The 60,948-nt window shown below is 32.0% G+C and overlaps 2 protein-coding genes across 4 annotated transcripts in view; both read right to left on the reverse strand.

Moving 5' to 3' along the window:
* LOC106785193 overlaps positions 1-18,959 on the reverse strand; it is a 237,455-nt gene extending 218,496 nt beyond the window's left edge. For all 3 annotated transcript variants that reach the window (XM_014745454.1, XM_014745445.1, XM_014745437.1), the window contains exon 1: positions 17,944-18,959. The gene's annotated coding sequence lies outside the window, so the exon portion shown is untranslated. The remainder of the gene's footprint in view (positions 1-17,943) is intronic.
* Positions 18,960-28,928: 9,969 nt separating this feature from the next.
* On the reverse strand, positions 28,929-60,148 carry LOC106785349 (head-specific guanylate cyclase). Its single transcript, XM_014745738.1, has 11 exons — positions 58,912-60,148; positions 44,008-44,078; positions 43,724-43,806; positions 34,229-34,574; positions 32,293-32,659; positions 31,583-31,762; positions 31,049-31,187; positions 30,566-30,732; positions 30,208-30,351; positions 29,575-29,729; positions 28,929-29,450 (listed from the first exon to the last, which is right to left on the reverse strand). Exons 1-11 carry the CDS (start codon positions 59,140-59,142, stop codon positions 29,255-29,257), a joined length of 2,079 nt encoding a protein of 692 aa, XP_014601224.1. The 5' UTR covers positions 59,143-60,148; the 3' UTR covers positions 28,929-29,254.
* Positions 60,149-60,948: the final 800 nt, after the last annotated feature.

Raw genomic sequence — 60,948 nt, forward strand, 5'->3', positions numbered from 1 at the left:
TACTTGAAACCATCAACCTTACGGTCCAACGTTGCCACCTTAAGGATTTAACTTGAAAGACCTTCGATACTCGTAACGAAGCGGAAAGGATCAAAGTGGCAAATGGAGCAGAAAATTAATCGCGTTTGTGCACTTTCAATGAATGCCAAGGAAATTCACTTGGTTTGTTCGTGGTCTATACATGACTTGTTGGATGAGTAGGTACACTTAAAATGGCCTGTAACGGCTGGCGACACGGACGGAAGAAATTTATCGGCGGAAGGGTGCGTCTCTTACAAGAGAAAGATAAAGATAAAGAGAGACAGAGATAGAGATAGAAAAGGAGAGAGAGAGAGAGAGAGAGAGAGAAAATATCAGCGCGTACATATACACATGCATTCATGTATAGACACGATTCAACGTACGCACCCTTTTAACCCATTAAACTGTACATTCGCTGGTAAATGGGTTAAACCCAGGGGTCTTTCTTTTACGTCGGACGCACACATATCTCCTTGAATTTCAAGCAGATGTGGCGATCCAAAGTTTATCCTTTCTCTTTGTATCTTGCTGTTTTCTTTCCTCCCTAACTCACTCACTCTCTTTCTCTCTCTTTCTCTCTCTGTACTTTTCTTTCATATTTTTATTCTTCTTTCTTACTGAATGTTTACGCAATGATTACCAAGTTTTTCTATTAATTTATCTTTTTTCTTTTTTTAACACGATGTAAAATTGTATTTTATTATTTCATTCGCATGCTTGAAAAATTCCATCTTCGACAAGAGAAATCCCCGAAGAAACATCTTTATTATTTAACAAGAAGATCTTGTATTTTTGCCAACGGATAGAAAACAGTTTCCTTTCTTTTACCTTTCATTCTCTTTCTTCTTCCATTTCTTTCTTTCATTCTTATCGTAAAGGAAATAAGAAAAGGAATCGTTTTGCTGTTTTGAGATGCAGAGAGAAAAGTTACAAGCGGGAGGATGCACTCAGCCAATGCCATGTGAATATGTGTATATGTATACGTAGCATAGGTAGGTACTGTATACGATATCTTCCACAAACACATTCTCCCCGATGGCCGATCGCTTATTGCAAACGTGACTCAGAATCGTAAATGCGTAGAAAAGGCAGTCATATACAACGAATTGCTTCGAGATATTAAAAAACTATCGTAAAGATGCCGAGTCCTCTACCCTCCGCTTCCCTAACCTATCATCTGTGATATATCAGCAAAAGATATCAGCTATACCGGTGGTGGTCAGAGTTTATGATACTTCTGCTTGAAATCTATAATGTTGATACAAAAATCTTAGCCATATGAAGAGAACACAAACCGAACCGATGATACCGAACTTGTGAATTCGATATCTTTTATTTAAAAAAAAGAAAAAACTGGCTCGTTATTCCCGATTTTAAATTGAACATAAATCCTATCGATCATGAACTAAAGAAAATATTACGAATGGACGAATTACTCCTAATCAATAAGTGTCAAGATTTCATGTTTCTTTACACTTCGAAGATAAAGAAAATAAATTATATACATTTATATGATCATTTTAATAATTATAATATTCTTGTATTCAAAGAACTTTTATGAATACCTATTATAGATTAGGCTTTTCAAACAAGGGAATATTGTTGAGAATAAGTTATTAGTTTAATTTTCTTACTGCTTTTAAAGAGGGTGATATCAATTATTGGTAGAATATAAATTACGACATTTTTCACTGTCAATGAAAATAAACGCGCAAAGGTCTTAAATATTAATATTATTTTAACTACCTAACGAATTCTTGTCACTTGAAAAGTATATATAGGTAAAGAGAAGAATAATTATATTTTAAGTGTTTTCTCTGACAAGATCCTGCGCGTGATAACGCACGATCATGTTGCTATTCTTCGTTTAAATACATTCACGTCTGTTCACATCTTCAATAACGTTCTAACGTAGATATTGCACAATTATTTAGGGACAAGCAAGATAATCAAATGGGAAGTGGTTTGAACAGAGGATGAGGTTTTCGACAGGAGGGATGCTTTTGGAGCCCGCGTATTAATTCGAGGGTAGGTAAGCAAGATTAAACGGAAAATGGGGTGAAGATAAATAGGAAAATAAAACGACACAAATTTGCGTGGGAGATTTCGAAACGAGCTTCTTCCCCAACCTCTTTCTCTCATACTTTGTTATTTCATTCGAAATTGATTCGATGCAAGCTTGCTTTACAAATAAATGAAATTCGGCAATAGCAATTCTTGGGTATTAATGGTAAAGATTTTGTATAACGGTTTAAAAGTAGATTTGAGTAAGAAAATATGCGTTGTTACAAACAAAAGTGTTTCTCAATGTTTTCGTTGGTAAAGTTGAACGGAAATATTTCAAGTAAATATTTCATCCTCATCGTTTAATCGTACCCCTATTTCTAAAAAAGGAAGAAAGGATAGAGAAAGAGAGATAGAGAGAGAGGAAGAGAGAGAATTCCGAGTCTCGAGTCGGATCAAAGCACTTCGTTAATCCGCGAAGTAGCACTAAATCCGGGAATGAAAGGAGAATTTACCGTGATAGAACGGCGCGTTTCACGTCGTACAGAAGTTACAAATCAGATTTCTCCCTACTCCCTTTTCCATTTCTTTTTTTCTTTCACTTTATCTTTTTATCTGGCTCTCTTTCTCACGGCCCTTCTGATCCGCCTGCATGCACGTACCTAACGTCGATTCAAACTTTCAAGCAGATAAGCAACGAATGGAAAGAGAAAGCAAAACGTAGTAAACAAAAGAATAGTAGAGAAAAAGAACAGAGAAAAAGAAAATAAAAGGAGGGAAAAGCAGATTTCCTGGTTGAGATGAATCGAAACTAACTTTAATAACAAGCATAATATTCTATCCTACGTGCACGCTTTGTCTGATGAAACATCAAAATCAATATTTATAGAATTTCTCAATAATGATATATTTTTATCCAACAAATAGAAAATAAAATGAGAAATGTTGATATTCCATTAAAATGTTTTTCTCTTTTTGTATTATTAATTCTATCAATGAATTTATCTTAATCCTAGATCTTCTTAACTGTATTTATGTTTACGGACAACACCTTAAGCAAACTTAAATACAATGCCCCAATTCGATATCAATTATATATTCCGTACACGATCTTAGTCGGTGTAATCCTGAAGAATATTTATCACGTGGATAGCTAACATTCTTCCAAGTCTCTTAGAAACTTTTTCTACCGTACGAAGTATTTACGACGAGGCATATCAAACTTGACGACAGAGTTTTGTGGTACCATGAAAGAAAACAAAAAGTCAAAGAGAGAGAGAGAGAGAGAGAGGACTATTTTACTAGGATCACGCTTGTTCCACAGCACGATAAACATTTATCTTTCGGTAGGGTAGTAAATTTGGAGGGCGGTTGCAACCCTTAATACAGAGAGCGGAAAGCGAATCGGATGTGCTATTCTTGTACTTTCGTTTGGAGAAACGGAAAAGTTTCGGATGATATCACGAAAATTTGGATTTTCACGTGATCGCTAATAAATCATTAGTTTTCTCGAATGGAACGTGTTTTAAACTAATGCATATTAATCCTTCATAGAAATATTTAATATTAATTAACATTTATATTAGTATTATATTACAACAAATTTATAAAAAAAAAAAAAACTGTCACGCGCTAAACATTTCTTAAGTTCGAAGTAATAGACGTTAGTCTAACATAATCCTGGTATTTAGCAACATACTATACATTTATCTTTCTTTTATACGCTAAGCCATTCTAAGTCGAGTATAAGCAAGATGGTGTTTCTTTTCCCCAACCTTAGAAAGGATAATATAGCGGATCGTAGAATTTCTTAGCGGTTGAATTTCGAGACAATTTTCACACCGATCGATCGTACACTTAATGCAAATGCTATGTTCGATATAGGAACGGTGTATATATGTATTAAGTATGCACGATCGTATACACTTAGTTGTTACGAACTAAGATAGTAGGATCGAAGAGTTAAGATTATGTAGTGCGTAGTTCGATCGATGTTCGAGAGACAGAAAAGGAGATAGACAGATAGATAGATAGATAGATACGAAAGATAGAGAACGAAAGAGAGATTAATATATATAGAAAGAGAGAAAGAGAGAGACACGAGAGACGAGAGAGTTAGCTTGAATGGAGACTAGGCGAGACTGGATCTCGTTCGAACTTTAGTCCCACCTTAATCTAACTTTTCTACGAAGCACTTCTCAATGTTTTAATCGCTTCCATATTAGAAGCCGTCGAGCTGTCACGCGATGTATTTCCAATATCTTGTTGGTAAGAAGACAACGAGACAACGGAAAAGTTTCTACGCCAAGGATTAAAGGGGAAAAAAAAAAAAAAAAAAAAAAAAAAAAAAGGATTCGATCAACGTGTACATTCTCATTTATCCAATTATTTTCTAAAGAAAGATCAATTTAATACGCGTACTGTGTACTACAAGTCAGCTAGCTAACGTGTAGGTATTAATTAATGAAATAACATTATCGATAATAACTACGGAAATAAGATCGTTCCTTTGGAAAATACCATGTGAACTAATTCTCCTAATTAAACAACGATACGAGATAATTAAGTAAAGAAGTTTTTTTTTTTAATAATAACTTAATAATTAAAAATATTATACAGGGTCTTTCTCTGTTCGAAGGCGCCGATTTGGTGATGGGCCAAATTTTTTTTCGAGATATTAAGTTCATCATATTTTTTTGTTTTAAATGGGACTGCAAAATTTTACTATCATATTCTTATAACTTATAGAAAACCGAATCCAACGATGTGCAACATGTTGACCTTCAGATGACCTTTACCGAGAACACGTTGATTGCATTTGTTCTTCATTACCGTCTTCCGAGCGCGTACTGAAGTTCCTGACAAACTTTTCACAATTTTTTCAGTAAAGGTTCGTCTATCTGAAGGCCAACATGTTGCATATCGTTGGATTCGGTTTTTTATAAGGTATCAGAATATTATAGTAAAAATATAAGTAAATATGCAGTCCCATTAAAAAAAAAATATGATGACCTTGATATCTCGAAAAAAATGATCTCGAAAAAAAAATTCGATCCATCACCGTATTGGAGCCTTCGAACAGAATATTTTTCTATCATAAAAAATAAGCGATATATTTAAGGTGCTGAATTTAGGTGAAATATCCTTTATAAAGCTGTATCTATGCTAATGCAAAAATATTACAAATATTACTCTTCGTTTTAACGATAAATTAACTTCGAAACGATCACATACAAAGATACATAAATGTATTTCCAAAGATACAATACCCATGTACCCGTTCTCCGGATATTTAGTTCGGCCTCGCGAACCGTTGCGGCGGCAACAGCTCCTCGCTCAATGAGCGAATTGGACCATTGAGCCTGACCCCGTGAACGTAGGTAGCCGCTGTTACGGTGAAACATATGCAAAACTGCGGTCGGAAAATTTGGCTTGAACGTCGGAACAATTCAATGAGATTTACTGTGCTTGTTTATATACGTTCAAGGCGCATGCGTATCGACGTACAAACAGTTAGAGCTTTTAGTATCGAGAATACATGGATTGGAGTACATGTTAATGTATAATATATTGTACGGTGCATTTCGGAGAATGCATTTAAAACAAATGCAAGTACATCTTTCTCACCGATTTATCTCCTTTCTTAATTTCTTTTTCTCACATATATTTCATACACAATAAAATAATCGGTTCTATCTCGCAAATCTGAAGCTTCTAATATGAAAGGAATATAATATGAGATAAAAAGAAAAAAAAAGAAAAAAAAAAAGATCGTGAGTTACGACCATCGATTAATACCTACATATATTTATAATACATACATTAGGTAGCTTGTTTTTTTTCATAACACGCGAGACTTACGTATTTATGTATTAATACTTTATTAGCTGTAGCTTCGATCTCTCCTATCAAGGTGACTGTAATTAAATATCTCCTACTTGACTGTCAGTAGTCAGTCAAGAGTGTATGGATAACAAGTGGTATTCGTTCGAATAGAGAAGAAACAAGGTGGGACGAAAAAAAAAGAAAAAACATAATACCGATCGAATTGCAAGCGGCTCGCACGCGCCTATAGGTAAGAAGAAGAGACGTGCATATATACGTCTACGTATATTTGTTTTCAAGAACACTTATTGCGAACGAAGATATGCACCACGATATCAATTTAAAATATGATTTTACCGAAGAATACGTATTGCCGATACGTATCTTCGTGTAGAAGATATCGGCTGATGAAAACACAATACGGTTTGTCTTCCACATTTTTCCAAATATCGGCTTTTTCCAAACTATTTCGCGCTGATCGGATTTTTTCCATCTCCTAGCGTCCACTTTTTCCAATGCGAAAACATCTACATGGATATCTGCAGGTATGTGTAACAATCCGTACGAACTGGATCTATTGATAAGTTTCATGGCAAAGCAGATTTCAAATACATTCAAACCTGTTTTTATGCGGTATTTTTTCGTCCGATTTTTTTTATGCGTTATATAGAAGAAAAAGAAAGTCCATCAAAATGCATAATGTGAATAAAAAGTAATAAATTGGAAGATTATTTTGCCGTAAAGTAGCCCAAATTTATAGGATGAGCCATTGGCTGGTTTCTGAGACATCGGTGGAGAAGGTTTCAATACTTTCAGTGAAATTAATATTGTCGAATTGATTAAAAAATAGTAGTGACATTATAAATTACGTAAAAGATCCTACTGATGACTAAGAAGAACCCGATTCTATGACAGAAAATAATAACATCTATATATTATATGTAAATTTTGAAAATTTCAAAATTTTGAATATGTTTAATATATATTATAATGTATAAGTAAACAATATTTTAAAATGTTCCCATGTATAAATTATTTTTTTATCTTATTTGGAAAAGCAATTTTTAATTACAAATATGTTGCGAACAATTTTTTTTTTTTTTAGCTACTTATGAAGTTTCGGAATATTTTTTTTGTGCGTTTTCTTTTTATGCGATCCTCCTATTCCCAGTTCAAAAACAGGTTTGAGTATTACGTGGTGGATTACTTTTATATATATTTTATATTTTCGCGAATTCTTTCTTTTTACTTTTTTTTAATTTAATTTTTTTTTTTTTATTTTCAACGAGTTGATTATCGACCGAACAAATAACGAGAAAACTCACTAGAATTTCCCGCTGTGTGTTAGGGCAAAAAAAGAAATTCACGCGTTCGTAGCTCGGCTTTAGACCATCATTACGATGATTCATTTTGATCGTCAACGCGAACTACCCACATGGAGGGCCGACAACATAACAACGACGAAGAAAATGATGACGAAGAGCCGACTAAGAAAACAAGCGCTCTCGTATGGCCTCATTCCGTATTGTACAAACAGAAAGCAGAGAGACTATACATCTGCAAGTGCGTACTATGATTATGTTCAGAGGCAAGGTCGTTACTACAAGAGCTACATATAACATGCGATCAAAGCCAAACCACGTTCACAAGTCCATGGTTCGTTCTTCTGTCATCGTTCAACCGAATGGAAATTAAAGTCGAACTCACGTAGTTTCAGTTTCTCTGTGAATTCTTCAGGAAATCAAAATAATTACATATCGGGACGTTGAAGTGTTGAGGAAATTTCAGAAATTCGATAACGGTCAGCCGAATCGTTTCGGACAGCTAGGATTTAACGATTTCCAATAAAGTGAAAGACAATTAATTTTCCTAATTTATGAAAAAAAAATCTTTTAACGAGAATAAGCGTAAAATTTTCGTTCTTTTCTTTTACATTTTTTTTTCTTTTTTTCCTTATTTTTCAAACCATAAAATTTAGATTTTTAATTTCATTAAAGATAAATCGTGCTAATGATCTCAATTATAACTCGACATAAATGTAAACTGTCAACAAAGGTATCATGATATTAGTTTGATCAATAAGAAGTTTGTAATCAGAAAGAAATGACAAAGCACATTCTAAAAGCAACGGGAAAGTATTCTAAAGACTTGTGATAAAATAAGTCGATAATCCCGAGTCACATTATACAACGCTTGAGCTACTCTCGACAAATGTTAACGTATACAGGTATATACACACATACATACGTATTTATATACTTAAGATAGCTTGCTATGTTTCGTTTACAAGATTCGCGAGTCAACGAGCGATAATTGTTTGAAATTATCATGTCGGCTATGATCGTTTGAAATGGTAAAGGTTCAAATTCTCCAATGAGATTTTCTCGAAGATAAGGCAAGATTCTAGCATCGAAGGAATTTCCGGAATATTCACGGCACATTACCGAGTTCTCTCGAAACGTGTCTACGATTTTGGTCGACGTAAATTCTCGGACCACTCGTGCGGCCAAACTGGTTTCGATCTTCTCTTCTAATTTTTAATAGAACGATACTATCACATGAAATGGTAGAACGAATAGGTTGGAAAAAATAGATGGGTTAGTTTATAAAGAATTACATGAGGACTCTTCTAAGAGGGTGCTGACTATACCTATTTTATATATATATATTATACCTTGAGATCGTACGATAATCGTTAATATTTCTCTATTTTATTTCTCGATGATATTATGAAGATAATCATATAGTTTCTTAAAAGGATATAAATTCCTTTTATATTTGTTCTAAATAAGACTAAAGTGAGATATTTAAATTAATACTATCCATTAGACTAACTATAAAAGATTAACATTGCTTTTACGGATGTATTTTAGTAACTGTCGTTAATTGTATGTTCAAATAAAACGGTTTATAAGTAAAATGAAGTAATATAATCAACAACTGAAATAGAATGGTACGGTGATATTTTTACTACTTCTATTTCGTTAAACGATATCTATTAGAAAAACAAAATTTCACAAAAAGAAAAAACTATTTGTCGTTAGTATCTATCAGACTTTAAATGATTTTCAATTTCTTGAATTTTTACCGTGGCATAGTTTCGAAATAGCTCACAGTCGAGATTAAATCCATCAACGTTTACAGAGACTGTCCTGAGATCGCTAGAAGCTCTTGTGTTATCCATTCCAAAACTGCAAATCAATATTTCATAGTACTTTTTCCTCGCCTGTATTAATAGCGAAACGTTACATTGATAACGTACAGTTTTAAAGGATGCATCGTTCTGCAAACGAAAAAATAGCTTTACAACTGATATGTAAAATTGGATTACAGGATATAGCATTTTACAGGATATTCACAGGTTCACGAAAGAATGAATTATATGCCCAACTTCGTTTTGCGTTTAATAAAAGAACCAACGACGGGAAAGAGAGGAAAAAAAATTAGAAATTATTTAAAATTTCACCTCTTGAGGAATACCATGTTTAAATCTTTTATCATTGCAAGGTATAACGTTGTAATTCGAACGAAAAATCATAATTGGATATCGGCGAATCGAAATGAAAAAAAAAAAAAAAAAGAAATAATGTTCCTGCGTTCAAACGCACCTGTTTGTACATGCTTTTTATGTTTATCGTTCAATATATCGGATAAGATTGAACAAAATTTTGGTAAACGGAATCTTCCTTTACTTTTTATCCTGACTCCCTCGCATTGATCACATTATATTCCCCAACTTCGAGAAAATCTGTGGAAAGCTGGCACGAGCCGTAGAAAGGAGCTTCAAAGAGTAATCGTTATGCGTAGCACGATAATCGACCATAAATCGATTATATTACGAACGCATGATGAGCGTTGTAAATCTTGTCGGTGCGGTATAATGTTCACGACGTGATGATATTAAAAATTCATCGTCTCCTCAACCACTCGACGTATTCCTTTTATCTCTTCTTCATTTTACTTGCTCTGTAAAAAATTAAACGAACAAGATAGGAGTATTTAAAAACGTCCAAATATATGTGCCACCTAGTTAATGCCCCTTTCTTCTCATTTTACTCTTCGTTACCTATTCCTTCATCTTTTTACATTTTGTCAGAGGAAGGAAGATAATATAAGTGAAAAATGAGAGGAAAAATAGTTAACGACGTCACCACATTTACGTAGATACATCAATCAATCATATTACCATTTCCTATCTTCTCTTTTATTTCATGTTAAAAATTTAAGTTGGTTAAATTCCGTTATTGATGCAATGAATCGTATCATTTTATTTTATTTTTCATTTCCCTTATTATTCGAAAAAATCGGTTGTTGAACTTTCCAACATTTGATTGCTTATGAGGTTGAAATATTATTCGCATCGTTGCTTCCTTTCTCTTTTCTCATGTAAAAATTTAAAGAGAGGATAAAGCGAAAATGGAAACTGTTGGTATTAGATTACTGTTTAGATTAATAATTTTTCGATGTATCAACACGTAATAAGTGTCAAAATTCATGAATGATCTTCATCATCGAAATATTTCTAAAAAAATTGATTATATTTATTATAACAAAAGAAGAAAAAAAATTATCAAAATAATGTTATTCCGAAGGAAAGGTAAATTTTTTAACAGAAGACGCGAAGAAAACATAAAAATATTGAATTTATGAAAGGAAATCGAGAACGACGTTGCAGCAAAAACTTTTTACAATGACAGTCTGCAAACTTTGGTGAAACTAATTCCTTGAAAGTGCGCGTAGAAAATTCACGAGGAAATTCGAATGGTTATTTTTTTCGCAATATTTTATTGTCACGAAGAGAAACTGAAAAAGAGAAAGAAAAAGTGGGAGAAAGAGCAAATAAAACATCTGCAAACTTAATCAATTTATGCAATATATTTAAAATAAATACTTAATATTCTACGTAATACTTCTTGCCGGTATTAAAACTTCGTAATACTTCTTAACTCAGAATCAAGCATAGAACAAATGCGAATGCTTTCATGTTCATCTTTTATAGTTTCCGGATTTTATACTTATTGTTAGACTTTGCCAATTTCTATGCATAAATATGGCAATTTGCAATCTACACCCACCACCCACCCAAACACGTTTTCATCGTCATCGATTAATGAACTTCCTACTATACTCCAACTAACTTCAACAAACACTTAGCCTTAATTTATACGCGATACGTAATGGGTACAGAAGTGAGCTTAAGGTAGAGAGGTAGAGAGGGAGAGAGACAGAGAGAGAGAGAGAGATAGAGAGATATAGTAAGATAGTTGTAGGAACATCAAACTCAACCATCTCAATTTTTGTTATCAACTACTTCAAGATTACTAAAATGGATGGAAAAAAAATGGAAAAACTTTTTCACTGATCTCCTATTCGAAAGTAATTTTTCTGTGTAACATTTAAAATTCTTTACCAAGGCCTGGCTGCTAGGATCTTTCATAGGAAGTCTCCGTAGTCTTGGTAAGCCAGCCGATATAAATTCAAAGTAACTCTCTCGGAATACCCTTTTCGCCGCACGTACTACCGCCTCGAGAGCAGCGTATTAGGTGGTCGTACTACATAATGCGATAGTTTCGTCCGTCTATTACGGTGACGCGTGACGAGATGCGTGATCTTGTCTCGCGCACGTTTCATCGTCTCTTTATTATTCCTATCGCTCGATGGATTTACCCTCTGTTCTTCCACCCCTTCTAATCTCCAGTAAAAGATCTCTCCTAATATGTTTACTACTCGCTACCAACTTTCACCAAATTCGCTTTCATTTAATCTCAATGAAATTAGACAAGACTCTCTCGAATTATTCGTCGAAGATTGGTATTCCTTTTTACGGAAAGAATTTCTGCTATTTACTTAAGGATCTTGCGAATTTTAAGATACTTGAGAATTTCCTTGGTCTCTAAAGCTAAAGGAAAATCTCGGATGCGATCCTCGTTGTTTCCCACGTCAGGGGGTTAATGTGTGACGCACGACTTGAAGGGTGTAAAAAGAAACAAAAATGTGAAAGAATGAAATAGCGAGAAAAAAACAAAAAGAAGACTAAATTCGACAAAATAAATTGGAAAAAAAGAGTGGTAGAATGCTAATGAATTTTCGATTCGACTGCGCGCATTATGATGCACTCGATAGAACGGATTTCGGATACGTGAGCACATTAAAATATGTGCGTTCACGAATGATAGTCAAACAAATGCAATATCGATGTATAGTCGTATCATTTGAAATTGCAATATATGTATCATATATGCGCCGGCACGATTAATGCTTGCACATGGTCTTCCGTTACTTTATTACTATAAACGCATTATAAACGCATTATAAACGGACTACAATTGATGGATTATAATTTCCAAAATTGTACTATTTCGTCTATCTATTCATCCTAGCAATACTCAATTAAAATACCTACTCATTGTTTTTAGAATTTAACGGAGAAAAGATGAACAATACACTATGCAAATATTAAACATTTTTGATTCGTTACAATTTATTTATAATATAAAAACAGGTATTTTGAAGATTCAAAAATCTTTGAAGGATCCACAAAATAGTATGCGAGAGAACATTTCGGTTTATAACAACGTATAGATTGCATCTAAAAATACACCGAAAGAATGTCTGAGTAAGCATAGTCCTGAATGACAAGGGGTAGACCCAGGTAAAAGACAAAAATGCTTCTGGATGGTTTATCTTTAGCAGATGATCATACAATGGAAATAGATAAAGTTCGAACGTTCTCCAAAAATATTTTAAAATGAAATAACATATAAGAGAGACAAAATAGGAGAAATAAGGTTTAAAAGTTGAAAACATTAAGGATTAGAAAGAGTAAGCAGCAAGATTTGGTAAAAGAAAGATTAGAAGGGAGTCTTTGCTGAAATGCAATTATGTAAGCATCATTATGGAATAAATTTGGAGTAATACTTTAGAGCATTTAGCTATTTTGTATTATGTTCATTAGAAAACCCCATCTTTACAATTACTAAAAGTAGGAGATTGACTTTTCGTTTAAATTTTGTACATATATTTATAGATATACTTCTTGCGTGTTAAGTACTTGCATCGTTCGTATTCTCAAATCAAATTTTGTAAGATCTACATTATTTTACGTGAAATATGAAAGAACAAACGTAGATAAGTTAGATATTCTTTCAAGAAATAGCTACATATCTTTATACATATATATATATATATGCACATGCACGTATATATATATATGTATGTACATATAAAGTTGATACATATGAAAAACTGAGATGTTGTTACAGGATTTTCTTTCGTAAGGCATGAAATATCTATCCATCCGAGAAAGTATCCATCCATCCTTCCTTCCTTCCTTTTTTCCTTTACATCCTCCTACCCTTGGTACGAGATTGCATGAGGAAAATTGTGCTGGTGCGATATGGGATACAGAATATTTTTATTCGTTCGTACGATTACACCATTCAACGTTGAATTATTTTCAAAGACTGGATGAAGACAAAAAAAAAAGAAAGGTAAAAAAAAAGGTAAAAAAAACCGTGTAGGAGTATATAAAGAAGAAAGAAAAATAGAAAAAGAAGCACACGTAGAAAATACGGTTTAGTTCTTCGCGACTTATGCGCTGGTAAATACAAAACGTCGTATTCGATTCCCTTCAAAGATAAGAAGGTAACGCGCGCGGGCGTTCGCGCGCATGGCTTACAAGTTGGAGAGTTGGAAGAACGACGAACAAGAAGAGAAAAAAAAAAAGGAACGACTCATTTCTCCTTAAGAGGAAAGGAGAAAGAAGGGCGTTCTCTTTCAACTTCGTGACACGAACCATTACCTCACACACGTCGAGCGTGTAGTCAACGGTGGATGAAAAGAAAGAGAGAGAAAGAGAGAGAGAAAGAGAGAGAGAGAAAGAACGAAAGAAAGAAAGAAAATACACGAAGCGGTGGCTGCGAGCCGCTGCTTTTCACAACGCGACACGCACGAACGTTCGGACACCGAATGGATTTTAAAAGGCAATGAGTCAGACAATTCTTCTCGGAAAGTTGATACTATTCCGGCGTGAATGGAAAAAAAAAAAAAAAAATATCAACGTAATTATGCGTCAGTGATTCCTCTTCTTCTATGAAGGAATCCTATCCCATTCTTTCCCTTATATCATCTTATCGAAGGTGAAACAGTTTTCAGATAATTTTCAGTCACAGCTCCGACGTTTGATTAAAATAGGTACAGTTCTATCAAAAACGGAAACTCTTTCTACTTTATATCAAAAGGAATAGATTCATAAGTCTCGTAATTAGTCGATTTCGACGTGATACAGAAGTTTTTACTAAAAAAAAAAAAAAAAATAAAGCAGTATAAATCTACATTAGATTTCGAAATGAATAAGAGACTGTTATTTGAAAATGAACGTCATACAAAAATGTGTGTGTACGCGTGGAGAAAAATATTAGTCATGGCCATGAATATATTCGAAAAATATTTGCTTCGATTAATTCATGGTGTATTACGTTACTCATACATATTTATATACTTACATTTATGCAATACAAAATAATCGTCACGCTTAAAACACGCTTTTCGAGATGATCCAATCAGAGTATGAAATGCTTATTAAATAACAAATACATTAAATGAATTAACAAATTACTAAATCCATCGTTGAACACATATCGAAACAATTTTATCATATTCATTTAAAAATCATCCTTTCGTATTTAATACTATTCCAACAAAATATCTTTCATAGCAACGTTACAAAGCACATATGTATGGTGTTAGGTACGCACGCAAAATATCCTGGTATCTTCTCCAGTGACACATATTCGGTTTCTCTAACCACATATCTACGCGTTCTGTACATAGCTTTCGGCGACAGATTTATAGAGATTTTGCGTCCTGTAAAAAATCCACCTTCTTTCCCTCTTTCATCTCTTCTTTCTTTCTCTTCAACGCTAAGCTTTTTTTCAGGATAGATATCTCTAAGGACACGTTAAAATCCAACGTGACGTATGAGCGAATAATACCGCATTCGCGGCCAGGCCGATCTTTGTAAAAAGCTCGTATTCTCAGAAAATTTTCAAAGCGTCAACAAAAAAGAGAGAGAGAAAGAGAGAGAGAGAGAGAGAGAGAGGAATCATCTAAGAACTTTTAACATGTGATATTTATTCTACTAAAAAATAATGATACGCGAAGATAAAATATACTTGATCATGTTCCCCTTTTTTTCTTAGTTGTTAATTTTTCTTTTCGGTTAATTTCATATAGCAAAGACGAGATGGGAGTAGAAACAAGGAAATATACCGAAATTTTCTAACTTAAAAATCGTAACAAAATAAAGGGATCACGTTTATAAAGAAATCTATTCTTGAAGCCTTCATCTTAGCATAGTATCTTCTCTGCATCTTTTTCTCACATTCTCATTGGATGCATTTACCGCTGCTGACGACACCGACACCGACGACGACAACGACGACTGAACATTTCTCCAAGGGTCACGTTCGAAGCTGATTTATGTCGACGGGATAACGATGCTAGAATATGTGAAATGTCGTAAAAGAAATTCGATCTGCCAAAAAAGAAAAAAGGGGAAAGCTCAAAGAAAAGAAGAGATCGGTGTCGCCATTAAACGTTATCGTTCGATAGGTCGTATGTGACAAATGTTGGTGAAAAATCGGTGAACCGACCAATTATGGGCGAGTTTGGCTGGATGCTTTCTGAATATCGGTTTGAAACTTTATTATCCTTAACCCATGAACACTGATCCTTTTTTACCTTTTCGATGTAGTAAGATTCAACGAGCGGAGAAAAAATATTAGCACGACCCAAGAGAAATCCTCTCCTATCGTAGCTTTTAGTTGAATCATTTTAACGTCAAGAGGAAAAGAATAAGAAGAGGGAGATATATATTATAGTCAATATATATATATATATATAGAGAGAGAGAGAAAAAGAGACTAATCGATTTGACCTAGCTATCGTAATGGAAATTAAAAGCGGCGAGATTAAATTTTTTTGATAATTTTTGTTAAAGTTCGTCCATAGCTCGACGATGAGGCACTCAACGTAGGTATATACATACGTACATTACGTATACATACAAACGTAGGTCGCCTTTCGGGGCATGGGCTTGGATCCGGTTCGCCTCTTCTCGTGTCGAAGGAAAGAAAGACGGATAGTACTTTGTGCAAGGGACGAGAGCAAGGGGACGAGTACAGCCAACTCGATCGCGATCTTAAAGATCGTTGACCGTGACGATTCGCTGCTCGCTATACTCCTTCTTCGATTATTCCTCGCACATTTCTTCGTTGATTTATACGTGCATGTATCTCCCTTAACGCATCGAATCGTTAAGTAGAACACGAGATCTTCTAAGGTGTTGCATATTATTATGCCATAAATTCAAGGCATATCAGTAATCCACCAGATGAAACGCATTTCGATGAATTTCAATACATTTATGGATTTCCATAATATAACTTGAAAAGACGTATATATAGTATATCTCTATTTCTAATACATAATATGAAATATACATAAGTTATTAAAATAATCAATTATTTCTTTCCTTTAAATAAACGATAATTATATTATTCATCTGATATGAGTTAATATTATTTAAATTCAAGAAAGAATAGATACTTATAAATTAACGTTTTTACTTATTATGCAGAAAAACAAATAAAAGAATTTTCTTCCGTTTTCTTCTACAAACGAAATTTTTAATATCAAATTATCCATGTTCTTGTTCAACAAGCTATAAATTAAATGCGGTCACGTAAATATGAAATTAAAGGATAAGCCAATTTGCAAGTAGAGAAATATATATATATAAAAAGGGAAAAAAGTTTATTTCTTTCTCATTGGTACCTTCGCAAGCAACTTCCCTTTGAACTAACCCTACAACAAACTTGAACCTTTTTATCTCTCCTAACCTCGACCTACGATCACAAGGAAATTCTTCCTATGACCGTCGTAACTTTCGACAAACGGAACGCACGAAAAACTAATCACGTAGCAATCAACGAAATCGAATAGCAATCGATTTTAAAGATGCAAAAAAACACGAATGACAAGCGCTAAACAAACCTACGAAAATAAACTATGCTGTGCTTTCTGTTTAAAAAAAAGAAAAATTAAAATTGAAAATCAAGTTTGACACATCGTCAAAATGTATTTTTAAAATGTTCTAAACGATGAGAATAGACAATGTTTGATAATAAATGCAGCTAACAGTTACTATGTTTTCAGGGGAAATAAAAAAAAAACAGAAAGAAAAACAAGTTTCAATGCATATATCGACAACACAAAGTTCTTACAATAGAGCTAGCGGTTATCTCAAAAAGAAAAACAATAGTATAATTCGACGAAATATATTTTTTAATACACATAAATATATTTAAATAATATATATTTCGAAATAACTTTAATGGGCTAAAAATTATCATCGTTTAATTAATTTCAACAAATTTCTAAATAACAACACAAGCCTTCAACTATCTTTAGCTCGTATAATTTAACGGTCGATTATAAAGATTTTCAGAGTATCATATGGAACCAAGGTCTTGGTATTGGGAAGAAAGAAAGGACTAAAAAAAAATTAAATGGGGAACAATAAGACGAAGAGATCTGTTCGCTTGGGTCTTCCCTCAGCATGCTGCACGAGATTCCATTCCAAAGTAGTCCCGTTCACACGGTGCAAAGGTAGGATCGAGTCGGGTTACGACCTCGTGTGACACGGACACGGACACGGGAACAGCAAGGCAAGGTAGGCCTAGCTTCGAAGTTGACTCCTTGTTCGCGTGTCTCAAGGAAACCTCAAATGACGGTTTCTTACCGACCAAGGTGAGGAGAAAACCGTGGAAAGAAGAAATAAGATGGAAAGAATATGAGAGAGAGAAAAAAAATAAAATAAAAAATAAGACGAGGATTATATTCGATTACTTCCATAAATGGTGACTCCTCTCGACTTCTTCTATCTTCTTTCAACTTTCTCCTTTATCCGTCAGTCTTTCTCTTTCATTTAACTCTTTATTTAGTATCGTTGAATTGTTACAACGAAATCAAAGTCTCCACATTTGCGAGATCGTTAATGTCACTTTAAAAATATTATAGTAGAGTACTCACCTTGAAAGAATATAAGCAGTCCGCAGGTAAAGTTTTGTATCCTTTGACCTTTTCTTCTGTCTCTCTCCCTCACCCTTATTTTCTTCTATCTTCTTCCTTGTTCACAGGGAACAAAGCTGCACGCGCACCAGCTGCGAGACACCAAGAAGCACGACCGTTGAAAAACTCTAAGAAAACTCGGCTAAAACTTGGCACTCTATCTATCCATCTATCTCTTTCTTTCTCCGTTTCTTCTGTCAAAAAACTCGCTTCAGGCTTATCTCACACACCGTCGTCGTCGTCGTCGTCGTATCGTACTACTATCCACCTCATGCTCCAAAGCGCATAGCCTCGAGCTGAGATCGTTCTAATAGAGGAAAGAAATAGGAGGAGGAAGAGGAGGAGGAGGAGGAAGGGGAGAAGAAGGAAGAAAAAGAAAAAGAAAAAGTAGGAGTAGAATAAGAAAAAGAAGAGATTAGAAGGAACGCTCGAAATCACGTGGTCTTGTGTTGCGTTAAACACACAAAGAGACTGTTCGAAGGAGAGTGACGCTAACTTTCGAAAGGAAAAGGGAAGGGCCTTGGAAAAGGGAACAAGAAGAAAAGGAAGATTTTCTACGATAGATAAATTATTTTATTATCTTTCTTTCTTAATATCCTTCGAAAAGAAATATCTTTCCTCGTCACATGGCGCACTACTCAAACAAACAAAAATTGCACTTTAAACGTTCCTTTCTCTCTCTCTCTCTCTCTCTCTCTCTCTCTCTTTCTCTTTCTTTCTTTCTCTCTCTTTCTCTTTCTCTTTCTTTGTCGCTCGTTCTTTTGCTTTTCGTAAATTACTCGTACAATTTTTTCGGAAAAGTATAATAATATTGAACTATCACGGATATGGGGAGAAAAAAAACAATGGGACACGTTTTAATCGTGAAAACAATGCGCGAATAAAACGCGTGCGGATATAGAACGCGTAGACGCGCGGAAGTTAAGCGACGCGCGCGCGACCCACGCGCAAACGAGACTCGGAAAGACTGAACGTAGAGCGTCGATCGAGCCTCACGCTCGCGATCGATGCGCTCCTATCGGTAGACCGGTGTACTAATTGTCAGCGTTCGAAGAAGTCTCTCATTTTGCCTCTTTTACTGTCAAAACTATAATATAATATAATATATTCTATATGCGATGCATCTGGCTACGATTTTCTTTACTCATTTTTTTTCTTCATTTTTCAGTTCTAAAACTATTTACATTATTCCTTCATACATTTTTCTCCCAAGATCTTAATTTTTCGATTTTTCGAATTTTCTACTAAAAAGAAAGAAGGTAACATTACTTAAGAGAAAATCCAAGAAGATTAACGAGAAAGATGATGAGTTGTTCCGTTCGTGTTTTGATTGGTACTCTACAAATAATTAGTTTCTTACTACGGAATGCGAAGATATTTCTGTTGAATGTGTTCTAAAAAGGAATTTCCTTTGGAATTATGCTTTTTTTTTTTCTTTTCTTTATATAATATTTTATTTTCTATATCAAATCCGATAATTACTTTCTTCTTTCGACGTAAACTTAATTGAAAATATCAAGTAGACAAGTTTTGATCGTAACATTGGAATATATAAATAAAACTAAATGTTTCTTTTCTTTTTTTTTTTTTCCTTTTTTCTAAAATACCTTCGATATATTAAAACTCAATGCAATCTCAAGTTTGAAATAAATCGCAGGTCGTTTTGAAGCTATTCGATCATCGCGTGTCCGCTGGGACGTTTTTAACAAATCTCGACTAATCACGACGTACTTACGTCCTTGGTCACACAGTGACAACAATTAAAGACTTTTTGATAGGAGCCATTTATTTAAAAAAGTAGAAAGCGAATGCTAGCACGAAGGACAGTTGGTTGTAAAGAAACGAAACGACTTCTATAGATCTTTTCTACGGTTATAAGTATTATATAAGATAAGAATGTGTTTTTCTTTCAATGCTTGTAGCCGCACACATTATATACGAGTTATATGTTTGTATGAAAAAGAGGGAGAGAGGCAGACATAGAAAGAGAAGAAATAACCGGTCTATTCTATAAACGTGAACGGAAGTTACAAAAGCGTTTTTCTTGACAACAACAAAAAATGTATGAACAAAATTGAGAGGGGAAATTTAACAATAGTTTCGTTTCTCGGTGAGGGCTTGTATCGTGAAATAAAAAATAAAATCTGCATCCATTACAGAAAAGATAATTAGTGTATATTTACTTACTTACGTGAATAGAAATATGGTAACAGCTGGTAAAGATACAGTGTGTATTAAATACAAATGTATATAATATCTATGTACCAAGTTGAAACGATCGATATTGAATATTTCTATACTTTGCAACTTTTAAGTAATCTTTATATAAAATCTATAATGATACCATTAAATACATTAACGATATGTATTTAATAACATAAACGTTTAATTTTTAAATGAGCATATCATCCATACTATCGAAAATTTTTGTTTCTTTGGTATGAAAACTTGACCGACTTTGTGTAGGATTACGTCGGACGCTGTAAAAGCAAACGTGAAAGTCTAAACTAATCGTATAGAAGAGCTCGATAATTTATTCCAACTTAAGGCGTTGAAATTGTACGTATTCGAGAAGCTAAGGAAACAAAGAACACCTCCAAACGCTTCTCCAGATTCTTTTTATATTCTTTATCCGTTTTTTCACTACGCTATTTCGCGTTGGTGAAGAATAATTAATTACTATTTATTTAGAAAGTTTTGAAATAGAATAATTATTTACCCCGACACTAAAACAATTCTCTAATTTATTTACTCCTAAAATTAGTTACGATGTAATTTTTATCAATAATAAATCTCCATTTATTATTATAAATTATTATATTAGTTAATCTAATTGTATATCAAAAAGAGTGTTCTTTAATTTAATATAAGTTTCATTTAAATCTATTCACTTTTAGTATAAAAAATATTTACCAAAACTTTTCAAAGAAATGGCAAAGATGCATAATTTACAGCATTGCATTCTCTGACATTTTCTGAACTTTACATGCTTAATTTATAACTCGATATGGTATTCTACGCGTAAACAAAAGAGTGTACTTTAATATAATATAAGTTTCATTAAAATCTATTCACTTTTAGTATAAAAAATATTTACCTAAACTTTTCGTATGGCTGTGTGTGTCTGTGGCCAAGAATGTATTGTTTCAACGTTGTTTAAATAGTAATTTGATATTCCATAGAATTTTCCTAAGCATGTATATATACAAGGCTTAGGAAAAACTCTAAGAATTCTTTTGTTGTCGACTTCATCGAAAGGCTCTTTGCATTGATGAGAATGCCGAGGAATTACCAGCAATGGTGGACTTCCAGCTATGACGGTAACATATATATATATATATTCGGTTTTTTAACTTTGTTGACTCAAAAAGCGGTATGTATCGGAAACGTGACACAATAAACAAAGGACACGAAAAGCCATACGTTCAAAGAGGGTGGGATAAGTAATTAAAACTCTAAAGTTCACGTTCTGGCGTCTGCTCTTCGATAGACAGATGTTGAAAATCGAGGGCTGAATTAATTGAACGTACCTATTGCTTGCTTATTCTTTCTCTCCCTCTCTCTCTCTCTCTCTCTCTCTTTCATTCTTTCTCTTTCTCTTTTTCTCTCTCACTTGTCCGGTCTCTTTATTTCTCTCACTCTCTTTGCGCTTGGTCCCCATCTTTTGGAGTCACGTGACTTGAAGTACAACCAGCTTTTGCTTTCTTCTCTCGTCGTTCAGCTATAGTAGAATACAGACAATGAACGGTATTGTGAACCCTTCGGATTTCCGCTCTTTATAAAGTTCGATAAAAATAAGATGTTGGCGCCTATGTCGCCATCGTCGTCATCATCATCATCATCTTATCAACTATTTAAATTAAACTAATAAAATTCAATCGACCGATGAACAATTAAGGTCGTTCATCGGTTTTACATATGACGAAAGAAGAAAGAAAATTTGTCCCATTTCCTCAAATTTTATTTAGAAAATATACATTATGAACTTCAGATATTTCGAATAATATTAAACGGTTAGTGCAAAATCGTTCATAAAAAAATAGAAATGGATTGTAAAGAGAAATGACATTTTATATGCTCATAAGAACCGGGTAACGATAAATACGACTTATTAAGATCAATTGAGTTAAATTACGTTTTATTAATATTGCTTTCTCTCTATCTCTCTTTTTCATTGTCATCTCTCCTTTTGTTGATTGGTGGACTATGGGCAATCTGGTTTAATTTTTTTCTTCGATTGACATGCTTCTTTTGAATGTATTGAATATATTTCACAAGGAACTTAATTTTTTTAGTTATAGAAAATATAATTTCGAAAGATTTTATAAGACAAAGTTCCTTTGTAATCAAATTAATATTCATGGAAATGTATATGCGGTAAAATAACGAGCAGTATAAAAGAAATAAAAATAAATCGATGCATTAAATTTTCTTTCTTGTTTCAACGCCCTATTCGTTTTTTGCATAAATCTATATAATTATTTATGAACAAAAAATACATATGAATAGGAGAGCTTTTATAAAATGATTTTTCATAGCTATTACAATTTTTTAAATGATACATATAAAAAATATATATTTAGTTAGTTAAATAAAATAATATCAAAATTTTCAATAATTAATATTAAATGAGATTCATTATTTTTTACTGAAATTTCTGGCATTACTTATTAATCGATAGTACCATTGTTAAGGTAATTCAAAAATATAATCTTGTGAAACAACTAAATCATTCAAAGCATATTTAGATCAATCCCAAATTGCATTTATTATAGTCGCAGCATTTAATCTAATTTAATTCAATACAATGTACAATACAAGAGAAGCATTAAACCAATTATAGTAAATCGTAAACATAGTATAAATAAAACGAAAAAAGAGAGAGAGAGAGAGTGAGTAAAAGAGAGGGGGAGAGGACGTAAAACTTATTTTTTAAATAAAATATCTGTTAAGAAAAATTTGTGACTACAAAAAGCTATAAATCGAAATTTTAAAAATATATACTTTTACCTGAGAGTAGCGAATTAGTAATAAACCATTTACGCGTACTAATCAACTTGAAGTAAGAAAAAATAATTACTTAATAAAATAAATATTTGTCGATATTTGCTGTTAGAACAGAAAAGACGTCCAGTCACAGTTTTTCTTCGAGTTGTCGTTCGTGTTTCAAGCGACGACGTTGGTAAAGGTACGAAAATAAATTACAAAGTGTTTCTTAATGAAACCTTTGTACTAGTGGACGTCGGGGTAATTTTTCAAGGCTTGTCTCATACTTGTCTTATGTTGCGACAAACCACAAACGAAACGGGAAGAATGACGCGTATCCATTTTACGAGACTTGAGTGCAAAATCTCTTTAGTTAAGATTCAATTAAGAATATACTAGAGTTAATGTACCACGATGCTAAGAAAAATGTAAAATAGCTATTTCCTTAATGTATTAAATCAGTAACATAATAACTTTTAATATGCAGAAGCAACATTGTACGATAAAGTAAGCCGTAACATTTGTAGTAGTAAAGACGTTATTTCAAATATATGTAATATATATAGCAGCAAGTAGTAGCAAAATACAGTAAATGAAAATAATTTTAATTATATGAAAGAAAAGAGTAATTGTTTAATTTTCTCTGTATACACTTGTTTTAAGACACTCACTTAAAACAATTACTGGTGAATGAAAGGCTAATTAATAGTTCATGAGTGATATAGTTTATAAAGGTATCTTGTGTATTTAACTATATGGTGCTAGTTAAAGGAGAGAACTTGTATGAATGGAAGTGATCATCTTCAATTAGGAATATAAATTGCATCAGCATAAGACAGATTACAATTTCATCTATAGATTGAATTTCGTATGTTTCTCATACATTACAATGCAAATTAATTAAATATATCATACTAATCATTTGTAAAATGAAATGTTCGAAATGATATTAATTATCGGTTAAAGTATCGAATTTCAAGGGTATTGTTACACAGTAAAAGCACTTTGCTTACAGAAAGTTGTGCATTATCAAGGGAATGTAATTAAGCAAAGAATGTAGGTTATTCAACGCGTATTAAACTCAGAAGTACTTGAAATACCTACCACATGAGTACGAAAACGATGCTGAGAGAATCTATTTAAAGGGGTATTCTGATGTTTCGGGTCAAAAAATGAAGTATTTCGAGAAATTTTTGTTTTCTATTACAAAACGATACATTTGTTTAGCTTTTTGAGTTTCTTGTATTAATCTAAGATTTGAAACGTCGAAAATATTTTGAATCAACAAGACTATTGTTACAGCTTATATCTAATTCATTAAAACCTGTACCATTTCTTCTCTCGGAAAACCAGAACATTCCTTTAAAATATTAAGATCCATCTTCCTGGAAAAATAATTAATTTATTAAATTAAATACAACCTAGGGAGGGGGGCATTTGTCTATCTTTATACTTAAAAGAATTATGTATTAATTTAATAGTACATTCAAAGTCCATGACATATTACGAGTAAATGACGTATAATCAAAAAATAATTCAATGTTTCAGCAGTGCCATTATTTTCGTATTAGCGATACTATCTTCCCTCTATTAATATGCAATTTTTCAAGTTATTGTTTAAACCTGAAGCGGATAGGTCTAAAATGAAATTTATGGTTGGCTACAAGAAACTTAATGCATGTATTTTTCGAGTCATAAATAAACTCACTCGATTAAGATTTATCTCTTCAACTTTTACTTGATCTTTACGTGTTTATCATTGATATATATATATCACGTGTAAGTGAACAAGTATATATATGTTCTATAAAAGAAAAAGGCTATACAATATCGTTTGATATCTTGAAAATGAAACTTCGATCGACTATAAGTTGAAGTAGCCTCAGATTTGATTTTCGCAACTCCCTGGAGTATAACGTGTATATCGTTTTCAGACGTCCTATAAGGCTGGTAGTTGAATCATGCGCGATGTATAAGATTAGAAAATGAAAGGATCTATTTTCGATTGTTTTCCTAGAATAATGTTGCAACAACTATACACTCGAACGATGTCAATGAAAATGAAACGAAAAAATCAATTTTGATTTAAAAATTAGAATGTGCCTGGCCTCCAGAATGATAAAAATAAAACTCGTATTATTATGTGGAAAATAATCAATTAATTCATATATACAGTGAGTATCTCCTAAAATCGTACATCATTATGCTTATTATTTTTACCATTATGTAAGAAAATTTATAAATAAGTATATCTTAGTTAAATATTTTTTTTTAATGAGTTTATCTTAAAAACATTATTTATAACAAGTGAATTCAGTAAATAGGAAAATAACGTAGAAAACGGCAGTCACTAAAAATCGTATGGTTGATATAACTAAAAATAAGAAGCATACCTGGTTTGTACATCTCTTACAATTGGTCATCTTTTGTTTTTACTGTTATTTAAATGTTTCATAGTGTAAGAATCAGTTTAATACGAATTGAAATAAGAATAATATAAAGTACATTTGTTTAAAAATGACATATCAATAGAAATATCAACTTTGCGAAGGCTATACATTGTATAACGAAAATAATATTCGTAATATAAATAGAATTTATTCTTCTGAAAGTTATATAAACAAATATCATTAAGAAAATTTTAATTGAGTTTCATAGATGACAAAGAGCTAGTCTAACATTACATTTCGAAGAAGACGGAGAATCAAATTTATTCTCTGTGCTTTTAGACTGCACTTACATTTCATTCGATTAATTAATAATCATTTAAGATATATCGAACACTCTTAAGATATGTCACATCCCCATTCATCCTTCCATAGACAAATGCATCTATCGATCTACGTATCTCATATATACACACACACAACTAACATTAGAACCTTCCATAATCTTATTCAACTCAATCAATCAACTGTGAGTTCTATCTTACTCTCATTCTTCCTACCTCTGTACTCCTTCTCTTTTCATGTTGATTCGTAAAATTTTACCGTTACCATCGTCTAAGAAGTTTCACTTTAAAAAATAGAAACTGGTTTCATCGGGATATCTGTTATTACGATACATAGTTTTTTCTTGTCAATATTTGACAAGTCCATTCTGTTCTATTTCAATGAAAATAAATTTTCTTAAAGCTATGTAACGAATACTTTTTCGAAAACTGCATCGTATCTTGATCTCTGCTAGATATTTATTCGCGAAAATTCTTTTCCGCGACTTTTGTCGTACCGATATGAATGAGAAAACCAGAAAGGAATGGAAAGGAAAGGAAAGAGGAAGAGAGGAAGAAATAAAGAAAGCACATGTACTACATGTGGTGTATTCAAATAATAGACTTCTCGAGGCATGTAATCCAACATAAACATAAGTCGTTATATTTTGCATTTGTATATTTGCTTTTGTATATAGATATACATATATATGTGATATATGAACACATACATGTTCGCATGCACGCATATATACAATATCTTGACGTTTCTGACTTGATTTCTTCGAGCACCAAATTCTTTCTTCTCATTTTTCCTTTTTTCTTTCTATCTATTCCTTTCTCTTTCTCTCTCTTATTTCTTTCTCACTCTAAGGACCAGTTCGCGAGTATCCGCAGTGCCGTTTGATTATGCGCCATAGCCGGGAGGCTGAATGTTTAATTTCTTTGTCCATGAGATAGGCCGTGAAATGTGTCGCGGTAGAAAAGCAAAAAAAAAAAAATAAAAGAAAGAGGAGAAAAGAGAAAAAGATAGAGAAATTTCCACAGAAGCACGTAGACGTATAAGCAAAATACATGCGAGGAATCCGCGTGCTTTGCGCTATATTGCTTTTCTTTGTTATAAAACTATTCCTATATTTTTCCTCCTTTCTTCGATTTTTCAAATACGCCTTCTCTTTTTTACTTTTATTTTTCTTTATCTCTCCGTTAATGACGAAAGTAGATGAAGAAATGACGGCATTCGTATTAGTCGTTTCTTTAATATATGTTTACACAGTCTTTGATACTTCTTCAATGTATGTAAATGCTGAATGATCTATAGATGTCTATGGTATATACCCAATCTTTCGAAAGTTCTACGACGACAATTTAAAAATAAAATATATCTATGAAATACTTAGAAAGATAAAAGTGGTGTTATTATTGTTATTATTAGGTTGTTTTCATGGAAGAAAAGAATATGATATTTGCATCAAAATTATCATCAGTTTCTAAAGTTTAGTGGAATGATATTAGCGTTGAATGTTCTGAACCTGCTTCCGCATACATAAAGAAGTGCTGACATTGTGAGGGTGTATTGTAAAGCATAGTCACTTACCTATATACATTAGAGTAGTTCTTATTTTGGGTACTTTTGAATTTTTATGCTACCATTTTTATGCTCTCATATGGTTCGAAATAAATAAATAAATAATTATTAGCCTCCAAGTGTTTCAAGTTTCTATCTCAATTTTAACATTTTACCGCAGAGTGATGTAAGTTTCCCATCTAAATAATATGGAATTTTTGGCATTGAATGATCAATTTTTTATGCACACGTAGATTAATTAAAGTCTTAGACCTGAAACCTTTATATTATTAAATATAATAATTATGAAATATAGGAAAACTCCAAATATTAGGTTACTAATAAAAATAAAATCTATTAATTATTATAAAATACTTTTAAACTCTGCATAATCTACAACAAAAAATTGCAAATTTAATGAAATTCGATCACAATGGAAAATCTTAAAAATAAAACAACAAAAGAGAAATTACTGCATTATTTAACGAACATTAATTAAGCTTGAACGTTACTTCGACGGTAACATATACATATGCGAGGGTAAGAGAAAATTCAAGAGGTGCGTGCATCGATATTTCTAGAATTATTAAGAGACGATTTCTTTCTAACCTCCAGGGATTGCTAGCTTTTCCTGAACCACCAGAGATTGCTAGCTTTCCCTGAACCGCCAGGGATTGCTAGCTTTCCCTGACCCACCAGGGATTGCTAGCTTCCCCTGAACCGCCAGAGATTGCTAGCAATATTATTTAGATGAGAAACTTACATAGCTCTGCGGTAAAATGTTAAAATTGAGATAGAGACTTGAAACACTTGGGGGATATAATTATTTATTTATTTATTTCGAACCATATGAGCATAAAAATTCAAAAGTACCCAAAATATGGACTACCCTAATGTATTTATATGCAAGCGTAAAGATACAGATGTTAAAGGTATCCTGTTTACTGATTTTTCAGCATTATGACGGTACAATAAGCTATCGATGGGATTCTCGGCATTGTAATCTTTCCATTTCTTTCCTCGTCCTCTTTCTTCTTTTCATTTCCTGTTTTTCTTTTCTTTTCTTTTCTTTTCTTTTCTTTCCCCAAATTTCGATTACAAGGAGAACTAATTCATTTGAAAGAATAATGTAGGGACGTTCTTGTTTTCTTCCACGAAGAAATTCCTAGTCAATTGTTACTTTTTACTATTAATAAGGCAGTTAATATCAAGAACAGACTCACAGACCTATTTTTTCTATCTTTAGTAAGTAATGTCGGTTGAAAGGTGAAACTTCACTGTTAAAGTTACATTTTATTTATCAGAAAGAAAAGGACAAGTCGACCGAACAACAGTATCCGGTGGTTTTTCCGACAAAGAATTGATCTTTTCAGTTTATTAATAAAAGTCTGCGAAATTAGGATACAGATCTGTATTAAATTATCGGAAATTACAAAAAAACTCATATTGTTAGTGTCTTGAATAAAAAATATTTTATGATTCCTCGGTTCTATCCAAACGTTATTATTATTTAAGATAATTTCAATTATCTGTCCCTCTTTCGATTTCTTCAAAATTTATTTAATATATATATAATTAATATATAGCATTTATTCTCTGTTAATAAAGAATTTACACGATATAATAATTCGATTAGGATAATAAGGAGCAGTAGAAGTGTGGTAGATTAACAAAACAACGTTGTATTTAATTCGTCATAGAGTTTACTTGTCGTATTGTTCATAAGTATATAATTATTTTTTCAACCTAAAACTCTGCGTATAAATAGTATCGACATAGGATTTTTCATTGGACTTTTGTACCGTTGTCATACCTGAAGCCCGACATCGGTATAGCACCTTCGCGCTTAGCTTTCTGATTAAAGTCGATTAATTTGTCATTTATTTATTTCTCGATTTTGTTTTTCGAAAGAAATCATTAGAAAAGTTCATAGAGAGAAGAGGCTAGCTGATGCGTGTGTCATCTCGTAAGATTCCTTTCTTTTTTTCTTTGTTCTTTTAAAAAGATTTTTATGTGTCATTGCAAATTCCAAGTTCTGTAATCGCAGCTTGGATATGAGTATTCAAAGATTCTCTTGCATCAATGTCACTATGTTGGTAACCGTTGAGAAAGTAACAGGTCCCTGGTGTGTTTGCTGGCATTTCTTTCGGTAAATTATTCTTGGTCCGCGGTTCCAAAATGAATCCTGATGTTTTAATTAAGTGTCTACAATAAAATAATGTCATCGTTAAAAATAACATAAATGAAATGAACTATTTCAATTTGATATGTTTATATTTCAAAAAATGTACTCAGGTAAAAAAGAAATATTTGTTCTCGTTATACATACAAATACGTTGTAGGACTGACATTAACTCTCAATGGCTCGCTCGTGGATTCAAATTTGTTAGCCAGCGTTACATTGTGCCCGAAGAGACAATACCTAGGCATTTTTTTACCAACTACACCAGCCAAAACCATTCCGGTATGAATACCAATACGCATCTGAAAAATATTTAATCATAATAATGTTCCGAAGTAAGTTATACGAGTGATTTCATGAATATAAGAAGAGTTATAATTTGATGTGAAAAGAGAACGTGCAAGAAAAGTAAAAAAATTCGCAAAGATTCCTTTAAAAGTTAATTTCAATGTAGGAATCTTTTCTTTTACTTTGCTGCACGTATCGTAGTGGTCGTTTGTTATCAACAAGAACAATGGATACTTTTTTAATGGGAAAAGTTTTAATAGTCTTCGAAAAGGAAATAATAAACAATGGTATGATAATATTGTTAAGTAAATTAGTAATAATAAGTATTATCATTGATTTCTATACGCACATCAGCATTATCATTAAAACATATTAAGTTTTATATTAAATTTTGTTACCGAAACAAATAATTGATTACACGATTATTTTCTTTCATGCGTATATTATAGAAATCGAATTGATAATTCTTCGATAATTAAACGTAATTATTACCTTGATAGGTTTTCCTTCGTGCGTTAAATGTTGAGTACACGTTTGTATCATTTTTAAGCCCATCCAGGCAATTTGTTGTGCATGAGTGTTTGTATTTCGATGTAAACCACACGCCACGCAATAAGCATCGCCTATTGTTTCTACCTGATACCCAAATGAGTTAAAAATTATACTTTTTATACATATAGATTGTTTTTAAGACGTTGCCGTAAATGACGGTTACAGCCGTCGAGAGTTTTCATGGAAAATAAATAATTGAAAAAAAAAAATGTGTTTCTGAGCACGCTCGTCAAATTAAAATTGTGCGTGTTATAAGTATATTGCAATTATTAATGATCAATTACAAATATTAAAACACCTTGTATACGTCCAATTGTCCACAAAATATATCAAATTGTTCGTAAAGATTTTGAAGCATATTGACAACCATCATTGGAGTTGCTGTCGAACAAATAGCCGTGAATCCAACAATATCGCTGAAAAGCATCGTCACGTTCGAATACATTTTTGCTTCGATCGTTTCACCTACAGAAGAAAAGTTGAATTTCTAATTATCTTATTTGAAAAAAGATCTTATTTTCTTTATGTCGTTACTATCAGTCCTTAAAATGGCTCCCTGACTTATCGTAACTCGATAACGAAATATCCTTATAATATTTTTTTCATATACTCCTTAATTCAGACAATTTATGATTTTTCGAATGAATAACTTTAAAACATTAAAAATAATTTATTTGCAATTATTGATTAGTGATTTGTTGCAATTATTGTTAAAACAAGTCTATCTTAATTTGTAGTTCTGAAGTTACAGGACTCTACTTTACCAATGTCCGTGACTTACCTAACCATAAACGTTTCGCTATATCTGGTGGAAATATAAGATGAAGTAGACTAACATTCTTTTCTCTTTCAGCATCGACCGCTCTATTAGCTTCCTCTATAGAGCTTTTTAGTTTATCCATGCGTCTTCTCAAGCCATCCTATAAGCAAATACGTTCATGTCTTTAATTTATCCAACACAGTATCTTCTTACTAACATTCAACGTTAGAGATACATGAGCCATATCATATCTCATGTTAATTTACTATATATTTGATGACTTTATATACATGCTACTTGTCAGTAAATACAAATGCACGAGCCATTAAAATGGCTTTATGAAAGAGTACATAAGATTAAGGAGTATGTATGTAACTATATTGATTTACTTCCTTTCACGGTGCATTATTGCTCGAAAAAGTACATAAACTTATTTTCTTAGGATTTCTTAATGTCTTAACATTCAACGTGAAATGGATATTATTTTTTTTACGAACTCGTTCCAACGTGGAATAAAATTGTATTTGTTGACAAAATAAAGACGTGACTTGTTACCTGAGCCCTCGCTTGCTCGCCCACTAAGATAACGTCTCTCGTCGCATCGTGCAATGGTATATCAGAAATAAAAAGACCTCTTCCTGTGAGACCATCTAATCCGTTAAGGAACGGTGAACTCACGAATAAAATTGAATCTGATTCCGGACAGTGAACCATTTGGCCCTTCATTTCCAAACCCTAAAAATAAAATTCAATGTAAATTATCGGCCGATTATATTATCTATGTTTCATTCTTTAGCTTGTCGAGATTTATAATAATCATACAGTAAGATCTGGTGCAATTAGTACAGGTACTCGAATCGATTAGGGATATATTCTGACTATTCGAATTGCGGTTTGGAATTACAAGATTGTACAGGGTGATATTGTCTGTAGAATAACGTATGTGGTATAAATAGGACTATCAATGATATCCACCTTGATATTGTACTATAAATTTATCAAACGTAGTATGTTAATTAATTTCATGCAATTTTCACAAGCTTCTCTATTATACAAATTTATTACTAAGGATTTTTCTTGGTTATTATACGACTCGTATTAACGCTTTTTATCTGACAATTATAAAACACTTAAACAATAATAAATGGAAAAAAATAAAGAGAAATATTATGTTAAAGTAATATTTTATCCGTATTATATGAAGTATTATTAACGATGAACGGAACAAAGTAAAAGTTTTGTAAACTGATAGGAGAATTTTATACCTCAGCAGGATATTTCTCAGCACCGTGTGGCCTTTGTAACGTTAGAACAAATGGCGTGTTCGCGCGCTTCAGAATCTCTTGAAAGGTCAAAGTAATCCCGTGTGGTCGAGTGAACGCAAAGTACGTCGATATTTCCCTTCCAAGGCGATCCAAATAATGACCAAAGATTTTCATAAAGCCAACACCCAGCTGGACAAACTCGAAGTTTCTATCGACGACGAAGTGCCATGGGAAAGCTTTGCAAAAGCTTGCCACCCCCAAGCGAAGGTCTCTGGCCTCGGTGGAAAGTGGACGGAAATAGTCTGGCGTGACTACGTCGGAATCGTCGTCGATTCGATCACTATACCGTTCTGGAATGATGCGATATCTGAAAGATAACTCGACCGTTAGCAAATCTTATATATTCCTCTTTAAAAGCTATTTCGATCCGACTATAAGAACTTGTATCTTTTTGACAGTAACTCTACCATAGAAAATTTCTTCAAAGGGAAAGTATGAAAGAAAAAGAGAGAGAAAGAAAGAATGAAAGAAAGAAAGAGAAAGAGTGGGGGGGAGAGAGAGAGGTAGTAGAGACAAAACATAGATACATCTATCCGTTAAAAATCAATGCTTTCACTGTGTCATCTTTTTCGTAAAAATATTCTTATATTCTTACTCGCAAGAGAAGATATAATTTTAAAATTAAATTAAACGATCGAAAACGATAGTGTGTGAATTTACCAACATTGACTGTTACTTTATCAGCTATACGTGATGCTCGTCAATAAGTTTATGACTAGTACTTACATATCTATTTATTAACTGTATTTCCGGGAACTATAATTTCCACGAATTCATATTTGATCTCATATTTCATATTCCACAGAATCGTTCGGTAATGAAACTTAGTAGATAATGTTATAATCGATAACGTACTTTCAATGCTATAGAAATAACAAATTATGTACTGATATATTCGATTTATATTTTACACGAATTAATATCATACTAGAATAGAGAACTTAGCATTTTTTCTAATAAAATGATTCTTTTTATATTTAATTGTCATCTCTTCGAAAGAAGAGGGAATTTAATCGATGTTATAGAGAAATCGTTTAAATTTCAATAGCGAATACGTAATATATACTTAAAGGTGCAGGAGCGATTTTTTTATTTAATCTGTTCAAATATTTTCTGTTAAATATTTGCGACACACTATCGATTAATATTTATTTGTTGGAAAATCAATATAAACAAGATAAAACAGTAGGTATTGTCATTAAATTGTAAAAGCTTTTCCATCATCTCTGCGAATTATATTCCCTAGACAAATTTCAGTGGTATCAGTATACGATTGACTCGACAAATGTATTGATTCTTTATAACTATCCAGGTTGTTATAACTACGGTGAAAATATCTAAAAAAAAAAATTCTTACATATTTTCAAGAATATAGAGAGATAGAAATTTTACAAGTTTTCTTGTTTCGAGAGGCTTTCGATTAAGAATTTGATGCAAATGTTATGCTATATATTACTTATCTATAAATGTATATATGCTTTCTTGGACTATTATTTAAAGAATTATATTATTCTTCAAGTAGCATAAAAAATTTTCATTTTATACTAGTTTTTCTGAATAGTAAGATGATGTAATCTTTTAATCAAATATATAAAATACAAAAATTATAATACTGGAAAGATCTTCACGAGATCCTGAATGTATAGATATATTTTTAATTAAATATAAAATGAGTAGGACGGGAACCAGAGACTTCGGTTAAATTAATGAACCGAAAAGTTAAAAATTGGAACGTATAATGTTGTTTGCATTAAAGTCAAAAAAAGAAATAATGTATTTATTCTTTTATGAGGAAAGAAATGAATATTGAAGGCTTGACTCATGTTTTTCGTTTAACAGGTTAAATCAATCGTATCGAAGGATTAATGATAATTACCTAAAAAATTTGGAATTATAAGGATCTGGCAATATGCACACATTAGCTTTGTCATTATAAAACTGTCTGGCGATGCCCTTGAGGCTGCCAACGAGAAGATAGGCGACGGACGGGTAATCGGTTGTGAAATGTAACTCCAATCCTTCCGGTGTCGCGATGCACACGAACTCGGCCTCGTTATCCAAGCCAGACTGATGTTGAACGACGTCGTTGACGCCGTCGAGAGTTGTCAGGAAAGCTGTCAGATCGTTCCCAAGGCATCGAAAAGCTCGCCTAAGAAGGCCAACGCATGCGGTATTGATCAATTCTTGTCCTAGATCATCGAGAAATGCTTCTACGTTGACTTCTGAAAAATAAAAACAAGATTACTTTGTCAATATTTTAACTTTTCTCGTATATCTTGAAAGCAGTCATTTAGAGTTTACATCATAGATTGTATATACAGGTAACTCTTCTACAATACTGCGTTCTATAACACGGTTTTGCTATAACATGATTCATAAATTGCGAAAACCTTTGTATAATACTTTTTACTTTTACAACACTAGATAATATGATTTTATTTAATATATTCAAAAATTAAATTACGTTTAAATAATGACGTGAAGGAATAATAAATCATGGTCTCAAATAACACGGCATTTTCTAGGAATCTAACTACCGTGTTATAGGAGGATTACTTGTATATGTATATATAAATATATAAGTGACGATTAGTATTTTATTTAAGATGACGAAAGTATATTTGAAATTGATATTTTTCGTCAATTGTCTTGCACGTAAAAAAATGTATACAATTATTTATTATCATTCCAACAACTGTATCTGTGAGTAGAGAATTTAATTTACATATAAATACTGCCTATCGATACTAAAAAAAAAAGGCTATACACTAATCGATTCATATGGTAATATAAGATCCGCTATCAAATAGTCTCAGAATAAAGAGAAAATGTCGATTCCGAAGTCGTTTTCGAATGCCCAAGAAACCGACCCACCATTCTTATTTTAATCTAACAGGATTTTTAAATTCACAAGAGTAAAATACATTCAGATTTAATATTTAATATCTACTGGTTTGTATTTGTTAGAAAGCTAACGTTTATTGTGAAAATAAGTATGAGATGTATCTTTTTTATTTAAAAGTCATTCAGTATGTTTTCAGAAAAGGAAAGAAAGAAAGATGGAAAGATCTTTCTCTTTCTATCTTTTTCTATCGAAAAATCTCTCATCATTCTTCACCCTTTTTAAGGCCAGTACTTGCAGATCCCTCATAAGATTCCGAAAATAGATGCGACCAAAGTCTTTTAACCGATGGCTTCCTTACTATATTATTTTACATTACACTCGCGCGAGAAAACTCGATAATCGATAACGGCCGAGGTAATACGTGGTAACATGCATCACAGACGACCATCCATCTGGAATATCTCGCGATGAGGGCTCCTCAAATCGTGCGGTAAAATTTCCACGAAATTTTTCCTCTTTCTATTTGTTTTTCCCTTTCCTTTATCCTTTCTTTCTTTCATTCTTTCTTTCTTTCTTTCGTTTCTCTTCATTTCTAACTTGATGAGCATACCTACATATTATGTAAAATTGTATTTGACAAAAGAAAAATCCTTTTATTCGATGACAAACGAACCATCAGCTGTTACAATAAGATCGTATAAAAAAAGAGACAAAACAAAAAGAGCGTTTATGAGAATTCGTAAAAATCTACCCTATGTTTTCCTACCTTTACAGATTTTATCACAATCGCAATGCTGCTTTTAGATCTGTATCCTTTCCATATAGCAATTGTGATAAAAGAATCTCTCTATAAACTCGCAAATCCAGCCGTTAAAAGAGAGACGCACTTTCAATATTTACCATATGTTATTGTTAGAATCGGTACATTTAACTAGAATTTCCAAACTGATATCCAATTTAATCGACAAATCATCGAAGAAATTTTCACATAGGTACAGATTATATTTGTCTTTGTTATTGAAATATTCATTCTACATATATTTTTAAGATAAATACGACAAATATCAAAGTTACGGAATGTGAGAGATCGAATATGAACAATAATCTCGCAAAAATATTAAAGTTAAATTAAAGACAAATAAAATATATACCATCCAACAAATGTTTTAATCTTTCTCTCTCTCTCTCTCTCTCCTTTTCCTTTTCTAACAATATATTTTAAAGTATGCATATACATACATACGTAGGCATATATGTAAATTTAAAATATCAGTTCGAGCATAGCAGCAAATTCAGATTTCGAGCTCACGTTTTTCTTATTATTATGTAAATTAAAATCAGTATGTCATCTCTATCACGCTTTATATTCTTTGTAGCAGTATATCTGAATGCTGTAACGATATTATCTTAGATTTATCGTTTCAGTTAGTCAGATTCAGGGAAAAAAAGCCATATTGCAAAAGCAATCCGCGCTTGCTGGGAAATTTCGTATGAGTGAATACGAATCTATCGCATTAGCGAATATTCATAATTCGAGATTCCATTTTGGGATTATATCATTACGTTTGCAAAACAATACTGGAAATCATTCGAAGCCGTACCTACATGGATAAACATACGTCCTCGATAAAAAAAAAAATAAAAGTAGGATTAAAGTTTTAGGAACATGCGTCACGTCATAGCAGAAAGTTCCGTTTCTGCTCGAGAAATTACTCGGAGTGCTTCCGCAGTACGAACTACTTGTTCTCGTCGTGTTTACAAATATCAGCTGATCACGACACCGTGAATAACGGAGAAATATTGCTAGCAAGAAATCTCGAGGACAGTGCTTACGAAAGATGATTCATGTTTAAAAATCTTTTCCTTGATCGTAATTTGACAGAACCAATGAACAAGAAGAAAACTTCTTCTTACAAATAACAATTTTTTTCTTTTCCTTTTTTTTTTAAATTAATCTTAAGCGCTTGAATAATGAATATTTTTCATTGGTACATGGGGATGATTTTTATATTGATTATCTTTATATTGGCAATATAATTGTGTTTAAGCAAAAGCATTCTATCTTTTAATTTACATAAGCGTTTACATAAAAATTCTTTCTATATTTTTTTATCACAACGTGAGACAGCAAGTAAATTTTCTTTGGAAATTTTTTTTTGATTTATTGTATGTGCATTTACTAGGTTAGGGTACAGTCTTCCCTTCTCACTAATTCAATTCATTTAATTAATAGTACAATTAATTAAATTTTATTCTTCCTGTTTTGTTCGCGTTAGTAGTGGCGAAATCGAGATGATTGATCTTATCTAGAAAAGTATATAATGTAATGTTACTTCTGTTAGTTTATCTAATCGCAATTTATTTCCATAAATCGATACTTGTAATAAATGAACAAAAAGACAAACTTTTTCGTAATGAATAGATTCTAGCATTCAAGTAGTGCTTTAAGCCACAATTTTTTAATTAGAACAATCAACTTAATATAAAAAGTTGTTCGAGGTTTTGCATTTGATTTTTAACCGTTAGGATCTTCAAAAAGACAAGAAAAAAAATAAAATAATTTATTATTATACGCGACACAAAATTTATTAATATTTACTCTTTTAGTAGATCATAAATAATTTCATCCATCAGACTTTGAGCAATGTTTCGGTACGCTATGGCTCTACCTATCGGCAATACCTGTCACAGTTTCATGCAAACTTAAGTTTATCGTTGGTGTCTCTGGAAATTCCGTCGGTTCGCTAAGGGTCGCTTATAAAGTATCGTACCATGTTACTAGTTTAACGAACCATTATGTTCTACTACACGAAAGATAAATTTCCTTCTTGGCCGCAATAGCGAACGTAAATGCGAACGGAAATTTAGCATCTTGGAATCAGAGATATTGACTGATTTTTCGTGGTAAATTTCTCATACTAGGATTATTACCTTACTCTCTTCCCTACTGTTCGTCAACATTAGTAGCTAATGTTGAATTCCGATTGCCAAAGACAAATCTGTGTACATTACTGTTTGCTGGATATCGAGTGACCAATCCAAATCAAGCAGCTGATTAATGGGACGTTCCTGGAGTAGTGCTTAATTGTAACCGCACTACTTGACGGTCTAATGCAAATTAGGTTAACATACTCTCGAAGATCTCAAAGTAAAATCCACTCTCAATGGACAGATTCAACGTCAATTTTCGATATCTGTTCTTTGATCGCATTTATCTACTTTTACCCACTCGTCCATCTCTCTAGTCTTCTTTTTTTCTCTCTCGCTTTCTCATTCAACCTCCCGAAATCAGATCGTACGAAAAGATTCGTTCGTGCAAAGTTTCCTTGAAAAAGGAATGGTCTTTATAAAACTCTTTCAAAACGATTTCCAAGTTTCGATCGATGATGATCTACGAGCGAGGACTCTAGCATAATATCACATTAACTCGTACTGACATAAATTTATGCATAAATTTAACAATTTTGAGTACAAATCGATGTAATATATTTAAATTGAAATAATTTCAAACGTCCAGTTAATGTGAGATGTATTTTGAGATGACACGAAAATGAAATTATCTGCACCGAATGTCCGGTGTTATATATACAATATTTAAAATAATAATATTTTATAACGAATAATAGGAAATGAGATTATATTTTTGGGAATATCCTCTCATGTATGAGAGATCAAGTAGAAATGTATTGAATACAATATAATTCTAATTTTATATTGAATTGGAAAACAAGATTAATTTAAAATTTATTTTATTTTAGGATTAAACGAATTATTGCACCATTGTTTTCATTTCAAATTATAATATAGCCAAAAAATAGTATGGAAAAAGTGAAATAAAGTAAAATAAATATATATATCTATTTGTAGAGATATGTTTGTATAGTATATATATCCAATAGTATATATAGTATATATATCCAAATAGATTTTAATTAATTCGAGTAACCTTTTCCTTGCTAGAATCTAATTTAACGTAAAGTCACGAATCACAGACACTTCAAATTCTCTTCAACGATCTTCGAGGAAGAGGAAATATCATTGACTTCTATCTTCTAGTTTTAACCTCGTAAAGTTTAAGCAAGTTTTCCTGAGAAATCATTCACGATGAATTCCAGATCTTTATGATAGCGAGATTTATAATGTTTGTTAGTTGTTAGAAAATCCGTACAATTGACATTACTCTCTGATGGCGCCAATAATGTCGTTAACATTGTTTCGAATAGGAATCGAAATGTATAGCATTTCAAGAGTTATCTTACTATTTACATTGGATATCGCATTTCCGTGAACATCAAATTTCTGATATGTGAATCCGTTATAAGGCAATGAAACTGACAAAAATGATTATTGCGGATAATAAACTCATGAAATGGATTTGTTTTTCTCTTCGCTGACGTTATTCATTTTGATACCGATAATCCTCGATTGTAAATTTCAATTAGATTCAAGCTAGGAATTTGGAAGGATTGTCTATAAAATCTTATCGTATAATTGTAAATATTAATAAACTAAATGAGAATAGTTTATATGTAAAAGAATCAATCGATTGTTCGAAATATTTGCGCAAACATAAAATAATATATTTTTATCATAATTTTGTTAACTGTAATATATCTCATCACTCAATAATTATCAGCTGACGATTCCCGTTTACTTCTAAAATATATCATAGTTTTCATAAAAGCTATCTTATCATTAAAAGGTTTACATAGAATTATCAGAGATGAGTATCGTTCATGATAGACATAAAATAACTTGGCCATCGGTTATTTCAACGCAGCTGGCGTTATATACTCCATGATACCTATATTCTTGTTTTTTTAATTGGAATAAAAAATCATCTCAATTATAAACGAAATGAGAAAATTACTTTCGTCGCTGTAGGTCTTTTTTTATTATTCACGATTGATTGCGCATAGTAGATTTCGCAGTTTTTCGCTATTTCGAATATCAGCGTCGACAATATGAGCTTCCAACTAGAATTCAGCAGAGACAAAGGGATTACAAGTAAGATTGCAGTTAGTGAGAGATTCGTGCATGGATTCATCAAAATTCTCTCGGGTATCACCCAGGAAGAAAGAAAAGTTAAAAATAGAATGAACAATGAGCATGCATGCTTCTTCCAAGATTACAAAGAAGAGAATCATTACAGGGATCATTTTTCATGAACCATAGTGGAGTAAGTATACATCGTATTTCGAGAAAATAAATGATATATGTGCGACGAGGATCAAGCAAAACAACTTTATAAAGATCACGATCTTACATCGTTGGAATGAATGTTCGATGTTACACAGTGACAGCTCAGTATCGATATCGATGCTCATTTCTTTTCAACTTTTCTTTTCGTTCTCTTGAATCTACGAAAAAGAATGATTGATGTTAACTACTCGATTTGAAAAATTTATAAGGGATTATTGTTAAGGCATCGAATGCAGTTTATCAATGTAAAAGAGGAGGAAAGACAAAGAGTAAAAATTTCAATATTTTATCATTGATTAAATTCATTACATTTAGAGTTAAATTTTGTCGAAACAATATACCTTCTCATTCCTATTAAATCAATAATCTCTCACCAGTTACGCGGATAAAAATTAATATCCTTGGTGTATCGCTTCGACCGTAAGTGTCTTGAATGTAATTTTTTTGGATCAAGCCTTACTATATATCTCATCAATCTTTCAAAGCGTGGATTATCGTTGAATCTTGTATTTTAATTGCGCAAAATTCTTTTTGTTCTTCGATTTTACGAGAGATATCGATTATCTATGTATATTGTAATTTTAAATTTCCCTTGCCTTTCTCTTTTCTCTTATTCTTTTAATATTTCTACAAAATTTGCATTCTCGAGAAATATTAAATTGTTGGCATATAGTGTATTTCGATTGATATTGACATTTTGATTTACGTCACTATTATTATCCGTTGCAACATGTTTCAGATAAAAGTTTGAATGCTTCAGAAGAGGATATGTTCTGACGTTAGTCTTTTTTTTATATACGGATTCGTAAAGGTCATGCGAAAATACACATATTTTTATGGTATCGTAATTTTTAATTCACAGATCGATCATTTCGGAATCCTTTATAAAAAAGAATGTATAATGCGTTTCGAGAGTCAGTTATCCGAATTGCAAAATAATAAAATTATTTTTTATCAAGTATTTGGCCTCATATTTTTCTTAAGTACGTTTAATACTATAACTGAGGATTCATATTTTGAAATAAAATACAAAATATCGTAATTCTATTAATAAACTAATACTACAATATCTTAACCATAAATATTTACTTATGTAGAAATGCATCTAAATTATAGGTTAAGGATTTACATATAATCAATTTACCCAGGAGACTGTATAGAAAACATCATAATGACTTTCTCCTAAAACAGTAAAATTTGACTCCCAAAAATTCTTAATAGAAATACTTTAGAATATACCTTTTTTATTAGACAGTATTATAGATGTCAATTTACAATCATTCTATTTATTATTTACATTTAACATGATTTCTAATAGAAAAATGTAAAGAAATTTCCCTTTTTTGTATGATAAGGATTACCCACAAAGATGCAATTTTTATTCAGCTAGTTTAAGTAGTCTCCAGGGACTGTCTTTGAATCTCATATAACCCGATTTATATATATGTAGCTTAAATCCAACTGAATCTTTAGATTTGTTCGTAATATCGAACATAAATCCTGTAAAAAGCAAGAAATCAGTAAGGACGAGATATAACCTCGTACTTTTTAACGATTACGAGATCTCGTTCAAAGTATACGACGATCATTATTTTGTTTTCTTGTTACTTTTTTCCTTTCTCATTTTTGTTATAAACTCCCGTAATAAGCTTGATGACCACAAAGATATATGATTTCTTTGTTTTGTATTACTTATATGCAGCGGCACAAATATAGAAATATAAAGAGGGGAAAAAAAGGAAAAAATAATGGCGTACATGTATACCAAAGACTAAAAAGTTACCCTAGAGGCAGCCTTTATGGCATTGAATCGTTTCGAAGGGAAACGACTGACGAAAAATCGACTAGAAACGGAGACAAACTAAAGGAGGGACATAAAAAAGTAGACAAACGTCGAAAGATATAAAAGAAAGGAAAGACTTTTTAGACAGTTAGCTTTGAAATCCTTTTTTTGTCAGTACTTAAATTGTTTTACACAAAGTACACTTAAAGTCTCTTACAAAAAATAATATTTTTTTGTCTTACAACTGTATTATAATTCTTAACAAACAAAAAATGAAATATAGAATAAAGCTCCCGTTTTAGATGAAAGTTATTGTTTTTAAATTTTACATCAATTTAAATTTCACGACTTAAAATATACTGAAATTTTATATTCCAAAGATATATTGTAGAAAAAAATCAACAATATGATTTTTTTCCCGGATTTATAGATAACGTTAGATGAAAATGTATTATGTGCTAATACTTTTGTTTTGTTTCAGAACTAGTATATCTTTTGTTTACTTTTAATTAATATTGAATGTTTGTTTTCGAAAGAGTTCTTTTCTTGTGGATATTTTTCTAAGAAAGAAAATCAAATGACATCAGAGTTATTAATAAAAAGATAAATAATATCTCGATGAAAGCGAATAAATTTCATTTCTTTCATGAAATCATGATCACTCTTTTATTTTGTGAGCCACTAAAAAGCTGCGTTAAAAAAACGGTATCAAGGATAATGAAAACAATTTAGTTTTGGACTGAAAGGTGAGACTCCGAGAGAAACAGGATACACGATGAAAGGGTTTATATCTCGTAATAGATGGAAACGTCCAACCTAATTAGCCCTTCTCGCTTATAGTAAATGAACCTCGAAGATTTTTACGCAATTTTATCAAAAAATATAGCATTCTCAGTTAGTTCAAAACTTTGGACGTCGAAGTGAATCGAATCGATAGTGTTAATGAATTGGAGATGAATTGATGTGGTTAGAACATTATTCCATCACTGAGGTGGATCGTTATCAGTAGTATTAAATGCCTATACTGTATTGATTCAATCAGTGTTATTGAAAAAAAACATTTTATTTTTTTTGCTTGGATTTTTTTCAAGTATTGTAATTGATATTTACAGCGTAGTATATAATTGATATAGAATATTGTTCATAAATTTATTAATTTTAGGGAAAATTTCTAATATAATATAGTTAGAATATAATAGAGAGAATAGTATAGTTAATGATTGTTGAAAACAATTATTAATAATTTTATTTTACGAATTTGAATATTTCAAAGATAATGAATTGAGTTGATATTAACGTTACTTTTCGTGGAATGCGAAGCCTGAAAAGTTTTATTATATCTTTATATGTCTTTTCACGGAAGAACATCTATGGCATATGGCTTCAGAAACAAAGAAATAAATAAATGTCTAACGAAAGATAACAATTTTATAATATTCTTGATTTTATTAGGACTTTTGAATAATATGGAATGTTTTATTTGATTTTCCTCAACGATGTTTTTCAAACATTTTATATATTAACATACAATAAAGACTTACCACAGTTGTAATTTAATGTTTCATATATATCTTCCAACAAGTTGTAGTTTTCCTCCGTGTCCACATTGTAAATTAGTTTATCTCTGAAACAAGAACGGAGATCGTGCTTTTTTGAAAATACATTTTTACGAATAAAATAACGATATTTTCATGCGCTTCAAGTTGATATGAATATTATGTAAAACTTATGAAAATAAACGAAGAAAAGCTAATATTGTAACTTGAGGAAGCATGAAAACTAGAGAAAAATTATTGTTAAAATAAGATACGAAAAAAATACCTACAGGGATGTAGAGATCGGAAGAGACACTTCGTTTTTCAAAAGGGCTTCCAAAGCTATTGCAACCACATCGTTCTGTAAAAGAGTAAATTGAATATTATTTTATACATAAAATTGGTATAGTATTTGTTTAAAAAAGTATTTTATTATCAACACATTCATTTATATTACAACATTATTGTATTTATTTAATTATGAATACATAAATTATATAATTTAAGGTATACGTAATAATAATATACCTATAAAGTGCACTTTTTTTCTTCGACAGATAAAATACGATTTATCCACTCAACAATCTTTTAAAAACTTTACAAGAGTTTGTCTTTCTTTAAAGATTTCCTTTATTACGATTACTTGAATTCCGTCATTCTTTTCACGGAAATCGTATCCATGAAATTTCGAAGCAATAACTTAAAAGTTTAATGATCCATCTTCGATAAACGAGCATGTTTGACGTTTGAAAGCATCGTAGATCTCCAGAAAGTTCGGTTAACGCTCAATATCCTCTACAAATTTTATCTCTCGCAAAAGAATTATTGTTTTTTTCCACGTCGTGTATTAGAATTCTTTAGAAATCACGATTTCTTTGAAAACGATCAATACTTTATTCATGATATTTCAAATCCCTATTAAAATTTTTCAAATCTACTGGGATTAAATAATTTCCCGTTCTGATTGGTTTGATTAAATTACATCGAATTGTCCTGCCATTTGAATGGAATTGTTTCATCGATGAGAATCGAGTTACGATGGGCATGATTGAAACGACGAAGTTTAATATTAAGAGAACATCTGTATCTCCATCGTGTTAGTTGCAAAAGAATTTATTTAAGCGTGCCATGCGTTGTCAGTGAATAAGAAATAGATTTCTTTCTATTCTTTTTAAAAATAAATTTTAATTTAATCATTTTGTCTAATTATCTTCATATTAAATCATAAATTCTTATAGGTTTCAAGTTTGATATCAATCGTATTGATTATAATATGAAAAATTTAATATACTTTAAATAGAAAGTATTTTATAGACTATGTTAATATGCAATTCTTAATATTTTAATAATCAACTAAAATGCAATATCATTTAATTCGAATTGGATTCGAAATGCGTGGATTAATAGTAACTTGGTTTATTATTGCAAAGATTATTGATTTAATCGTAGTATGCTTGTACAGATAAGAGATAAATATTATATGTAACTGCTAATCTTATGCAATCGGCTTATATAACGAGTTATGAGGAAGACACGAAGAAAAGAAGCGTGTTATCGCTTGAATCACTATTTGATTGGTGGGATCAGTAAAATTGTGAATGATGGAATAAATCTGTAAGAGTTTTAGGTAGTCGATAAAAAGTATTCGGTTTGTAATCACACGCTTTAAGAGGTTCGATTGAGATCTATATATTGGTTTAGATAATCCACTGAAAATTTACCTTCGGTACCTTTCAATATGTTCCCGTCAACTCTATTCAATGGAGTTTTCTTCGGGCTTTAATGGTAAATATCGTGAAAATATTTACGATGCTTATATTTTCGAAGGTGAAAAGTCTAATATCTAACATAAGATGTTGAGGTTTTTTGAAGTTAGTTCGAACTTTGAAAAGAAGCTTTCATTATTTGGTAGTCATAAGTTTAAAAGGCTCTTCAAGTTTTCTAGATTTTTCAGACCATTATAATTGAATACTTCATAGTTATAACTTTTAGTGATTATTGGGTTTATTAAAATTATATCTATATAAGATATGTTACATAAGCATTTATATGTATATATGAGTTTTTATTATGTATTATACTTTAATATTTATATAGGTTGAGTAAACATTTGAAGTAAACAAAAAAGAAACACAAAAAAGCATTTCGAATTTCAGGAAAAAAGTAAAAAATCCTAGTGCTGTAATCTGAGATAGTTGAGTAATTGCAAGTCAGCAATTGCAATTGCTTTGTTTCGTTAGCAAACGTAACAATAGTTCTAAAGAGTACGAATCACGGGCACTCAGAAAGCATTAAGTTAACGTTTCCTCTAAAAGAAAAAGTATAAAATAATAATAGCATTCGTTATATTGAGTTCGTAAAACATTTGGTTTGTTCTTATGCCCACCGCCGCGTTGAATTTGGCAAAGTCAAAGACGTTTACTTGAATTCAATGTCTCGATAGTTCTGTTCCAATTGGTGGCCAAAATCGATAGAGGTGCCGTTGAAAAGAGAGGACAAGAGAGAAAGAGAGAATAGGAGAGTTATAGAAGGTCATTCAAACTACTAGTCCAAAGGAAACACAAATGTTTATAGAATATTAATGGTGTTTTTCGAATCTTGAAGATGGTAAATCAAAAGGTTGATAATTAATCAAATATATTTTTTCATTAATTTATCCATTTTATTTTTAATATATTTGATATATATATATATTATAATTTCATATAATATATTATATGTGATTTTGAATAATGAAAAGTTTATTAAATTTAATTAGTTTTCAGCAAACGTACCTATTATATTTTCCTTATTTATTTTCAATCCAGTTTATTGCCAGAAGCAAAAGAATATAATAAAGAATGAATATTTTTCTTGTTGATAAATGATTAGATGTTAATAAAATATTTTATTTAATGTATGATTAGCAAGTTATGATTAGCAGCATGGCGTCGTAAAGAAGTTTTCGAATTAATCAAGTACGACATGGTAAAGTGTATTACTTTTTTTTTTTTAATATGCTCGACAATTTTATGGAAGAAGTTATAATCTTTATAATACACAATTTTCCTCCTCTTCATAACTTGAAGTTCATTCGTGCTGGTTAGTCATTCTGTTAAATTTTTTTCCTAACAGTTAAGCGACCGCAAGACTTTCTGCATCGTTCAAAACTCACTTTACTCTTCGAGCGTGACAAGAGATTTTATAAACTTTCTTTCAGTATATATATATTTTTTTCGATTAGCACTCTTATCTTAAGCCGATTAAATCTTTCTCTCTAATATATTTATATATTCTTTATGTAAAATACACATAAATATTTCGAATATGTACTTGTATTATCAAGAGCCCCCCTGTTTATTTCAAATTCTTTTTGAAATTTCGAAACATCTTTCAAGATAACAAGTTTTGATTGAACACATCTAAGAACAATTTTTCGTTTCTTTTCTAGTTTATTAGATTCATTCCTTTTACCGGTATTTCAAAATAGATGGCATTATTTGATGAAGTAGATATACAGGCGATAATCAAACACAATTTTTGTTGATTTGTCTAAATAACGAAGTTTCGAGGGCAACCCGTTCGATTCGTGAGAATACCAGTGAAGACAAAACCTCAAGCTGATAGTCCGAAAACAGAAATAACGAAGTTACAGTTTCGTAATATGCTTCTGTCGGTGTTTACCGAATAAAAAATTATGTATATAATAGTTCTGAGTTTGAATATCAATAACAATTTATCTTTTTGCATTTCAAATATTATTTTGTTACTTTGGAGTAACAATGGTCTATAAGGGACATTTCTGTATATTAAGGATAAAGCTTGTGTTCTGTTAAATGTCAGAAAAAGTTGAGGAATTTGTTGCAGAGAACAATTCCTGACCATGTTTATCAGTTTTATTGCGAAAGAGCTATAAAGATACCAGAGGGATAGATTTTTACGGAAAAAATATATGACATTTATTTAGTTCTTCCCGATTGTAAATCCTTTGACAAAATTCATTCTGTAAGCCCCAGGAATCAATATAAATTATTGACATTTAAAACTGATATTGCATTTTGTTTATGTCAAGAGCACAAAGGAATTTGTAAGAAAAGAAAGCGTTCTGTTTTTATCAATGTAGATAAACAATTACATAAAAATATAAAAAGGAGACCAAAGACAGTACTTCCATTACAAAACGTGCCGAAAGATGAAGCAGTACATTGGCCAATTTTTTTCGGACAACAGAAAATGCTGCAAAAATTCTGGGTGTAAAAGAATTCCAAAAATAAAATGTTCAAAATGCAACGTACATTTACGTTTAACGCCAGGTGAAAAATACTTCGTAAAATTTCACGTTTAAATTTTTCTATGCGGAAGTGGAAACATTATGGGCCGTTGTTACTTGAAAGTTACACAGTGAATTTATTGTAATAAAATTGTTTAAACCGGAAAATTTTTTCTTCATCTGCATATATATGTTTACAATTGTTGAGATTTTCAGTTGCAATTATTTATTTTTAATTTATAACAAAAATTCAGCTCCTAGAAGGTTCAAATAAGAAATAAAACACGTGGATGAACCAATTGAAAGTATAATACTTTATTGACTCGTCAGAGAAAAGCATTGTGGCATAAAAACTCTGGTTGTTAATTCGGATATAATAATTAATGGCGTTCAACTAGAGGTTGGACGTGTATCTCACCTCTTGCTCGTCTATAGAACTGTAAAGAGTGCTTATACACTTCGCTTATTTTACTTTTCGTCGGGTTTGTGGTAATATAAAGGGTAGTTAGTTGTACTTCGCTTGCCTTGTTGGTTCTTAATCAGTTTATCGTTTCTTCTTTGTCGTCTAATAAGAAGATGTGTCTTCGTAGTCGTACAATCGAAGAATAGAAAGAGTGTTTTTGTTAACGGGCCCAGCTGGGCGTGCGTAGTGGGGGTATGAATAGTGGGGGCGTGAACATTAGCACTTTGAAGCTCCCTACAGGGCTAAGACATGAACTTCTATAGAACCAAGGTACGCACTTCGAATACGTGTTTAAAGTCTACGATCGTTTCGATCGTACATAAAATTTTTCCATATAATGGGATATTTTTTTTCTACTTTTTTACGACAATACGTTCGATTTTCAATGAATCGAAAAGATATAAAAAAAGGTAAGAAGAAACCTGCACGGCAATAATGTGGAATGCGAAGAGCAATTCGTTCGATTCGCTTTTATTACTATCTTTCGATGACATATACAATAGCATCAAACTCGTTTTTCTTCCTTTCCTTTTACTCGCGCGAGAAACGTACTTAACCGCTGGTCATTTATCATAGAAAGAATAGTGAATTATTAACGCTTCGTTGCTGATCTTATCGTATAATTCAGAAGTAAGATAGTTTGTTAAATACCACTTAACAATATTAATATTTTTATTAAAAAAAAAAAGTTCAATGTTTTCAATATAGTAAATTTAAAAAATATGTAATGTTACTTGTTCTCCAATCTTTTATAATGTATGATGTTTCAATACACAACTATAATTATATTAATATTTTCATTTAAAAAAGAAAATTCATTGTTTTCTAATAGTAAATTTAAGAAGTAAATAATTTTACTTCGTAAATCTTATATAATATATGATTTTATAATTCTGTCGAGAAAAAATATTTACCCAATATGTAATAGAAAAGGTAGAGTGTGTAGGATTGAAAAATAAATGACTATTTTGGTTTTCTTTTCAAAATAGTAGTAAACGAAATATTGAGACAAGCATAGCCGAGATCTATTTCAGATTTTCTCGAGTTGATACACAATAGGTGAATATTACTTTACAGAAATCTATCTGGGGATAGATCTTTCTACCCTAAAGCGAACACGCATTCGCTCAGCGATTCCTTGTACAAACTGTAGAAAAAGATTCGAATTGCGAAAAGGATAAAAGGAATTCACAAAGAAAGAAAAGTGAATCTTTACGGCCATTTCTATGAAGATAGAGCATTTGTCTTCGTTGTTTCATCTTATTTGAAAGTCTTTTCACGACACAGTTTAATCGATTTACTTTTTAACTGGTAAAGAAATTTGAACGAAATAGTAGGAATTTGAGAATATTGAAACGAGGAAGAAAATGGTTTATGGCTATTCACCTGGCGTACCACATAACACTTACCTACCTATAACCTGCCTACCTACTGAGAAATTCAATGAATTTCGTTGAAACGTTCGACAGGTGGGAAGTGCAGATGCTTCTCAGACATTTTTATGCATCACTGGATAGCATCGACTATTGTATTCCATCCGAACGGTATGAATGAAGCATACCAGATACATCATCTCATTTCACTTGGGGTTAACTTGAATATCAAACTTATTTACGAATCCTGAAACTTTCGAGATTTAATAAATCCCTATAAGTATTCCTTGTGGCAAAAAAAGAATCGATAACTGTATTATATTTTATATTTACTTTATTCGATGATAATGAGATTAATTAATTAACAAGTCGCTTCGTAGATTTCAAAATGAAGTTATTAAACGTATTGAAGTTGAGTTCTTTCTCGATTAATCATATTTTTCATAATGTACTTTTGCACTTACTCATCCTAACGCGATAAACTCGGAAAAATCTATTGTTATTTTTGTAGGATTTCAATAAGAAAAGAAAAGAAGAGAGAAAGAGGGACGAAGAAGAAAGAAAGAAGAATTGTAAAAGTACTGGAAATAAGAGTGCAGGAAGGATTGTAATAAAGAAAGAGGAAGATTATGTACGATTTGAGTAAATAAATCGAAGAAAGAAATGGAAGAGAATTTTTACGAGATAGCGTTCTCCTGTTTACGGCTTACGTTTGAATTTAACGGGAAATGCATTACGACTTTCACGATTAGCTCGGGCTGCAGAGAAGCAGTGTTAAAGCGACGGAAATATCGATCGGTACGTAACATTACCTACGTTCGTGTACCTCGCTCATTCGCACATAAGCTCATGCATGCATACACAGATATACTAAGGTATATACATACATACATCGTGCCATTTCCGGTATGCATTTGTAGGAATGGCAATACGGAATTAACATGTATGTTGATGTCCATTGCGTTCTCTTATATGAAACTTACGGTTTTCGAATTGTTGCGATCTTTCCTTTCTCTTCCTAACAATTAAATAAAAGGCAGGTATATAATAAAGATTTAAGACATTCATTTAATACTTTAATCTTATTAACGAGCTATGAAGAAGTAGAAATTAATAAGAGAGTTGAATGAAAGAAATGATAGTGAAATGATAGAAAAGAAAAAAGAATATTTGAAATCTATGAGAATTGATAAGAAAAATTCGTAGTATTGATACGAGAAAAAAAGTCATTTTACTATTGATAATAATCTAAAAATCCATTTAAACTTTTCCTTTTTCTTTCCCTTTAATCCTTTGAATCCATCGGGACTTACGGTGTGTTTATCCACCGTTCGCATGACTTTCTACAATTTTTATTTCGGATTGCTGTTTCTAGACGGAATGAGGAATGTTCGTATTGATGTTGTAAAACTGTAAGACTTTTTGAAATTTTCTTTTGATTAGAATTTACAATGAAAGCGGGGATTCATATTAAAAATATTCTTTCATCGAATTCCGCGAGCAATAATCAAAAAGTTCGAGCATTGAAGAAGGAACGCGAAACAGACAATTTTATTACGATGATTTTTCTTTACCCTTCTCTCGTTCTTTTCTTTCCTATTTTCTCCCTCGCATTTACCATGTATTTCGTTTTGCTTTACTCAATATTATATAACTGAACAACTCTATCTCTTGAACTTTTGCTGTTAAATATTTCTGTGTTGTGTGCACAAAGAATTGTAAGAATCAGTAATGGTTATCTAAGTTACTACGTGCTACAAAAAAGACATAGTGAGAAAAATAACTCTTTCAAGAAATGCGACGCTGGTACCATTTAATTTCTTTGCGCTTTTAGAGTTAGGCTTAATAATGGTCGGTATATTAGTCTGAATATGTTCATTTAACAGATGTGCTTTTTGAGCTTTGTACCATGAGATGACCTTTTTAAAATTTCATTCCACAAGAAAATGCAACACAGTAGTAGTCCTCTGGAGATTTTAAGCAAACAAATTTTCTCAATACCTACATCTCTTTTTTTCTCTCTCTCTCTCTCTTTTTTTATTTCCGTTCTGTTCTATGAAAAAGGCTAAACAATAAAGAAGAATACCTTATCGTACGAACGAGAAATTCTATCTAAAATTATATCTCAATATCTGGAAATGCATTTTATTAATTTTTATTAATTTTTTCAACTCACAGAGAATTTCTTTCTATATTACAAGTCAATGCAGATAGAGTCCAACGATATCTTTAGTATTCTATCAGCATTTTAAATCGCAATCTCATCTTCCGGATACCACGAATGTTTGCTCAAGATACTGCATTTCGTTGACCCTTAACCTGTTTCTGTCCCTTCAACATCGTGTTGTCGACTGACGTTGTTAAATGACCCTAGGGATGTTATGAAAATGGTAGATTGTATCATCTAGGTCTTTACCACATTATAAAATACTCTATGAAGATAATATTTACTATTACGAAGATACAAATGACTATTACAATTTACTTCCTAATCATTTTTCTTTCTATCTCATAATAATTAATTACAAATATTTTCATATTTGTTAAAAAATTCTAAGATAAATAATAGGGAGCAAAATATATTATTTGCTTTTATTCAAATACAAAAATAATATAAATGATCATAAAATTAATTCTATAAGCATAATTTACAGATACACACACAAACGTAAAGTGATAAGTAATTTGGCGGCAAGATGTCTAACAGTACGCGTCTCAAGCAAAGTATCTACCATATATACGGTATTTTTTTCAGAAATAGAATGCAACCAACGGGGTTAAGATAAGTGCTTACCTTCTATATATGTAGTACATACTTATATACATAGGTCTCTTACTTCGTAACGCAAAATAACATAACTTATACGTGTCGTCTGCGAATACTTGTTGTATTTGTTCATTTACCCTCGGTTTACATTAGCTATGTAACAATTGGTCTCCGGAAAATTACAAGGCTTTCTCTATTATTGTTTGGATCATAGTGCTTTTTAGTTGCTATTATTTCCCGTTCCCCCTCTTTCACTCTTTCTCTCTCTTTTTCTCTTTTGTTCCAGCTATATAAAAGTTTGTCTGAAAGGAAAATAAAAAAGGTAGCTTTGTAAAGGATAATCGTAGACATTCAGAACAGTATTTTAATGGTTTCTATAAAAAAAAAATAAAATATATATATGTTACCGAAATAATGGGAAATCAGGCAATGTTAGCGATTACCCGGCACTGCCCTCGATGCAAAGCGTTTTTTGACAATGTAGGAAACAGAAGAATTTTTACGGACTTTTCCTTAGCATTGAACATAAAACTTAGACATTCTATAAAACACTAAATGCTATTTAGGCAATATTGAAAAGAATACATTATCGGGCAACAGGCACACCCTTCCTCCCTCACATTTAACACACATCCCGCCCCCAGACACATACACAAAAGTGAGTATGGAGCGGGTTTATGAGACTGTGCTCACTTGTAGAAATTGGAACTTACTCTATGCCAGTGTGTTATTATGTAGGTCCACTGTTATCTATCGTAGTAGAAGATTATATTGTGTTTAGACCGATATTCATAGAGATTACCATAGAAAATCTGTATCTTTTGTTTCTTATCGTATTGGAAGATATATATATAAGCGGATTTAGAAGGAAATATATTATATCTGCTTTTTTACTTTTGTCATTCTCAAGAATTTCTAGGAAATGTGAAAGATATGAATACATTTCCGACTTCGTCTAAAAACGCTTTACATTGAGGACAATGCAAGGTATTGCTAACATTGCCTGATTTCCCACTATTCCGGTAATATATATATATATAATTCGAGAAGATAGAAGCTCAAAGCATTAGGCGATAATCACGAGCTCTTGTCTTCGTTTTAATCTGCGTTTAATGCGAATTCCAGATAATACTATCAGGTTTTATTTTAATTTTCTGATTAAACTATGGAATAATTACTTCTCCAATCCCCCCTTTATCGAGACTATTTTATCGATTCTATCAACGAATAGATAAAACGAAACGTGATTATTCGATAAAGTCTGGTCAAACGTTAATTCACGGATGGTAGAATAAATGGAATGAAATTGGTCCTACTGTCTGCCTGAGAGTTACACGTAATAACATCTGTACAAAGATTTCCTATAATTAATATATAAGAATTTATAGAAAATCTCGATAATTCATCATGTAGAATTATAAAAGTTTTTTCAAATATTTATAGATATATATATATATTTATTTTTAAATTGATAAAGCAGATACAACTACAATAGTAATTATTTTGAAAAATCATTGTTATTCAGAAATATTTCTAAATTTATATCATTTTAAGATATTAATATTTGGAATATCTTCTTTTTCTTTTAGAAATATCAGAAACGGTAAGATACTAAAGAAGATAAATTCAATATCGGCATTTTGATGGGAAATTCATGGGATCTTTGTCAAAGGGCCGAAGTTGGTGCACTGGGTACGATATGGGATCTTGAGTGTCTATGAAATTGTACTACGTTTATCAAAGTACGTGTGCAGTACTACATTTAGTCAAAGGTAAAACAGAAGTGATTTAACTATTGCTTGTGTATGCTTCGACGTACGCTTTAAACGGTTAATAGAATTACGTAAACTTCCAATTACAAGTAGTATACTTTGTTATATCGATAAGGTGAGTTCACTCCACAGATTCTATATCTGAATAAGGAGTAACTATATGATAAACTCGTTAGTTCGATTATTCGATATTAAGGCCGTCCTTGTTTAGTGTGTGTTTACTTCGATCTAGAATCTTTTGAATAATTTCTTATCGATCTAATATACGTAAATATACTTTAGATTCGCGCAAGAGATCCGAAAGCTTTGGAATAAATTCCTTTCTATCTGATTATTGAATATACGTAGGTATATTGTAGATATTATTGCGTTTCCAAGTAATCAGAATAGTTTCGGTATTTTGCCCTAGCTTAGATACTACATAAATAAGTATACATACGAGAGTAGAAACTATAATAGAAACGGTACATCGTGCCTCTGTTACGAAGCAATCTTGTGTATCAAACCGTCTGTCGGACTAATTGCTCTCGACCCTTTTAGTCCAAGGCTATGCCGGATTTTCCTCAGTAAAAGCCTTTTAACTTGGATATCAAAAACATCGATTCTTTGAAAAGAAATATTGCACTACGTATGTGCAATTAATGCAGGAAAAACATTACTTTGTTAAACATATTCTCTTTCCAATGTTTATGCTTGAAGTTGTATTTATTGTAAGTATTACAAAAATAAGATCTTTTGCTTTTATATTGTAACTGGTTTTACTTATATATATATTTTTTAATTTTAGAGAATGAAAAATATCATGAAACAAAGATAGAAAGAAGCTTCGTTAAATTATAATTGATCTTTAATTACATAAAACAAACAAACTTTTGTCCTTTATTTTTGGTTTAGCTTCTGATAATGTGTTTTATAGGGTAGTTTGCTTTTCATACTGAAAACATAGTATGGTAGAATAAACATGCTGGAAGTTTGTTTTAAATATAGTAAAAAGCTAAAGTAAAGTCATATATTAAGCTTTTACGTATTACGTACGCCAATAACTCAAAACGAATAAATCTACGAAAACATATCGTTAGCTAATAAACATGAAATGTATATATATATTTATATATCTATATGCATAATATTCGTTCTTTGATTTGTTATTCACATATCGATGAATATACATGCGCTTAGACGATGTCACGTCGACACTATTTTCGAATCGACCTCATCGACACGTAGGACAAACATCGTCTTTGCTCCCAATATTAACACCGCACACAGAGCTGGAGGCGATCTATCACCTTTATTAAGAACGTTATAAGCATGTTAGATGCAAAGTCCTATTACATCTAGTTTACACGATGAAAGACTAAAAAAAAAAGTGCGAGAAAAAAAGAGAAAAAGACAGAAAAAGGAGGAATTCAAAGACAGAAAATGGTGAATGTGAATTTTACCGATTAAATATTCCGAAGCGTAATTCATTGACGATCGATTCGCGTACCTTTTTATGAACTATTAGCGAATAGAAAAAAAGAGAGAAAAGACAAATTCAGCGAATTAACAAAGTTCGTTAGTTAAGTATGTCAGTTTGAATAATATTTATGAAAAGATACAGTTCGTTAGAAGGGAATGAATTTTGGGGTATAAACATGTTAACTTATTGATACAGGAGGAAGATAATAGAATTTAAAAAAAATACGAGAGTATTATATCTCGTGTTTCTGCGTGATATGAAATTAATTATTTAATGTAGAAGAAATGAAAAATTTGCGCTCGATATAGTTTGCAGGGGATCGAAGCAGAAAGTCGGTTATCAAAACTTCTCGCAAAATGCGTTGATGTTAATATGTTAAAAACACCAAACAAACCGGTCAGGTAGATACGAGTTATTCGATTTCTCTTTTTGTTCATTCGAACGATTAAAAATTTCAAAGTAAATTTATTTTTCGTTTGGACAAACGACCATTTTTAAAAACGCTGAAACTACCAGACTAATCAAAAGCTTTTATATTGTTTTCAATCTTTTTTTTTTTTTTTCTATTCTTCGTTAACGCAAAACTGAGACGCACGTTGAAACGTGATACCATTCTTAGTATATATATATATATATGTATAATGTATATAGGTGAAATCCTTTCAAAGCTTTCCAACATACTGAAACATTAATCATTCGACTCTTCTCTTCTCGCAGACATTTGAAAGTAAAGCCACCGGCGACGTCGTGGCATTTTGCTCACGCTCTAATTTAAATATTTTTGCTCAGCCCTCTAAATTCAGCCTTCCATACTCATATATTTGCCCTTTTACGTAAAAATACAAGATGTTAGATTTTGAGAAATTTGACTGGATTTTATTTGGATTTTGTATATTCTATCAAAGTCCATTTAATCTTTATAATTAAAATAATTAAGCTCGTACTTTGATGATATTCGTTTTCTCACAATTGACATGTATGTACTTATGTCATTCACGTCGCAAACGACGAAGACGACGAAGACGGCTCAACAGGTACTACAGATTACATTTCGTTCCGCCCATTGAAAACGACTCCCCTTTCTCGACCTATCTTCCTTCCTTCCTTCCTTCAATGTTCCTTTTTGTGATCATCTGAGAATAAGATGATGGTATAACGCGTGGAAGAGGTAAAGGGGTTAAAGACAGTGAGAATGAGGAAGTTGTGAGTCGTACGCGTCTGTTGCGTATGCGGCTTAATGTCTTAAAGGATTTGCCCTTTGTGGTATCGTCTTAAGCCGTGGATTCACCTTTTCTCACCCATTTTATCTCTAATCCTCTGTAGTTGATTAAATACTGTCTCCCGAGATTTATCTATAACTAATTTTAAGACAGATTCTTACAACTTTTTATATATTTACTCGAGATTATTGAATATTTTGTATAAATGAACGAATCTTATTTGAAAAACCATTGTTTCTTTACAGTCATTCACAAATGCAATTATTTCGAACAATTTGTAAAAATATTTCGCGAAAAATGGGTATTTTCTTTTCGACAAAAATTCTTAATCTTGTAGACATCGTCAAAAGAATATATCGTTTTTTCTTGTAAAACATTTCATTCCCGACAAAGTAGGAAGTTGAAAACATCTTTCTTCTTGTGCTAGTCGATAAGACGTTCTTCTACTCGGGTAAAGCAACTTTCGAATTCGTCCCTTCTTTCTTGTTACCGAACAAGTAAAAGAAGAGGAAGAAACTAGAAACAAAGTGTGTAGTAGACAATGGACAAATCGTCGAGAATCCAAGAAAAATTTATTCTACATCGAAAGTCAATAATAGTTTACCAATCGATCTCACAACGATGAAAAAAGTTTCTATTTTTATAAATTGTTGATCAATCAAATTAACAAAAATACTTTGAATAAGTTATTAAAAATATCGATCTTTATTTCAAACATAATAATAACTTTAAAGCTGACTAAAATTTAACGAATTATTATTTCATTCGTTATTACTTAATTCGTGTAAATATTGCTTATTTGCTACATATAATCGTTAACAGGACAACGAATTAAAATCCATATGTTATTAAGCAATTCAAACAAAAGCCAATTTGTTTGTAAATATGAAAAAATTTAACGAACATAAAAATATAAGCTAAATGATTTTTTTTACGATGTGAATAACATAATGTGAAAAATAAATCTTTTACTGATATAAAATTGATTGCTATGTTATTATTAAGTGGCAGTGTATGTTTATTATATTCCTGTTTGTTTCTTCGAGCGAAGTAGCAAACTTGAGCCTTCACTTCACTCTTGATTATTGTTTCGTGCGAAGTCAGGAAAACTCGAAGTTTGTTCTACTCGAGATATTTCGTTAAACGCTGAAATTTCTGATAAAGTTTCTTTGAATCCATTTTGTTAATATTTTGACTAATTGATTTAGAAAAATATTAACGATATCTCATTAAACAGATACAAGGGCATATAGTAGTATAAGTATCTATGCTAAAAAAAACCGGGATGAAAATGCAATTTGAAGCGTGAAATTTTCGATAAATTTAATGATACAGCGCACGTACATCTGCATACACATACACACGCACACGTACACTCGATTGTGCGTGGTTAAAACGCAAAGAGAACGAAGGAAAAAGCAATTGCGTTATTTTTACGTGAATTTTGCAATATACTCTCGCATGCAAATGCAATTGGAATACACAAGAGATGATTACCATTGTTTCCGTCTGTTTATGATGCGTCAGAGTTAACCGAACATTCTTGAAATATTTCCGAAACATTAAATATTAAAATGCAATTCGATCGGCATTATAGCCCAAGTCATTTGATATGATGATTCGTAATAAAAAAAAACTCCTATAGAATATTGAACGCTATCCGACTGTTCCAAGAATAAAATATATATTCGAACAATATTCTGATTTTATCAAGTTGTTCATCCATTTAGAGTACTAGAAAAAAAATTCATAAAAAAAGATCAAAAGTGAGGGTTACAGGAAGGTGTGAGTAAATAAAGTGACAAGTGATTTATCGATCGAGGCTTCGATCGAGTTGTTTAAAGATCGAAAAAAAAAGATAATTTTGATTATAAGTAGAATAACATACCGAAGGGTTTGTCAAGACGAGGACCGCGGCTCTGAGGTGCTTCAGATTGAGCGTTTGCGTGTTCTCGATGTCGTCATTGTCCTCTCCTAGAAGAGAGCAGGCTATTTGCACGGAGGACTGTCTAGAGGGTTTGCTTCTCTCTTTGGAGATCCTCGTCGATTTGCTAATGTCCCGTTCGTCGTCCGACGGCTCGAACTCCGTGGTGTGTGCTCTTGAAAATGGACATGCCATTTTGTAAAGTAGAATCGGCTTGCCGATAGAAAAAGGTACTTTGATCCTCGATGCCGATGAAAAATTTCGGCCGTTAATTATCTCGCGACATACCACGTGCCACGACGCGTTTATCGCCGGTCAGCTGTTCCACGATAACTTTGCACGCCTCCACCACTACCGGCTGCTCCACTACCACCACCAGTAGTAGCAGCAGAAGCACCACCACTACCACTACTACCCCTACTGCTACCGCCACCGGCGCTGTCTCTAGACTCTACCTACCCTTCTCACTCCAGTTTTCTTTCCGCGCCTTCCTCGATTTTATCGTTTTCCACTCTTATCTACCAGTCCGTGGTTGTCTCACATCGCGTTTCCCACAACGCTAGAATCAACACCAGAATTGAAACGATTCTTTTTAGCTCGAAAATTCTTTTCGTCTTTCCTTAACATAACATCGTCTTCTCTTTCTCGATTCTAAATACATATAATTCATTCAAAAAAACGATATGATCATCGTGGTGATTACATTCTCTCTTTCAAAATTAATACAAAGAGAAAAAGAGAGAGACAGCGTGTAGGTATATAGTTCAAAGCCTCTAGTTATTACCGCAAAGCGATTAGTATTCCTTGGAGAGCAATATCTTGCTCGACCACAGCCCGATTCGACGTCGTGCACGCGGTTTCACGCAAGCCACTAAACTTGTGGTCTCTTTGTGTACTCGACTCCAACGTTCCCTCCTTTTCAATTTTCAATTGTTCCTCTTTTTTCCCTTTTTATGTGTTTCGAGAGTCATAAGAATTGGATAGTGTCCGTTTAAAGGGAAAGTTCAAATGCGCTCTTGTCAAACTAGCTGGTTTTAATTGACAAAACGGTAACCAGTGGAAGTGGTGCAGGGTTGACGCGTCGTCCTCGGGATGGAGGTTAGAATGTCTAGAGTACGTATCGCGTACGATGTCGTGTCGGAGCGCGTAGCGCCATACTGTTCGCGAATTGACCGAGGCGCAACGAACAGCACCGACTCCGCTGCGTTCGGTGATGCTTCAAAGGGAAGGGGAGGAACGCGGGGTGAATGGAAGGCCAAGAGGGCTCGGGGGTGTGGAATGCTAGCGAGGTGAACAGTGGTGGCGAGACGCCTGCGCTCGTTCGTGTTTTCAGACTCACGCTTTTACATCCACCCACCCTTTCTTCTCTCTTCCTCCTTTCTTCTCTCTCTCTCTCTCTCTCTCTCTCTCTCTCTCTCACTCACTCTTATTCTTTTTCTTTTCTTATTTCTCTTTTCATTTCTTACTTTCCTTTTGATATTCTTTTTTTTCCCATTGCATTCTCTCTCCTCCAATGAAAATTTATCCATACTGTTCAGTTTAGTTTGTTTTGCCCGTTCTAACTGACCTCCTCCTACTACTACTACCTACTGTTTTCATCTCAATTTATTCTCATATGTTCTATATTCCTTCGCATCTTCCTACCCTCCTCCCTTATTTTATTCTCGTTCAGAAATAGAAGAGAAATACCGAGCAAGTACATAAAACAACCCTTCGATCTATAGAGGCGACAAAGTGCAGAAGTGTCTGTTATACGGTTCAAAGGTTTCTCAAGCTTTTCCCTTCGAAAGTCGAAGCTTTCTTTCCTTCTAGATTTCTTCACTGGGCAACGTGGGTATTGTAAAAACGGAAGGATGCCATTTTTCTTCTCGTACTTTTTTTCTTTATTCTTCTTTACCCATGAGAGTGTTTCTTGGTTTTTCTTTGTTACGTCGATTAAATATCGTAGAACTACACGAACTTTCTGTTAGTAGGATTTAGTTTCTAACTTCTTAGATTGTT

The sequence above is a fragment of the Polistes canadensis genome, unplaced genomic scaffold (genome assembly GCF_001313835.1).
Source record: "Polistes canadensis isolate GaletaPanama2010 unplaced genomic scaffold, ASM131383v1 scaffold_2, whole genome shotgun sequence".
Classification (NCBI taxonomy): Eukaryota; Metazoa; Arthropoda; class Insecta; order Hymenoptera; family Vespidae; genus Polistes; species Polistes canadensis.

What these genes read in the sequence shown, in the direction of transcription:
- LOC106785349 (XM_014745738.1), bottom strand. Translation starts at nt 59,142, where the DNA reads ATGGCATGTCCATTTTCAAGAGCACACACCACGGAGTTCGAGCCGTCG. An exon ending in CTTCCGATCTCTACATCCCT is followed by an intron (nt 43,807 to 44,007) that starts GTAGGTATTTTT and finishes TTCTTGTTTCAG; the next exon opens with AGATAAACTAATTTACAATG. An exon ending in GACAATTGGACGTATACAAG is followed by an intron (nt 30,352 to 30,565) that starts GTGTTTTAATAT and finishes TTTGGGTATCAG; the next exon opens with GTAGAAACAATAGGCGATGC.